The sequence below is a fragment of the Cervus canadensis genome, chromosome 2, assembly GCF_019320065.1.
Source record: "Cervus canadensis isolate Bull #8, Minnesota chromosome 2, ASM1932006v1, whole genome shotgun sequence".
Lineage (NCBI taxonomy): Eukaryota > Metazoa > Chordata > Mammalia > Artiodactyla > Cervidae > Cervus > Cervus canadensis.
In genome coordinates, this window is record NC_057387.1 from 230030 (window position 1) to 302118 (window position 72089).

Genomic DNA, 72089 nt, shown 5'->3' on the forward strand with positions numbered 1-72089 from the left:
GTGGTGCTGAGTTCTCTCAGCTTTTGCTTGTCTGTAAAGCTTTTGAATTCTCCTTCATATCTGAATGAGATCCTTGCTGGGTACAGTAATCTGGATTGTCGGTTTTTCTCTTTCATCACTTTAAGTATGTCCTGCCATTCCCTTCAGGCCTGAAGAGTTTCTATTGAAAGATCAGCTGTTATCCTTATGGGAATCCCCCTGTGTGTTATTTGTTGTTTTTCCCTTGTTGCTTTTAATATTTGTTCTTTGTGTTTGATCTTTGTTAATTTGATTAATATGTGTCTTGGGGTGTTTTGCCTTGGGTTTATCCTGCTTGGGACTGGGTTTCTTGGACTTGGGTGATTATTTCCTTCCCCATTTTAGGGACATTTTCAACTATTATCTCCTCGAGTATTTTCTCATGGCCTTTCATTTTGTGTTCTTCTTCTGGGACTCCTATGATTCGAATGTTGGGGTGTTTCACATTGTCCCAGAGGTCGCCAAGGTTGTCCTCATTTCTTGTAATTCTTTTTTCTTTTTTCCTCTCTGCTTCGTTTATTTCTATCATTCTATCTTCTACCTCACTTATCCTATCTTCTGCCTCCATTATTCTACTGTTGGTTCCCTCCAGAGTATTTTTTAATCTCATTTATTGCATTATTCATTATTAATTGACTCTTTTTTATTTCTTCTATGTCCTTGTTAAACATTTCTTGCATCTTCTCAATCCTTGTCTCCAGGCTATTTATCTGTAACTCCATTTTGTTTTCAAGATTTTGGATCATTTTTATTATCATTATTCTAAATTCTTTTTCAGGTAGATTCCCTATCTCCTCCTCTTTTGTTTGGTTTGGTGGGAATTTATCATGTTCCTTTACCTGCTGAGTATTTCTCTGCCTTTTCATCTTGTTTAGATTGCTGTGTTTGGGCTGGCCTTTCTGTATTCTGGCAGTTTGTGGTTCCTCTTTATTGTGGAGATTCCTCCCTGTGGGCGGGGTTGGACAAGTGGCTTGTCAAGGTTTCCTGGTTAGGGAAGCTTGCATCAGTGTTCTGGTGGGTGGAGCTGGATTTCTTCTCTCTGGAGTGCAACGAAGTGTCTAGTGAGTTTTGAGATGTCTATGGGTTTGGTGTGACTTACGGCAGCCTGTATATTGAAGCTCAGGACTATGTTCCTGTGTTGCTGGAGAATTTGCATGGTATGTCTTGCTCTGGAACTTATTGGCTCTTGGGTGGAGCTTGGTTTCAGTGTAGGTATGGAGGCTTTTGGATGATCTCTTATCAATTAATGTTCTCTGGAGTCAGGAGTTCTCTGGTGTTCTCAGGTTTGGGACTTAAGCCTCCTGCCTCTGGATTTCAGTAGCCTCAAGGGTTCTCCATCCATACAGCACTGACACTAAAACTTCTAGGTTAATGGTGAAAAGATTCTCCACAGTGAGAGACACCCTGAGAGGTTCACAGAGAAGATGTTCTACATGGAGAAGAGAAGAGGTAGGAGGGAGATAGAGGTGACAAGGAGAAGAAGAGGGGGAATCAAAAGGGCAGAGAGCAATCTAGCCAGTAAACAATTCCCTATGTGCTCTCCACAGTCCAGAACCCTCAGAGAGGTTCACAGAGTTACATAGAGAAGAGAAGAGGGATGGGAGATAGAGGTGAGCAGGAGGAGAAAAGGGGGAATCAAAAGGAGAGAGATAGATCTAGGCAGTGCTCTATTTCCTAAGTGTTCTCCTCAGCCCGGAACACCCACAGAGATTCACAGAGTTGGGTTGAGAAGAGAAGGGGGAGGGAGGAGATAGAGGTGACCTCCCGTTAAAGAAAATGGGCTGCTTTTCTGGGTGCGTGATGTCCTCTGCCATCGCTCAGAAGTTGTTTTTTGGAGTTTTCTCACCGTTCAAATGTTCTTTTGATGAATTTGTGGGGGAGAAAGTGGTCTCTCTGTCCTAACCCTCCGCCATCTTCCCTTCCCCCTGAAGTGGGTTTCTTATAGACAGCATATATATGGGTCTTGTTTTTGTATCCATTCAGCCAGTCTGTTGGAGCATTTAATCCATTTACATTTAAAGTAATTGTTGATATAAATGTTTCTATTGCCATTTTCTTAATTGTTTGGGGTTTGTTTCTGTAGGCTTTTTCTCCTCTTGCATTTCCTGACTATATAAGTCCCTTTAACATTTGTTGTAAAGCTGGTTTGGTGGTACTAAATTCTCTTAACTTTTGCTTGTCCATAAAGCTTTTGATTTGATGATTTCTCCATCAATTTTGAATGAGATCTTTTCTGGGTATAGTAATCTTGGTTGTAGATTGTTCTCTTTCAATATTTTAAATATATTCTGTCATTTGCTTCTGGCCTGCAGAGTTTTAGCTGAAAGATCAGCTGTTAAACATATGGGGTTTTCCTTGTATGTTACTTGTTGTTTTTCCCTTCCTGCTTTTCATATTCTTTCTTTGTGTTTAATCTTTGTTAGTTTGATTATCATGTGTCTTGGCATGTTTCTCCTTGGGTTGTTCCTTAATGGGACTCTCGGTGCTTTTAGGGTTGATTGACTACTTCTTTCCCCATGTAGGGAAAATTTTCAACAATAATCTCTTCAAAAAATTTCTCACACCTTTTATTATTTTCTTCTTCTTCTGGGACCCCTATAATTTGGATGTTGTTGTGTTTAATACTGTCCCAGAGGTCCTTGAGACTATCCTGTTCTTTTCATTCTTTTTCTTTTAGTCTGCCCTTCAGAAGTTATTTCCACCATTCTAGCTTCCAGCTCACTTATCCATTCTTCTGCCTCAGATTCTGCCATTGATTCCTTCTAGAGTATTTTTAATTTCAGTAATTGCCTTGTCTCTGTTTGTTTATTCTTTATAGTCTTTTTTAATTGACTCTTGCACTTTCTCCATTCTAGCTTTGAAGTTTTGGATCATCTTTATTATCATTATTCTGAATTCTTTTTCAGGTAGTTTGCCTATGTCATCTTCATTTATTTGGACTTGTCTGTTTCTAGATTGTTCCTCCACTTGTGCAGTATTACCCTGACTTTTCTTTCTTTTTTTTTTTTTTTAACTTTTTGTGTTTGAGGTCTAATATTCCAGGGCTTCCCTAATAGCTCAGTTGGTAAAGAATCCATCTGCAATGTGGGGGACCTGGGTTCAATCCCTGGTCTGGTTGGGGAGATCCCCTGGAGAAGGGAATGGCTACCCACTCCAGTATTCTGGCCTAGAGAATTCCATGGACTGTATAGTCCATTGGGTCGCAAAGAGTTTGACACAACTGAGCAAATTTCACTTCACTTTTCACTGCATTCCAAGGCTTTGAGGTTGAATTATTTCTTCCTTTTGGCTTCTGCCCTCATAAGTTTGGTCCAGTGTATTGTGTAAGCTGTATAGGTGTGACTTATGCTTGAGATCTGATGGGAGGAGGTGAGTTTGGTTTTGGTTTTGGTTTTTTCTTGTTTCCTCTGATGGGCAGGGTTCTCTGAGGTGGGAATCCTGTCTGCTGACGGTTTGTCTGTTTGTTGCTTGGATAAGGCGTCCTGCATGTGGTGCTGCTGGCAGCTGGGTGATGCCAGGTCTTGTGTACAAGTGGTCACCTTTGTGGGAATTCTCACTAATTGATACTCCCTAGGGTTAGGTGTTCTCTGGTAACCTAGGTTCCTGGAGTCAGGGCTCCCACACCAAGGCCTCAAGGATTGCTCTCTGGCCAGGGAATGGAGATTCCACACGTGGTTTTTATGGGATTAAATGGGATTAAAACAAATACACAAATATGAGAAACAAATGATGCACCCCCGACAAATGGCAATTACAGAATCAGGCAAATAATAACTAAAATAATGGACTATACACATATACATATACTCCCATAAACCAAACCAAAACAGACAAAAAAATAATAATAACATACAATAGATTAACCTGGTGAACAAAGGAAACCAAAAGTGATGTCCTCCAGTTAAAAACAAAACTAACTAGAGCACAAATTTGAAAATAAAACTAAAGCAAGATGCAACCTGGGGGATAAAGCAATGAAAACAAAACAAACAAACATTGTAAGGAAAAGAGAAAAAAGAAAGAATAGAAACACAAAGCCAAATAGAGGTATATAAAGGCTTATATATATTAAAGATTAATTACAATGGAAAAAGAACAGTAGGAAAAGCAAACAAAAGAATAAATGTAGAAAAAGTAATAGAATTTTTAAATGCAATAATTAAAATGTTTTTAAAAAAGAAGAAAAGAAAAAAGGAAAACCCCACAGAACTGCAAAAGGCCCAACATAGAGATAGAAGTATATAAAAGAAACAGAAAGTGTGATTGGAAAAAAAAATTCTCAAAAACTTAAATAGATGTAATAGTACTAATAAAATCAACAACTGCAACAACATAGAGGGGAAAGGGGGAGGAGGGAAAGAAAAATTAAAAATCCAGAGGCAACTATAGAACAAGTCAAAATATAAGAATAATAAATGTTTTTCTTCAGTCTCTGCTGTCAGCATCCTTCCCCTCGCTGGGAGTCACAGTCTACCTCACCTCCCTAGGATGCCCTCCAACACTTGGCTGGTCTCTGGACCTGCTGTGGGGGCAGCTCAGACTCTAATCTGGACCTACTCCTGTGTGTTCTTGCCTCCAATGTCCACACTGTCAGAACTAGTGCATTTTCTTTTGTGGGAGCTCTCATTGTCCTTTAATATATTCCATAGATAGAGTCTGCCTAATTGATCAGGTGGATTTAATCTGTAGCTTGTACAGCGGGTTGGGAAGGTTTTGGGTCCTCTTCCTTAAGCACACTGCCCTGGGTTTCAACTGTGGTTTTATCTCCTCCTCTGTGAGTCATCCACAGGGATTTGCTCCTGAGGCTGCCCTGGAGGCCTTGGGTCTGCTCCAGTGAGGGCCAGGTGTGGAGGTGGCACAGCTGCTTGGGTCTCAGGAGCCCTGGCAGCACCAGGTACTCAGGGGAGCTGGTGGCTAGGGCAGCAGGAAATATGGTGCTCTAGAAGGGTACGGCAACCCACTCCACTATTCTTGCCTGGAGAGTCCCATGGACAGAGAAGCCTGGCAGGCCACAGTCCACAGGGTCACAAGGGTCAGAAATGAATGAAGCAATGCCACATGCACAAGTGCAGGATTCTTCCTAGCCTCTGGCAGCTCTCTCCCACCGAGGGTCAAGCATAGCGGTGGCGTGGTTGCTTGGATCACAGACTCTGGCAACACCGGCTACACAGGCATGCTGGTGACTATTGTCACAGGATATATGGTGCTATTAGGGCTTTTTCTAGCCTGTGGCAGCTCTGCCGCAGTGAGGATTAAACATGAAGGTGGTGCAGCTGCTTGGGTCGTGGGGTCCCTGGCAGTGCCAAATGTGCAGGGACACCAACTACCTCAGCTGCAGGAGTTGTAGCCCTAACAGAATCTTTCTAGCCTCTGGCAGCTGGAGATCAGAAGGCCTTTTTGGCTGGTCCTTCTCTGTTGCTCAATACATCAGGTATCTAAAGAGACCCCCTGGCTGGGGTCCTACTCTGTTGCTTGGAGGTCAGGTGCTTAAAGGGCCAGCCTCTCTATTGTTCAGCTGTTGGTGCTGGCGTGTGGGGAGAGAGAGGCTACAGTGATGACTCCATCCCCTACACATGACTCAGCAGTATCGCCTTGCCTCCGTGGCTGCCTGGTTTTCCTCCACAGGCATTGCCCACCACAGTCTCCTCCCTCATAGTCCCTTGGGACGTCTCCTCACAGTCAACAGCAGACCTCATCCTGGGGTTGTTCCACAATCCCTACACTCCAGTTCCCAGCCACTGTGCCTTCTAGGGGACCCATGTCCCTGTCCACGGCATGTCTGGTGGTGGCAAGGATTGTCTGTGTGATTCTCATTCCATTGTTGCAGCTCAGCTGCTTCTCTCTCAGCCTCAAATGTTTCTCTTCTGTCCCAAACAATCGCCCCAGTGTGGGGATCAGACCTCTGCTTCAGATCAGACCTCCAGTCCTACTCTTCTCCCCCCTACTTCCTTCATCCTACCAAGTTTCGTGTGGTTCTATATATTCTTTTCTGGTGGTCAGGTACTCCTGCCTGCTCTCAGCAGATATTCTGCAAACTCTTTTGTTTCTGAATGTGTATTCCTGATTATCCGTGGAGAGAGATGTATTCCATGTCCACCTACACCTCCATCATCTTGTTCTCATCACTAGTTTGTTTTTTATATCTGTGAGTCTGTTTCTATTTTTCTATACATTCATTTCTCTTATTTTTTAGATTCCATATATAAATTATATCCTAGAGTATTTGTCTTTCTCTGATTTATTTCACTAGTATAATATTCTCTGGGCTTCTCTGGTGGCTCAGCAGTAAAGAATCCACCTGCAATGCAATAGACACAGGTTTGATCCCTGAGTCAGGAAAATACACTAGAGAAGGAATGACAACCCACTCCAGTACTCTTGTCTGGGAAATCCCATGGGAAGAGGAGCCAGGCAGGCTAGAGCCCATGGGGTTGCAAAGAGTCAGACACAACTTAGCGACTAAACAATAATAGCAACATAATATTCTCTGGGTCTATCCACCGTACTGCAAATGGCAGGATTTCATTCTTTTTATGGATGAGTAATATTCCATTATGTGTGCATATGTATGTATATATATGTGCATGTGTGTGTGTTAATATCTCTATCCATTCATCTGTTGATGGACAGTTGGTTTGCTTCTATATCTTGGCTATCATAAACAGAGGTACTATGAATATTGAGGTGCATATATCCTTTCAATTTAGTGTTTCCTTTTTTTCTGTATATATAACAAATATGGAATTGCTGGATCATATGGTGATTCAATTTTCAGTTTTTTAGAAACTCTCATACTTTTTTCCATAATGGCTGCACCAGTTTATACTCTCACTAATGGTGTAGAAGTGTTCCCTTTGGTCCACATCCTTATCAACATTTATTTATAGACTTTTTATAACAGACATTCTGACAGGTGTGAGGAGGTATCTTGTTTTGATTTGCTTTTCTCTGATGATTCACAATGTTGATGATCTTTTCATGTGCCTATTGGCCATGTCTTCTTTGGAAAAATGCCTGCTCAGGTCTTCTGCCATTTGGGGGGGGGGGGTAATCTTTTTGATGTGGAGTTATATGAGCTGTTATATGAGCTGTTTATATATTTTGCAAGTATTTTCTCCCATTCTGTAGGTTGTCTTTTTGTTTTGTTGATGGCTTCCTTTGCTGGGCAGAAGCTTTTATGTTTAATTAAGTCACATTTGTTTATTTTCCCTTGAAGACAGTTCCCCAAAAATATTGCTACAATTTATGTTGAAGAGTGTTCTTTGTTCTTTTCTACACTTTTTATGGTTTAAGGTCTTACATTTAGGTCTTTAATCCACTTTGAGTTTATTTTCGCACATTATATAAGGAAATACTGGTCTTCCCTGGTAGCTCAGCTGGTAAAGAATCCACCTGCAAAGCAGGAGACCCCAGTTCGATCCCTGGGTTGGGAAGATCCCCTGGAGGTGGGCATGGCAACCCACTCCAGTACTCTTGCCTGGAGAATCCCCGTGGAGAAAAGAGCCTGGTGGGCTACAGTCCATAGGGTCACAAACAGTCCATGGGGGTCACAGCACATAATATTATAAACTCATTGTTTTAGATGTTGCTCTCTAGTTTTCCACACCACTTACTGAAGAGACTGTCTTTTTTCCATTGTATATTCTTGCTCCCTTTGTCATAGATTAATTGACCATAGGTACATGGGTTTGTTCCTGGGTTCTCTATTCTGTTCCATTGATATATGTGGCTGTTTATGCTCCAGTACCATGGTGTTTTGATTACCATAACTTTGTGGTATAATCTGAAGTCTGAGAGGTTTATACCTCCACCTTTATTCTTTTTTTTCTCAAGATTGCTTGGACAATTTAGAGTTTTTTCAGTTTGGGTTTCCACAGAATTTTAGGATTATTTGTTCTACTTCTATGAAAAATGTCATGGGGTATTTTGATAGGGATTGCATTGTCTGTAGATTGCTTTGGGTAAGTATGGCCATTTTAACAATATTAATTCTTCCAGCCCAAGAGCATGAAGTATTTTTCCATTAATTTGCATCATCTTCAATTTCTTTCATCAATTTTTTATGGTTTTTAGAATACAGGTCTTTTACTTCTTTGGTTAAGTTTGTGCGTTAGTTGCTTAGTTGTGTTTGACTTTTGGTGACCCCATGGACTATAGCCCACCAGGCTCCTCTGTCCTTGGGATTCTCCAGGCAAGAATACTCGAGTGGATTGCCATTTCCTTCTCCAGGGGATCTTCCTGACCCAGGGATCAAACCCAGGTTTCCTGCATTGCAGTCAGATTCTTTACCATCTGAGCTAAGGAAGTCCCTGGTTAAGTTTATTCCTGGGTATTTTAGTCTTTCTGATGTGATTTTAAATGAGATTTAAAAATCTATTCTCTGATGGTTCATTATCAGTGTATAGAAAAGTAGATTTCTGTATATAAATCTAGTATCCTGTAATTTTGCTGAATTAGTTTATTAGTTCTAATAGTTTTGGGGTGTAGATTTTGGGGTTTTCTATATAAAGTATCAAGTCTACTGCAAAAGTAACACTTTTACTTCTTCCTTTTCAATTTGGATGTCTTTTCTTTCTTTTTCCAGTCTTGAGTACTGTAACTAGGACTTCCAATACTATGTTAAATAGAATTGGTGAGAGTAGGCATCCTTGTCTTGTTCCTGAATTTAGAGAAAAGGCTTTCAGCTTTTCACCATTGAACACAATGTTAGCTGTGGGTTTGTCAAAAATGGCCTTTATTATGTTGAGATATGGCAACCCACTCCAATATTTCTGCCTGGACAGAGGAGCCTGGAGGTTTACAGTCCATGGGGATGCAAAAAGTCAGACACAACTCAGTGACTAAACAACAACAACAGTTTTCCTTTTATATTCACTTTCTGGAGAGTTTTTATCATGGATGTTGAATCTTGTCAAATGCTTTCTCTGTGTCTATTGAAATGATCATGTGATTTTTATTATTCCTTTTGTTAATGTGGTACATGGGTGTGTGTGTTAGTAGTTCAGTTGTATTCAACTCCCTGCAGCCGCATGGACTATAGCCCACCAGGCTACTCTGTCCATGAAATTTTCTAGGTGAGAATACTGGAGTGGGTTGCCATTTCCTCCTCTAAGGGATCTTCCCAACCCAGGGTTCAAACCCACATCTCTTGTGTCTCCTGCACTGGCAGGCAGATTCTTTATCACTGAGCCACCTGGGAAGCCCAATGTGGTGCATAACATTGACTGATCTGTGAATGTTGAATCATCCTTGTACCCTGAAATAGATCCAATTTGATCATGGTGTATGAGTCTTTTTATATATTGTTGAATTTGGTTTGCTAATATCCTTTTTGGGGGGGGGGAGGGGGGAGTTGTGCTAGGTCTTCATTGCTTTTGCACAGGCTTACTTCAGTTGTGACTAGCAGGGGTTACTCTTCATTGCGGTACACGGGCTTTTCACTGCAGTGGCTTCTCTTATTCCGGAACACAGGCTTAGTAGTTGTAGCATGGGTGCTTCAGTAGTTGTGGCTTGCAGGCTCTAGAACACGGGCTCAGTAGTTGTGGTATAGGGACTCAGTAACTCCATAGCATGTGGAATCTTCCCGCACCAGGGATCAAACCCATTGTCCCCTTCATTGGCAGCTAGATTCCTACCACTGAGCCACCAGGAAAGTCCCTACTAATATCTTCTTGACGATTTTTACATCTATATTTATCAAAGATATTGACCTATAATTTTTTTGTAAGGTGTTTGCCTGGTTTTTATATTATGATAATAGTGTTCTCATAGAATGAATTTGGGAGTGTTCCCTTCTCTTCAAATTTTTGGAATAGTTTGAGAAGAATAGGTATTAGTTCTTTACATGTTTGGTATTATTCCACAGTGAAACCATCCAGCCCTGGACTTTTGTTTCCTCAGAGTTTTTATTACAAATTCAATTCTACTAACAGTGATCAGTCTGTTCAAATTGTTTCTTCTTGACTCAGTCTTGGCAGATTGTATACTCAAGTAATATCAAGGAGTCAAGCTTATGGAACATTAGACTAGAGAAGAAATGATAAAGGGCTTTGGATGTTAAGTAATTCCCAAAAGGAGACAATTTTAGGTGGCAAATGGACTAACATCGATTATTATATTAGTTACAGCAAAGAACTTTAACTAGCACGTGAAACCCAGGCCATTCCTAGGACAAGTAAAACTAAAAGGGGTGGTGTGGTTTAAATTAAAATAATAATAAAGAAACAGTGAAGGTAAAAGTTGAACATTACAAAGGTGGTAAGAAGATTGAAGATTAGCAAAAGCTGCTATCTGTGACTAGGAGTCACTCTGTAACTTTAAGCAGGTACACAACCTGAGATCGACACTTCAGGAAGAGTGCTTTAGTAGTAATGTGGAAGCTGGACAGGAAAGGGATGGGATTTCAGGCAGGCAGGGAGAATGCTGCAGAAACCTCAAGTGGGGCGGGGAAGGAGAAGAGGGTACGTGCAATGGAGGAGAAGACACAGTAGATGTGATAGCTATTTAGAAGGTAGAAGGCACATATGATACCAAGCATCTGGCTGGATGACTGGGCAGATGACAGGACCATTCTAATACATCAATTACAAGAGGAGAAAAACTGGGAGGAATGGTGTTCCATGTTCACCACCAGCAGGGTGTTAATTTTCAAGAACAGCCAACAGTTCACAGACTGTTTGTGAATACACACTCAGACACCAACTTGAATATTCAAAACTCGGAACTTGGGAAAGCAGATGCCCAGTTCAGTGACTTCCGGCCTTAAATGCTGAGAAAGGAATTAAGAGGGCTAAATGTTCCTCTTCTTCCTGATGACATAATGGAGTTCTATCTCTCAGGCCCAGCAGATGGCTTGCTGGAGGTGAGGGGCTATTAATTAAGGTGCGTAGTCTAACTGACACCCAATAGCACTACTGTGTTCTTTGGCACACAGAGGTTCATGTCTCGGACATAAAGGGCAGAAATTGAATGCCATGCAATCTGAGCGCATGAGCTCCCCGGAACACTGTCCACATCCCTGGGCACAAACCAGGCAGAATCCATGTCTGCACAGTCAGTCCCTGCAGCGTGCAGAAACCTAACACCTTTCCCCACCCACCTCCAGTGCCGCCAGGAAATTAACACTCCCCCAGATATTGGGTCATAATTACACTGAACAAAAAGACAGCTGCTCCTACTTTTCTTTTTTAATCACCAACATGCAGCCCTAGGGATTACTAGCTTTTGGGTGATTTAAGGAAGATTACTCTTTCATTAGTGTCTGGAGTCAGTTCCAAATCAATCATAAGAGCCTTTTAAGATACCTTTCCATAACAACAGCTCATCCTTTTCCATATGTGAAAGGTTAGATTTTATAAAGTCACTGACAATCTATTTGTCAGACCCCTAAATATCTGATTTTTCACTGAAAACTTTTCTCAAAAATTAATTTGGTCCTGAGTTTTTAGGTGTCCATGAGAATGTCATTCTAAATTCTCAATTGAGTTTCTAACAATAATGAGAAGGAACAGCACTGGGATAAGAATATGACTGTTCTCCGTGTGGACAAAGTAAAAAGACCCTTGACTTCCCCCATAGATAGCCACTGTGCATCTGCCATGCCCTCACGCAGCTAAACCAAGGAACATCAACACTCTAACATGAATGAAGGGCAGGCACATCAGAGACTAGGGAAATGGAAATGCACATGTCAATCCAGAGGCATCAAAAGACATTTTAAACATTGTGTGGGAATAAACAAAATATGTCTGTAAGCCAAAGTGACCCACTTGTGACCTTATATGCCTATTTATACTTTCATTCCTTTAGCAAATATTTCTTAAATGTCTATTCTCTGTTAGGTGGTGTGCTAAGTGCTAGAGAAAGGGCAGTTAGCTAAAATAAACGCAGCCCATGCTCTCATGGAACTGTTACGGTCTGCTAAGGACAATGGCACTGAGTTAAGGAGGTCAGGGCAGAGCACCATTGGAAAGCAAAGCCTGCTCTGAAATACAGAAGGTAAGGAAGAAATAACTTGGCTAACAGGAGGAACACAGCATGCGCAAAGACCACATGACAACAGAGAACATGACAAAAAGAGAAACAAATGGAGGCAAAAGGAAGATGAAATGGTAGGTAGAAGCCAGACCATAAAGGACAATATACAGCCTTATAGGTCAAAACATGAAGTATTCAATAATCCTAAAAATAATGGGAAAATGCCCTTTTGAAAGATCATTCTGCACGACGGACACTCTGTATGAAATAGACGACTAATAAGAACACAGGAGACTCTAATGCACCACGGCGACCTGAGTGGGCAGGGAGTCTAAGCCGGAGGGAACACGTGTAGCTGGTTCACTCTGTTTACGGTAGAAACGAACACAACATTGTAAGGCAACTATACCCCAATAAAATTTTTTTTTAAAAGATCGCTCTGGTTACAATAGAGAGACTATTAGAAGAATGCTAGAATAGATTTGAATAGGCAAATTAGTAGACGGCTTCATTAGTAACTGAGGGCTTCCCCCGTAGCTCAGTCGGTAAAGAATCAGCCTGCAAAGCAGGAGACCCGGGTTCAATTCCTGGGTTGGGAAGATCCCCTGGAGGAGGGCATGGTAACCCACTCTCGTATTCTTTTTTTATTTCATTTATTTTTATTAGGTGGAGGCTAATTACTTTACAATATTGTAGTGGGTTTTGCCATACACTGACATGAATCAGCCATGGATTTACATGTGTTCCCCATCCTGATCCCCCCTCCCACCTCCCTCCCCATCCCATCCCTCCGGGTCTTCCCAGTGCACCAGCCCTGAGAACTTGTCTCATGCATCCAACCTGGGCTGGTGATCTGTTTCACCCTTGATAATATACATGTTTCAATGCTATTCTCTCAGATCATCCCACCCTCGCCTTCTCCCACAGAGTCTAAAAGTCTGTTCTGTACATCTGTGTCTCTTTTTCTGTCTTGCGTATAGGGTTATCATTATCATCTTCTTAAATTCCATATACATGCGTTAGTATACTGTATTGGTCTTTATCTTTCTGGCTTACTTCACTCTGTATAATAGGCTCCAGTTTCATCCAACTCATTAGAACTGATTCAAATGTATTCTTTTTAATGGCTGAGTATTATTCCATTGTGTATATGTACCATAGCTTTCTTATCCATTCATCTGCTGATGGGCATCTAGGTTGCTTCCTTGTCCTGGCTATTATAAACAGTGCTGCAATGAACATTGGGGTACACGTGTCTCTTTCAGATCTGGTTTCCTCGGTGTGTATGCCCAGTAGTGGGATTGCTGGGTCATATGGCAGTTCTATTTCCAGTTTTTTAAGGAATCTCCACACTGTTCTCCATAGTGGCTGTACTAGTTTGCATTCCCACCAACAGTGTAAGAGGGTTCCCTTTTCTCTACACCCTCTCCAGCATTTATTGCTTGTAGACTTTTGGATAGCAGCCATTCTGACTGGCGTGTCCACTCAGGTGTTCTCGCCTGGAGAATCCCATGGACAGAGGAGCCTGGCAGGCTACAGTCCATGGGGTCACAAGAGTTGGATACAACTTAGCAACTAAACCACCACTAACTTGGACTATGTGTATTATTTCTCAGAGTCACAAACATCACATTTACTCCCCTGTTTTTTTTGTTCAGTCACAGTCATTTCTGACTCTTTGTGACCCCATGGACTGCAACCCACCAGGCCTCCATGTCTTTCACCATCTCCCAGACTTTGCTCAAACTCATGTCCATTGAGTTGGTGATGCATTCAACCATCTCATTCTCTGTCATCCCCTTCTCCTCCTGCCTTCAAACTTTCCCAGAATCACAGTCTTTTCCAATAAGTCAGCTCTTTGCATCAGGTGGCCAAAGTATTGGAGCTTCAGCTTCAGCATCTGTCTTTCCAGTGAATATTCAGGGTTGATTTCCTTTAGGATTGACTGGTTTTATCTCCTTGTTGTCCAAGGGACTCTGAAGAGTCTTCTCCAGCACTACATTTTAAAGGCATCCATTCTTCAGTGCTCAGCCATTTTTATCATCCAGCTCTCATTCCCCTGCTATATAGTGGTAATTTGAATCTAAAATGGTCTCCTTTTATCTTCAAGGAGTACCTCCAGTTCTGGGGCTCAAGAATTTGTGACAGCAACCTGTGTTTTTTTTTCAATGACTACCATTCTTTCTATAATTATAGAATTTTCATTTATAGCCAGTTAGCTGGCTTCATTTTTCTATCCTAAGGACCTCACATGTTTTTATTCTTACCTTATTCAGAAACCCAGGATTTTGTGAACCATTTCCAGCTGTATCACAGCTTTTGTGAAGTGTGCCGACAGAACTGTATCCAGTGTTTTGGTACAAAAAAACCCATGGGAAGATTTTCTCTGTTTTGTTTATAATACCTTCCCACCAATACCTATAAGGACTCCAAAGTTCCTCTCAAGGTTGCAATAGGCAAGTTGAAGCCCATGACCATAAACACAATTTGGGTGGCTTTACACTATGTGCTTAGTTTTCTACCACTTTTCTGACCATTCTTAAGATCTGGTTGGATTTTCCTGCACTTTTACATCAGCTCAGAATTTTTACTTTTTAGGTGAAATTTACCTCATTTATAAATTTCTCAATTTTATACTATACTATACTCCTGAGGAATATTTAAGAGAATACCAAAATAGAGCAACCTCAACTTTGATCCTCAATGGACCTCATTATTTGACATACTCCCTTATTTCTTACTTTAATTCCCAAAATACAATGATAATTTATAACAGAAGAGTTTTACTTGCTTGTTTGGAAAATAAAACATTTCTATACAGAAACATATCAGTGGTTTTTGGAGGTATCCCCCATCAGTTGGTTAGCTTATCTAGCCCCTAAATCAAGTTCTTTGATGTTCTATCTAGAGGCCAACATTCTCCCCTTTTTCCTAATTTAGGTTTAGGATAAGTATAACTCCAGAAAACAGAAGTATGACTTCCATGAAACAGTTCAGAAGAAAATAAATTAAAAGTAGGTTTTTATTAATTACCCACTTATGTGTGTGTGTGTATATATATATATATATGTCTAATGAGAATTTTAAAACTTTATATATATATATATATATAAAACTAAAAGATGTTTTTAAAATGTACAGCTCAAGTATTTTATCTAAGTTACTAAATATTATGGTACCTTCTAATACTAAATTCCCAAGCAAAAGAATTCTAAGGCCCAACAACTACTCTTTTTATGAGGAAAAATGAAAATAAATTTTACCTTGCATATATAGATATATTCACAACACACAAGTTTTTTTTCTGTTGCATGCAGCTTTGCTATAACTTGAGATATAACTTTGATATAACTTGAGAAAAGAAGCCAAATGAAAAAATAAATGTTGAGGGTAAGCAAAAAATTCAACAACAACAAAAAAACACAAGTAAGGAGGCTAAATAAGGTCATTATTCTTATTAGTCAAAAGCTTAAGCACCATAAAAAGCATGAAAAGGTCATTTGTGACTATGATAGAATCACAAAAGTTGATAGGAAGGCAGTTTTTCTTCCATTCACAGCAAACCAAATAATCTGAACTAGCCTTCATCCTGAGGACAAATAGAAAATCTGAACAAAATGTAATTATCTACTTGAAAGCATTAGAGAACCAACAAAATGATAAGGATTTATAAAGTCAAGATAGGAAAGAAGACAGAGACTGGAAAAGTGATTTGACTTTTTTGGAGTGCTTTTTCTGGGAAGGTTTTGCTAATTCCAAAAGGGTCTAGCAAACACTTCTGAAAGCTTCCTGAATCTAGGTCAGGGCAGGGAGACTAGGACACAGGGAGAACAAATAATGGATCCTCCTTTTCTTGGGTTTGGCCTTGAAGATCTGTGCACTGGGAAACAGAGTAAACCAGGAGTAACTTATCTATCAATCACCTTGAAATTACCCTGAGTGCTAGTATTCCCAGCCACTTGACAGAAGCTAATATAAATTATCTCTGGAAGATACAGGCTTCAAATTATTTCCACAGAGCTTTCTGTAAAGCTCTTCCTAGCATGCAATAGTCAGGCAAATAAGGGAAACGCAATGACATGAACAAAACCCATAAAACCCAAGACACTAGAAAGGGAACTATCGGGGCCTTCAGATAATAGATGCATGGATTCAACAGATACATACTGACCATTCTCAGGGAGATAAAAGATAGTGTGGGGATTTTTCAGCAGAAAACTGGAAACTATTTAAGTTCTAAATAGAAATTTTTAAACTAAAAATACAACTGAAATTAAGAATTCAATGTGGATAAGTTCAACATAGACGAGAGAGCTAAATAGCAAATGAACTGGAAGAAGTCATAAGCTCATATCTAGAATTAAATATGAAGAAACAAAAGAACTAAAAGCACACAGAAAACAGGGTAAGAGACATAAAGTGAAACTATCACATTAATTACAGTCCAAGAAGGAAAGGAGAAAAATAATGGAAGAGATAAAAGCTAATATTTTTCCAAAACTAATGAAAGACATTGAGCTAACAGTTCATGAAGCCCTAAAAATTCTAAAAACATAAAAAGAAATGGACATCTAAGAATGTCATAGTAAAATACTGAGTACAGAGAGCAGGTGGAAAAAATAGATTGCCTTCAAAGATGTACCGATTATCATAAAACTGACTTCTTAATGGACACAACGCAAGTAACAGACAATGAAAATTCTGAGAAAGTGGGCAGAGTAGAAAGTGCCAGGAATCTGCCTCCCCACCTAGACAACTACACTGGCAGAATGTGTCTGATATAACTATTTTGGAATTCTGGGGTCTGTTGAAGGCTTGCAACTTTGAGGAGAAGACTTGGACAATAAATGGTGGTTAATAATTGTGGTCAATTTCAGCTCTAAGCACAGTAGAACCTACCCATCACCCATCCCCAGCCAACTGGAAGGCAGCCATGCAGGGTTCCTGAAACAGTTTGCACACAGCTTATGGGAGCTAGGGTAGTGAAAAGGACTTAAATATGGATTTGAGCAGGCAGAAGAATCAGTGAATTGAATGTAGGACAATGGGAATTATCAAGTCTGGGAAACAGGAAGAAAATAGATTGAAGAAAAGTGACCAGAGTCTAAGGAACATTTAGGATGCCAGCAAGTGGGCCAACATATGCATTGTAGGTTTCTCAGAAGGAAAGAAGACAGAGAAAGGGAAAGAGAAAATATTTGAAAAAATAATGACTGAAAACTTTCCAAATTTCATGAAATACATGAAACATCCAAGCCCCAAAACTCCAAGTAAAGTGCGTTCACATAAAGAAACCCACACCAAGACACACGATAATCAAACTTTCAAAAGCCAAAACAAAGAGCAAATATTGAAAGCAGCAAGAGAGAAGCTAATCATCATAAGGGATTCTCAATAAGATCCTCAATGAGATTTCTCATCTGAAACTTGGAAGGCCCGAAGACAGTAGGCCAAGATAGTTAAAGTACTAAAAGAAAAAACTGCCATCTAAGAATCTTGTTCAGCAAAATCATCCTTCAAAAGTGAGGAAGAAATCAAAACATCCACAGATAAATAAAGCCCAAGAGACATAACTATTAGACCTGCCTACAAAATGTGCTCAAGGGAGTCCTGCAAGGAGACCTGAAAAGATACTTGACAACACCTCAAACCCATATGGAAAAATAAAGATCTCAATAAAAGTAAATACCTAGGCAATTATAAAAGGTAGTTTTATTGTAACAACAGTTTGTAATTGTACTTATTTTCTACATGACTTTAGAGACTAATTCATTTAAAGAAAAAAAGCAATAATCAACAAAGTATAAAAGACTGTATTATTATGACTTTGGTTTGTAACTCCAAAAATTTTGTTTTCTACAAAATTTAGGAGAGTAATACATTTCAAAAAATTATTAATTTATGTTTTCAGGCACACAATAATAAAGGTGTAATTTTATGACACTGACAACCAAAAGAAGTGTGGATAAGAACTATAAAGAAATACAGTTTTTATTTGTTATTGAAGGTAAGCTGCCACACACTCAAATTAGAATATATTCAAATTTATACCTTTAGGATGTTAAACATAATGTCCATGGTAACCACAAATAAAACTGCCCAGAATAAGCACCAAAGGAAATCAAGAAGATATTTAAATATTTTACTCCAAAAAATATCAATTAAACACAAAAGAAGATGAACATACAGAAAATGAGGGACAATAAAGCTATAGAGCATATAGAAAAGAAATAGCACAATGACAGATGTAAGTCCTCCCTGATAAACAATTATTAATACTTTAAATGTAAATCCACTAAACTTTCCAATCAAAAGACAAAATTTGGTAGAACGGATTAAAAAAAAAAAAAAAGCATGATTCAACTACATGCTATCTACAAGAGACTCAGCTGAAAGCCAAAGTCACAAACAAATCAAAAGTAAAAAGATGAAAAACGATATTTCATGCAAATGGTAATAAGAAAGCAGGAATGGCTATTCATAGCAGACAAAACAGACTTTAAAGCAAAAAGACAAAGAAGTACATTATATATTAATGAAAGATTTAACACAGCAAGAGATATAACAACCACAAACATTTATGCACATAATGACAAAATGAGTATCTATGAAGCAAAAACTGACAGAATTGAAAAAAAAAGGAATAAACAGTTCTACTATAATCGTTGGAGATTTTAATATCTCGCTCAGTAATGAACAGAACAACCAGCCAGAAGATAAGGAAATAGCGGACTTAACACAATAAACTAAAGAGATCTAACAGACATATACAGAACACCAACCAACAACATAAACATTCTTCTCAAATGCACAAGACATTTTCCAAGATAGTCCATATATTAGGCCATGAATTAAGTCTTAATAGATTTTAAAAGACAGATATCATACAGAAGATCTTCTCTGACAAGAACAGGATTAAGTTAGAAATCAATAGCATAAATTAAACTGGAAAATTCAGATTATGGAAATTAAACCAAAAAAATCACTAGGAAATATAAAGAAGAGGCTTGTGGACGCAGTGGAAGGAGAGGGTGAGATGAATTGAGAGAGTAGCACTGAAACAAATACATACATTATTATATGTAAAATAGTCAGTGGGAATTTGCTGTATGATGCAGGGAGCTCAAATCTGGTGGTCTGCGACAACCTAAAGGGGTGGGGTGGGAAGGGAGGTAGGAGGAAGGTTCAAGAGGGAGGGGACATATGTATACCTCTGGCCGACTCATGTTGCTATATGGCAGAAACCAACACAGTATTGTAAAGCAATTATCCTCTAATTAAAAACAAATTTTAAAAAAGAAAGAAAATATTTGAAGATGAACAAAAATAAAAACACAACATGCCAAAACTTATGGGATGCATCAAAGGCAATCCTGGAGGAAATGTACAGCTATATAAAGGCTTACATTAAAAAATGAAAAAGATCTAAAACCAACAGCCTAACTTTACAACTTAAGGAACTAGAAAAAAAGAACTAAACTCAAAGCTAGCTAGTAGTAAAGTAATAAAGTAAACTTAAAATAATAAAGATTAGAGCAGAGATAAATAGAGAATAGAAAAACACTGGAAAAAATCAATCAAACAAAAACAACAGGTCAATATATCTACAAAAGACTGACAAAAAGATCAACAACAAATAAAGATCCATAAGATCAACAAATCTTTAGTTAGATGAACTATGAAAAATAGAGACAACTCAAAATATTAAATATGAAAGTAGGAGCATTACTACCAATTCTACAGAAATAAAAAGGATTAAGAGAGTACCAAGAACAAATATTGGATAACCTAGTTTAAATGAACAAATCTCTAGAAACACAACACTTGGTATTCCTCTACCAAGACTAAGTCACAAACCAATATAAAATCTGAATAGACCTATAACTAGTAAGGATGTTGAATCAGTAATCAAAAATATTCCCACAAAGAAAAGGCCTGGACATGGGATTCACTATAATTCTACCAAACATTTAAAGAAAAACTAATTCTTCACAGACTTTTCCCAAAACTTGAAGAGGAAGGAAGACTTTCTAAATCATTCTATGATGCCAAACATACTATTTAAAAAACTAGAGACCAATATTCCTTATGAACATTGATGCAGAAGTCCTCAAAACAAGCAAACAAACAAACAAAAAACCCCAGGAAACCAAATTCAGCATCATATTGAAACAGAAACACAGGAATACTATGCAGCCATAAAAAGGAAATCCTGCCATTTATGACAGCTTGAGTGGATAAGTGAAGTCAGACAGAAAAAGACAAATACCATATGATCTCACTTATATGTGGAATCTTAAAAATAAAACTCACAGAAAAAGATTCAGATTTATAGTTACTATTAATAGATTTATAGACAGGGATTGGGAGATGGGAAAACTGGATGAGGTGGGAAAAAGTTATAAACTTCCAATTAGAAGATAAATAAGTATTGGGGATATAATGTACAACATGATAACTATAGTTAAAACTCTGTATATCTGAAAATTAAGAAGTAAATCCTAAAACTCCTCATCACAAAGGAAAATAAGAGTTTTCTTTTTCTTTTTTATCTATATGAGTTGATAGATGTTAACTTATTGTGGCAATCAATTCAAAATGTATATAAGTCATTATGCTATATGCCTTAAATTTATACAGTGCTGTTATGTCAATTCAGTTCAGTTCAGTCACTCAATTGTGTCGAATTCTTTGTGACCCCATGAATCGCAGCACGCCAGGCCTCCCTGTCCGTCACCAACTCCCGGAGTCTACCAAAATCCATGTCCCTGGAGTCGGTGATGCCATCCAGCCATTTCATCCTCTGTCGTCCCCTTCTCCTCCTGCCCCCAATCCTTCCCAGCATTAGGGTCTTTTCAAATGAGTCAACTCCGCATCAGGTGGCAAAAGTATTGGAGTTTCAGCTTCAACATCAGTCCTTCACATGAACACCTTGGACTGATCTCCTTTAGGGTGGACTGGTTGGATCTCCTTGCAGTCCAAGGGACTCTCAAGAGTCTTCTCCAACACCACAGTTCAAAAGCATCAATTCTTCGGCGCTCAGCTCTCTTCACTGTCCAACTCTCACATCCATACATGACTACTGGAAAAACCATAGCCTTGACTAGATGGACCTTTGTTGGCAAAGGCATGTCTCTGTTTTTAAATATGCTATCCAGGTTGGTCATAACTTTCCTTCCAAGGAGCAAGCATCTTTTAATTTCATGGCTGCAATCACCATCTGCAGTGAATTTGGAGCCCCAAAAAATAAAGTCTGACTGTTTCCACTGTTTCCCCATCTATTTCCCATGAAGTGATGGGACCAGATGCCATGATCTTAGTTTTCTGAATGTTGAGCTTTGAGCCAACTTTTTCACTCTCCTCCTTCACTTTCATCAAGAGGCTTTTTAGTTCCTCTTCACTTTCTGCCATAAGGGTGGTGTTGTCTGCAAATCTGAGGTTATTGATATTTCTCCTGGCAATCTTGATTCCAGTTTGTGCTTCTTCCAGCCCAGCGTTTCTCATGATATATTCTGCATATAAGTTAAATAAGCAGGGTGACAATACACAGCCTTGACGTACTCCTTTTCCTATTTGGAACCAGTCTGTTGTTCCATGTCCAGGTCTAACTGTTGCTTCCTGACCTGCATACAGGTTTCTCAAAAGGCAGGTCAGATGGTCTGGTATTCCCATCTCTTTAAGAACTTTCCACAGTTTATTGTGACCCACAGAGTCAAAGGCTTTGGTATGGTCAATAAAGCAGAAATAGATGTCTTTCTGGAACTCTCTTGCTTTTTCTATGATCCAGCGGATGTTGGCAATTTGATCTCTGGTTCCTCTGTCTTTTCTAAAACCAGCTTGAACATCTGGAAGTTCATGGTTCATGTATTGCTGAAGCCTGGCTTGGAGAATTTTGAACATTACTTCACTAGCGTGTGAGATGGGTGCAATTGTGCAGTAGTTCGAACATTCTTTGGCATTGCCTTTCTTTGGAATTGGAATGAAAACTGACCTTTTCCAGTCCTGTGGCCACTCCTGAGTTTTCCAAATTTGCTGGCATATTGAGTGCAGCACTTTCACAGCATCATCTTTCAGGATTTGAAATAACTCAACTGGAATTCCATCACCTCCACTAGCTTTGTTCATAGTGATGCTTCCTAAGGCCCACTTGACTTCACATTCCTGGATGTCTGGCTCTAGGTGAGTGATCACACCATCGTGATTATCTGGGTCGCAAAGATCTTTTCTGTATAGTTCTTCTGCGTATTCTTGCCACCTCTTCTTAATATTTTCTGCTTCTGTTAGGTCCATGCCATTTCTGTCCTATATTGTGCCCTCCATTGCATGAAATGTTCCCTTGGTATCTCTAATTTTCTTCAAGAGATCTCTAGTCTTTCCCATTCTTTTGTTTTCCTCTATTTCTTTGCACTGATCGCTGAGGAAGGCTTTTTTATCTCTCCTTGCTATTCTTTGGAACTCTGCATTCAAATGGATATATCTTTCCTTTTCTCCTTTGCTTTTCACTTCTCTTCTTTTCACAGCTATTTGTAAGGCCTCCTCAGACAGCCATTTTGCTTTTTTGCATTTCTTTTCCATGGGGATGGTCTTAATCCCTGTCTCCTGTACAATGTCATGAACCTCCGTCCATAGTTCATCAGGCACTCTGTCTATCAGATCTAGTCCCTTAAATCTATTTCTCACTCCCACTGTATAATCATAAGGGATTTGATTTAGGTCATACCTGAATGGTCTAGTGGTTTTCCCTACTTTCTTCAATTTAAGTCTGAATTTGACAATAAGGAGTTCATGATCTGAACCACAGTCAGCTCCCGGTCTTGTTTTTGCTGACTGTATAGAGCTTCTCCATCTTTGGCTGCAAAGAATGTAATCAATCTGATTTTGGTGTTGACCATCTGGTGATGTCCATATGTAGAGTCTTCTTTTGTGTTGTTGGAAGAGGGTGTTTGCTATGACCAGTGCGTTCTCTTGGCAAAACTCAATTAGCCTTTGCCCTGCTTCATTCCATATTCCAAGGCCAAATTTATGTCAATTATATCCCAATAAAATTGAAAGAAAAAACTCTGAAGAAAACCAAGGAAGTGACACTATAAAATCAGAATACTGGTCCCCTTTTTGAAGGAGAGATACAGGAAATAATACTGGAAAGGAATATAAGGGAACTTTGGGGTGATGGCAACATTCTATTTCTTGACCTGGGTGGTGGTTAGACAATCATTCTGTAATAATTCATTGAGCTATACATTTTTGTCTCATATTTTGCTTCTCCATGTGTATTTTATTTTTTTAATGCTTTAAATAAGCTATTTCTAAAAAGCTAATTGAATGGATAATTAAATTCAATTATAATTTACACCATCTCACTCAATAAATTTATAGAAGTAGACAAAATTAGTAAGGTTAGAATTTAAATAATACTATTAACCAATTTGACCTGGTATCTATAGAGTACTCCACACACCCAGTGCTAAATGCAATTCTTTTCAAATATACATGGAACATCCATCAAGACAGACTACATGCTGGGCCATAAACAAGTCCCAGTGTACTTAACCAGGTTAAGGTAACGTAGACCATGTTCTCTGACCACAACAGAATTAAACTATAAATCAACAGCAGACATCCAAGAAATCCCCGAATACTTGAATATTAAACACACTTGTATATAATCAATGGACCAAAGAAAAAAATCAGAGAAAAAAATATATTGGACTGAAAATGAAAACACAATATATCAAACTTTGTGAGATGTAGCTAAAATAATCTTTAAAGGGAAATTTACAGCATTAAATTATATTACAAGAGAAAGATCTAAAGTCAACTATTTAAATGTCTAACTTTTAAAAAGCTAGAAAGTAATATAAACCTAAAGTAAGTATAAGAAAGGAAATAAGAAATGTAAGAAATCAATTAAATAGAAAACAGACAATCAATGAAACTGAAGCTGGTTCTTTTATTATAAAATACAACACATCACAAAAGTGTACATGCAGGGAGTACCTGGTGGTCCAGTGGTTAAGAATCCATCTTCCAATGCAGGGGACACAGGTTCAATCCCTGCCTGGGAAACTAAGATCCCACATGTCATGAAGCCCATGTGCCTCAATTACTAAGCCAGCACAGTGCACCTAGAGAGAAGCCTGTGCACTCCCATGAAAGATCCCACGTGCATGCTGCAATGATATACCTGTGCGCCACAACTAAGATCCAGTGCAGCCAAAAAAATATTCTTTTAAAAGAGCACATACACAAAAAACACAAAGTGCAATGATTTACCAATGAACACCCTGTAAGTACCACTTGATGAAGAAATAGAATACTTCAGCACCCAGGGTCTCCCCACACATTCTGTTTCTCCTCAATCATTAACCTCTCTGTCCTTCTCAAAGTAATCACTACCCAACCTTTTATGCAAATAACTTCCTTGCTTTCATTATAATTTTACCACCTAAGAATACATCTTCAAAATCTAGGATTGAGTTTTACCTGTTTTTATTAACTTCATATAATGATGATATGTTATTATTAGACGTGTTTGCTTGCTTTTCACATATTTTCTTAAGTTAAATGTCTGTTCAAATCTTTTCAACTGAGTTGTCCTTTGAAACAGTCAATACAATTGATAAACCTCAAGCTAGACTGATCAATATAGACACAAATAATCAGTATCAGCAATGAAAGAACTGACATAACTACAAGTGCTACAGACATTAAAAGAATAAGGAAATATTATTATTAAAAACCTTACAGTAATTAATTTGACAACCTGGTTTACACAAAGTAACTAAACCAGCAAGGTATACAGGAGTATTCCAGAATAACCACTTGAAATTTCTTACATTTCAAAACCTTTAAAACTGTCCTTAGATCTGTATTTATCCTAAGTCATTTGAAAAAAGGATAAACATACCAGTTTATCTCAAAACACATCTTTAAGTACCTATGATATGTGCTACCATTAAAGATTCACATTAAAGACATGGTCTTTTCTCATAGTCATGCAATCCTCATTTGGCTTAGTGACTCCTGGAAAAACAAACATGAATAAGAGACAACACAAAATTTATTAAAGATGATAATGCTATCATTTATTAGAGAAAAAGAAGTTTTGTGATATTTGGGGGAAAAATAGCTTGCTTAACAGTAAAATTCTTTCTCTTTGAAAGGGGTTAATAAAAAGAAAACAATATTCATTGTATGAAATAGGATCTCAAGGTAGGAAAAACAGCACGCAATGTATTTTTTGATATAAAAATTTAGGTATGCCATCAGCAGCATTCAAAATTAGCTGAGTATACAGTTATAAAAATTGAATTTTTAACAAAGTGTCTTAAAAGCTTATCATATTAGAACAGGCACAATGTTCTGTAGGCATATAAATTCCCCATGGGCTTTTAAAAATCCATAATCTCAACTGCACAATCAGAATGTACAAAAGCAGCAAAAGATCATAGTTCAGAGGTTTTATTTTTTTTTCCTTGTTCAAAGTGGCTAAGTCAAGCAAATACATTGAAAAAGGCAAAGAAAGCACTTTTCATAGCATTAAGACCACAAGATTGCATGTAAACTATGGTTCTCCTTTAAGACACTAAACAAGTATAAGGTTCATCTGTACTTAAGGTGCTAATGCACCTCTTCTTGCAGTTTGGAAGTTCAACAGGCAGGAAGCAACATTCTGCCCAGGAACAAGTCTCAGTTTGGTCTCAAAGGATGGCTCCCACGCATCCACCATGATATTAAATCTAGGCAGCCATTTATATCAGGGAATTTCTGCCTATGCTATGTCTGTTTTTGGTGCTATTTATTAAACGTAATGACCACTGTAGCAATTATACTCCGATTAAAAAAAATGCAGTGACATTGTTCTGAATATACACACCAGTAGTAGTTGTTTATTACGATGCTGTGGATTGTTTATTACAGTGCTATTGATTGACCTTTCACTTCAAATAGCCATGTTCCTTCTGCCTAGTGAACATACTCTTCCCTGCTTTCAGTTCATTCCATCTATAGAAAATGCTCTGTACATTTTCAAGCTCATCATCAGTTTTTCAGCTCCAGCTAAGAAAGAACACAATTTTATTCAGTCAGTTTACATCAACAAAGGCACTGATGGTCCCTGGGCTCTGCTCACAAAGCTCTGTGCCTTGTGAAGCCAAGGGGCAGAAATCTGAGCCATCAACAGCAAAGCTTAAGTGTACCAGGGCCTTAGGAGTGTTATTAAAGCATTCAGGGTAGAACTAGATAACTGAAAAGTGGGACGAAATGCCCTACCCCAAGTAAACTGGCGGCAACTACACCACATAGCACTCTCCTCTTCACTTGACCAAAAAACCCTCAAGATCTCAGAATTTCATAAAATTATAAATGAGAAGGTACTTTAAAGTCACATGACTTAACTTTCCAACTTTTTAAATAAAAATTGGTAAAAAAAAAAAAAAATGTAGACTTTTAAATGTAAATTATTTTGTTAATCTTTTCAAGAGCTACGCACATATAAATCTGTATTTAACATCAGGTGAGAGTTTATTCACTTTTTTAAAAATGCTAACTGCAAGGAAACTACTGCATATCTAAAAACTTAAGTCTTGGATTTTAAAATCAAAAGAATGATGCCTACTATCTAGCAAAATGACTGTATAAACCTTAAACACTGATTTTGTTGTTTTTATTTGCTTAAAAAATGAAGTTTAAGGATGGGTTGTGAACTCTGAAGTATCTGGAATTCTGCAGCCACTCTAGTCAGAAGTTATCTGAGGAAGGAGATGAGAAGAGAAGCCTTATATAGGCAACCCCATACAAAAAGAATATCGAAGTCACAGGGCTGCAGTTTTATTTTCTAATTCATTCTGCCAAGTTTCATCACGTGTGTTGTAACACATGTCACTCTCATGCAGATATCAAAAGCAGAAGCAGCCAAACCAGTACCCCCAAACCATTTTTTTTAAGGTATGACCCTCTTCTTAATTATCTTTCCTAATGGAAGTATCCATAAGTAATGTTAGATGCATTTCATGATTATATTTCTTGCTTCTGAGCATATACTGATTAGGGTAGCACTCAGGTGGATAATCCACAGTCACCACACAGGAGTGATGCACAGAAGCTCCAAGCACTGATAATGAGGCCAATGAGAATGCTCAGCCAGATAGAGTGTTTTGCTCTTTCCCAGAGACAAGACAGTCTGTGGAAGGGAGAGAGGAAAGCTTAGGCCGGGTCTCAGCAGCCCACAGCCATAGGCACAGCCATGCAGAGAAGTTGGAGAGCCAGAGGCCCCCCTGAGCACATTAAGCAAAAGTGAAGAACTCTGAGACAGGAGGTGGGGTCAATGAGATAGTAAACACACTAGCCCAGCAGACAAGCAGTTTCTAAGGGGCGGGAAAACCTAAGAAGAGTCCAGGCCTCCAGGCCGGGAGAGCAGGGCTGCTCCCAGCACAGGTCACAGGCCAACACAGCCAAGGAAGGGCATTCGGGCCAGCCTCCCACCCCGCTGATGGGAGCACCGCCTTGAACAAACACACTTCTTATCTACAAAAGGGCCACCTCAAAGGTTGCCTTCATTCCAAAATGCAAAGATCTAACCCAGCAATGAACAGGTAAGATGGAAGGCAGAGGAGCAGGGAAACAGACCACAAACAGCCACAGGATCTAAAACCCTAACTCTCCACTCCTTGTCTCATCCATGGGGTCGCTTTTAACCAGCACTGTTGCTTGGTAACAGCTTTCCGTACATTTGAGATGGACACCTACAATCTGGCAGACAAAAACAAGTAGGGAAGTAACCAAAAGGTAAGGCAGCAGAAAGAAAAATGTAGGAGTCTGGGAAGATCCTGGAAGGCAAGACCACCCATGAGCTGTTAAGGTGTTGGAACGGACCTGTATGAGCAACCTGGCCACAGGACTCAAGAGCAGACAAAGTAGGAGCTTTTATCTAAGAACTGGCGTCCTCTGCCGGTGAGATCTGGTACAGACCCTTTACCCTCTCTGAGGCTGTTGCTTGTCTAATAATAGAGACAAGACTGCTGGCCTATGGTAACTCACTCCAGTATCCTTGCCTGGAATATCCTATGGGCAGAGGAGCCTGGTGAGCTACAGTACATAGGGTCGCAAAGAGCCAGACACAACCCAGCGACAGCACGCACTGCTAGTCTAGTGAAGTTATTGTGAATATTCAGTGAGATGTTGCACGGTGACATCTGTAGTGCCAGACACATATTACAAAATAAATTTTTTTAGATAAATTAATGACCAGAGACATTCACCCTCTCACCTTCAATGGTCATCCATTATTGTCAGGCTTAAATAATAATACCCACCTTTTACTGAGATATTTACCTATGCTGGGCCCCCTGCTAAGCACTTGACATATTTCTTACTGACATCCTGCAATGATCCAGCAGCAACTATCCCCATTATTTTTAAACAGATGAGCAACATGAGGACCAGAGGTTAAGGAGCTTGTTCAACCTGACACTAGCATGTGACTGAGACACAGCTCACCCAGACCTGTTTGACTTCATAGCCCACATTAACCACCACAACATCATACAGGCCAGGTGACCTCTTAACCTCATGTCTCACAAAGTCCAAGTCCAGCCTCTGAAAAAGGTACAGAGGGGTCAGCCAGAGATCCTCTGGCTGTTCGTGGCCTTCAGGCTAGTTGAAGCTCACAGTAAGACCAGGTTAGTTTCACATCAGCTTTAAAGAGAAGAAGCAATGAAGACTCCTGACTTCCTTCTGGCCCCATTCAGGACCCTTCTGAGATCTGAGCAGTCTGCTGGAAGCACCGGGCATGTGAAGGTAACCAGATGGTAGTATATACTTTCCAATTCTAGCTGAAGGTATATTAGGGGTCTCAGCAGAAGACAGGATGCCCTCAACAGCCTAGAAAGGGCCCAGTAACATTGGTTCCTCACTCTGGCACCATCAGGCCTGTTCATACCTTCCCCAGATCAGAAGAAGAGCCTTGCCAGTCTGAGGTCTCAGCTACAACAGAAAAAAGAATTCAGCTATTAGCAAGCAAAGAGACAAGAGGTGGAACACTGCCTTTGGTTTGGAGGCTCCCAGAGCAAGAGTCTGAGTGGACAGACCAGACCAGGAAGAAGAGAAAGGCAAACCCAAACAGACTGGCTTTGAAGGAGACTTTGGAGGCCTTGCAATGCCAAGAGCTCTGATGATCAATACAGGACATTCTGATGGTCATGCAGTATAAGGAGGGGCAAACGGGCACAAAAGAACTGATGAAGAGGCCACAGATCCAGGAGGAAGCTTCGCACAGGGAGACTAAGCAGGAGAAGATACAATGATGTAGAGGACTGGGGCCAGAAAACGAACAAGCTTGACTGATGAAAACGGGGAAAATTGTTACAGGAGATATCACCAGAGCCACATCCAGAAATGCGGGTTACGAAGGGGACTGAAGCAGCGGCACCCAGGCTCAGGACTCAGTTCTGCCATCAACTCTGATTTTGGGTAGATCTAGTAACTTTTCTGAGCCTTGATTTTTTTAGACTGCCAAGTGGGTTAACAATCTCTGCTTGATCACAAGGCTCTTACCAGGACTAGACAAGATCAGGGACATGAAAGCAGTCTGTCTGTGATCAGGCATCAGGCTGTGATATGGCCACTCTGCAGTCCCTGGCATCTTCTCCTACTGTTTCCAGCACAGGCTCCAGTGCAAAACGCTGGGACTGTTTAAAGGTCACTGGGTAGGACTGCCTACTTTCTGCTGGCTCCACGGTTGGGCTCTGTCTTCCCACCTACTCTCCCCTGGCCCCATTCCAGGGGAGAATGGAAAATAAAATCGGTTTAAAAGCAAACATATACAAATAATGGTGGTGGGGGCGGAATACAGCAGAGAGCAGCATGGTTTTTCACCTCCTACGGGCTCCTGTCCAAAAGGAAACACTCGTGTTTACTGCTGCAGCTTTGTTCTCTTTCAATCTCGTTCCAGGAGGTCAAGAGTGAAGATACGTTGGGGAGGGAGAAAGAAAGAAATGAAAACCCAAGAAAAAGAGTATGCACTGAGCATTAGAAAATACATTCCCACCCAACCCTGTAAAGCAACTACACTCCAATAAAAAAGAAGGAAAGAAAATACAATCCATAGTCAGGGGTGGAGCCAGAAGAGAGCTGTTCAGGTTTAAAAACAACACACATCATCAGAAAGTGCTTTTCTACCTCATTCCAGCCAGGCTGTCCACAGGCTCGTGTTCAAACGTCAGGATGGCAGCTTGGTCCTGGACACCACAGGAGAAGTACATCCACGTTGTATGGGGCAGGCGTGACACGCTGAGGGACAAATCTACAAAGTCCCATTGACTCCCAAACTCTATCCCTTCCTGTTGCACCTGAGTCTCCAGTGGGGCCATCTGTCACCAACTGGGAATCACTGGCTTCCAAGGCTTATCTGCTGTTGCTAACAAGGTTCTTACTCGTAAGAGCTCAGTGGAACACCATCCAAAGGTACATGAGGAAGATTCCACTCTGTCAGATATAGAACCCATTTCTTGTATCATGTGACAGACATTTGGGTTTGGGAACACACAGTTGCCTCCAGAAGCAATCCTCAAAGGTTCAAAATGCAAGCCGCACGTTGCTTGCAAGATCAAAGGCACATGTCTGTGAGACAGAGGTTTAGAAGATATTTACAACACGGTCCACCCACATCCATCCACGGTGCTTTCCAGAGCTTTGCAAACCTGGCTGTGTGTTACGCAAGACACACAGTAAAACACTTCTTCACAGCGTCCCTGGGAGAAAAAAACACAAAGAAAAACAAGAGATCATCAACCCAAAGCCTCCTGTAAGTGGTAAGGGCCCTCCTTGAGATTTCCTGGGCACCCAGAGTAGCATGCTGCAGGGCAGAAAGCTTCTAGATTATGAGCTCAGATCTACATGGCATCAACTTCAACTTCAACATCTATTAGCAATGTCAAACTGGGCAAGTTACTTGACTTATGTGAATTTCAAATTCCTCATCTATAAAAGGGCACGTTCCCACCTATCCTACTGACCAGTTCGGGGATTAATGCACTGAACAGAGGAGGTATTTAATAAACAACAGCTATCTTGACAATCAGAGGAAAAAATAGGAAGAAAGCAGAAACTTTCTGAAACCAAAAAATTAGTCAGGACTGTGTACTTTAATATCAACCAGAAGCACAGAATGCACTAAAAACATTAAATAAAATAGGCTCTGGGGCCTTTCTTCCTTCTGAGTAGGCAGCAGAAACTTGTTAAGAGGCATCGTGTTGTTCCCTCGCACATGGAGCTCTCTCTGAGGACTGACACTTGTGACCCTGATGTGTGAGCCCTACCTCGGGCACCTACTCCTTGGAATGCAGTGCAGAGCATGCAGGAAAAGAGGGAGGGCTCGGCAAACTCCCATGCTCACCACGCAGGCACATCCAGCCCACCTCCACATCTAAGGCTTCTCACCCAAGCCCTATTCTCTGTGTTCCCAGCTGCACTTGGCTGAGGACGCTAGAGTCACCCGAGGGAGGGAGCATGAGAGAACGCATCCACGTGAACAGACACTGCATTTTACTATCCAGATCATTCTAGGACTGCGTTTCTTAAGATCCGCTCCACACTGAAGTCCCAGCAGATGCACGAGAAAGTGTTTCATGATCAAGGAAGATCCCTCATGGCAGCTCACAATATACATAACATATTAAGGGACCTGGAAAGTCTATTCACACAGCCTTTAACACAATGAGCTAGTTAACTTCCTGTCTAATCAGTCACTCCCCAGCATCTTCTGGTCACTGTCAGACACAGGCTTGGAAGGCGTTGAAACTGAAGCCTGTTCTTCCTCATTCCCAGCTCTCCCACACTTCTCATTTCCTTAACACAGTTAAGGAAAAGCCCCTTTTTAGTTAAGAGGTTATAAAAGAATGGAAATTAAAGAGTGACATGAGAATAGACTCAGAGATAGAGATCACTGAAAGTGCTAATTTAAGGAGGTCTTGAGGTCAGAAGCTCAGAGTGAGAAGGGGCGAAACTATTCTTAGTTATCATGAGTTCTTTCAGGCCAAGGTGGGGTCAAATGAGTTGCCCAAGGTCACACTGCTAATTAGGAAACCACAGTCCTCCAGAGTTCTGGCCCTGCTTACTTCTCTTTGTGAATTCTTTCCTGAAATGTTCCATCAGTGGGATAGGGCAAGAAAACAAGCATGAACCTTCCATCCTTTGCTCAGTGATTATTAAGGTGATAATCACCTTTAAGAAAATATCCACAAAGTTACAGGTTTAAAAAGTGATAAGGAATCTATCTATCTATCACAGCAGAATGTTCCCAGCATCAGGAATTGGCAGACGTGGGTCAATGATCATCACTGGTTGTATTACAGGTGGGGCTGGGGATGAGCCTTAGCTTACAAATGTATAAAATCATAAAATAGGTGTATGTGAAGTGAAGTCGCTCATTCGTGTCTGACTCTTTGCGACCCCATGGACTGTAGCCCCCAGGCTCCTCAGACCATGGGATTTTCCAGGCATGAATACTGGAGTGGGTTGCTAGTTCCTTCTCCAGGGGAATCTTCCTGACCCAGGGATCAAGCCCGGGTCTCCCGCATTATAGGCAGACGCTTTACCATCTGAGCTACCAAGGAAGCCCAAAATAGGTGTATCACATCTGCTCATTTGTCTCAAGGGTTTTTAGTAAATATGTAATAGCATGAGCTCTATAAAACCACCCTCAACTAAAAGGACCTGTGCAAACATATCCTCATCCCCAAATAATTGATGTTACAGTCCTAAGGAGAGTCAGTCTTACCTTGCAAATGGTATGTAGGAAAGACTGTACCTACAATGAAGAACAAACAAAAGATCTAGTCAAATGAAGGGAGTGGACGATCACATGGTGAACTGGGCTTCTGAGCACCTGCAATGTGTGGAGGGTGCATGAACACACACACCCCTATACACACATATACACACACACAAGCATACACACACACAGTGTCACATGTATAACAGGGAAGTGAGGATCATCTGCAATCAAAGCTGGGGGCAAAAGGCCCCTGTGGCGATAACTGTCACCTCAGCCTCATGGGGTTAATCTTTAACCAAATGAGCCAGCAACAGCACCTACAACACACAGATTCCAGATATCCTAGAAGCCCTATTCTTACAGAGCACTAAATAAGATCCAGATCGGTTGTCCCCTAATATTTTACAAACCCCCAGCAGAATGTACCTTCTACCCAACTGGGATGGACTCTCTGCTCTTGCCCATGAATTGGGAAAGGAGCGAGAAGAGCATTGGTAAAGCGTGGGGGAGCACGCTGCCAGCGGCTCTGTGGATGAACGTGTAAGCAAGCTGTGATTCTTCTTTTATAAAATATGATTCTTTAAGAACCCAAGCCCATAGATTTCCTGGTGGTCTCAGTTAACTCAGCCCCTTCCCCAGGAGAGAACCACACAGGGAGGAAGCTGGCCACATCCCAAAAGACCAGGCCTGGGTGTCAGGCAGGCTGGAAGTCAATCAGCCCTAAGAAGGCATATATAGTTGGAACACATCAGCGTTGTAACAGGGCCATTTGCCTGCGCCCATGTGAATGCCGAACCTTTAAAAACTGGCTTCATAATCAGTCTATAAGCAAAGAAAGGCATGTGCATGTGAGGACTGATTTCTGCCTCCAGAAAAAAACCAAAATACAAACATAAGCCATTACACCAGGCCCTTTCAATACATTAACACACTGTATGTGTTATATTAAAATCAGGCCACCCTTCTCTGATTCTGACACTCACCATGTACAGAAGGAGCTCACTTACTTGGAACAGAGTAAATGCCAAAGGGAATTTTGAAAGTACATTTATTCAAAATCCCAAAATTACTAAAAGGAAGAATGGATGTTAAGCATGTAGTCTCAAGATTGAATTCTATCAAATAAGACTACACTTGATCCCTGGAAGTTTTAAAACTTTTAGTCCTCCTTTCTTTGCATTAGAGCCAACATTTTTTCCCCAAAGTAGATCTAGTCACATTTTTATGAAACTGTCCTGGCAGATATCATCCTTTGATAAACTGAGAACATATTACGGAAATGTCTCAGGACATTTGTTTCCATACACGCTTGGACAGGTTTGAAATGGCCATGAACCTACAGCACCACCCATGGTTTTGAGCAATAATGTCCCCAGTGGTCCCTTCTGTCTGCTTGGGCTCTGGGCCACAATTCTCTGGTCGTGCTGCAGCCCACAGCCACACGGTTTTCCATTTCATCAGTCACTGTTCCCGGACAGTGACACTTTTTGTCCTTCTGTTAAATGATTCATCCAACCATAAATATAACACTCATGATATTTTTTTTTTTGCCAGCTTCCCTTTTCTTTAATGTCTATTTGACTCACAAGCCTCTTTTTACCAGCCCCTACAATACTTCATTGTCCTTCCTCTTACTGGACGTGAATGGTTGAATAATGTTAGCAACATCTCAAAATCAACCCTGAGGCCAGCAAAAATGCCGCAGTGGCCAAATGGCCTCCAACGACCACTCAAGACCACTAAGGCCACCTACTGGCAGTGGGCTGAGTTGACAGGTTTTGGCTCTACAGTGTACTTGACTTGCATCATTAAGGATTTTTAAATCGAAAAGCTTTTGTGTTCCTAATCCTCCTGCCCACGTCATGTGGGATTTTATCTCCCTCAGCTGCATTAGTCAGAGACCGATGTGGGAGGGGACAGCTGAAAAGGTTACTTACCACGTCAGGGCCAGAGACTGCAAAATACAGAAGATGAGAGCAAGCCCTTTGTTGTGCCACTGGAATAAAAATGATCTGGTTACAGGAATGTGTATGACAAGAGGCACACACCAAAAAGGTTAAGGAAAATTAAAAAAAACACTTACCCAAAAGGCAGAACACAGGGTAAGTGCAAAACACAGCTAGAGAGAGAATGGAAACATTAATTAATATAGTGACAATGACAACAAGGAGGGGAAAAATTGTAAAGACATTCTTGACAAACTTACAACAGCACATCAAACTGTAGTAATCAGATTCTGTGATTATTACAGCAACCAAACGCAACCATTATTTCAAAGCGTCTAAGCTACCTCAGAACCCATGTTTTGGCAGAAGAGTTCAAATGAAACTGTCAGTAAGGATTCATGTAGATTAAAAAGAGAAGGAGGATCCTCTTCTACTTTCAAATTTTCTCACAATCTCTGCCCAGCAAATACAAGCACATTTCCGGACTACACATCCATCCATCTTTCCATTCAAATGTGCATTCAAATGTGAAGTTTAACACACACTTCTTTATAGTCTCTGGAGTAGAAAGGGCTTGCAAGGACAAAGGTTAACATGAGATGTCACTCTCAGAGCCCATGAGGCAGTTATCTGTTTGTATCTGTTTACAGCTAACACTTTCCCCAAGTCCTTTCTAGTCTTCTTTTTTTCTGGCTGTGCCACACACAGCTTGTGGGATCTTAGCTCCTTGACCAGGGATTGGACTCAAGTCATGAGAGTGAAAGCACAAAATCCTAACTTCTGGACTGCCAGGGAATCCCACGCCTTCCCCTCACCCCTGCATGTTTTCTGAGAAAGTTCTTTCAGAAAGAGATTTCTGCAGCTCATCTACTTCCAGGGCTGGCCAAGAACAATGACTCCAGCTGTCAGTCACGCTTATCCTCTCTATCCTGCTATATCAGTAATTGTTCAATAAATATGATGGAAATAAATTGGTGTCCAGCATTGTACCTCATGCTCTGAAAGAACACAGAATAGTTGCAATGGACTTTTACCTATCTGAGCAAATGAGATGTACACAAATAAAACTAAAAATAGAAGTATATGGATCAAGCTACAATACCTCAATACTGATAATTATAACAGAAGTCCAGACAATATGGTCTGGAATGATGGGATGGTCCAAGGGAATAACGTGGCCCAAGGAAGAGAGAGGCATTCCCCATTAGGGAGAGAAAGACAGGACAAGACTTAAGGCACTGTGGTGACCAGCAGGGAACAGGAGACCAGACCCACCGCAGGAAAATTGATGAAAACAAACAGAATTCCAAAGTCAGATAATGACAAGGAGAAAAAGAGACCATGTTAGACTGGATACCCACTCTAGAGAATGAACCCTGTGTTCCTGAGTAATGCCCTCCAAGCTCTGCTTGTGTGTGGCATCACCTGTTACCAGAAGGATGTCACAGCTCTCTTATTACCACATGACTGCATGCATGCTATGTTGCTTCAGTCACCTCCAACTCTTTGTGACTCTATGGACTGTAGCCTGCCAGGCTCCTCTGTCCATGGGATTCTCCAGGTAAGAGCACTGGAGTGGGTCGCCATGCCCTCCGGGGGATCTTCCCGACTCAGGGATCGAACTGACATCTCATGTCTCCTGCATTGGCAGGCAGGCTCTTTACTCCAAGCGCCACCTGGGAAGCCCATTACCACGTTGAGTTTGACTAAACTGACAAGCAAAACCTTCTGGGAACTTTATAGAACTGGCAATACCTCATACCAACTAAAACACAAGTCAGAGGGAAGAGAAAAATTATTAGATAAAGAACGCTCCTGGGACTTCCCTGGTAGTCCTGTGGTTAAGACTCCTCACCCCCAGTGGAAGGGGCCCAGGTTCGAGCCCTGATGGGGGAACTAGATCCTGCATGCCACAACTAAAACCCAGCACAGCCAAATAAATAAATAAAAATAAATTTTTAAAAAGGGATGTCCCCTTCTGCCACAGTGGGTACAGACATTGGGTTGTAAGTGAAGATGAAAGAGAAAAGGGTAGAAGTCTACAGATTTAAGAGGAAAAAAACTCCAAACAGCAGGAACAAAAACCCCTATTTTAAACAGGTAACTCCTGTTACCTGACTGGCAGACCTTACCAGCACCATGACAGTTGCAATCAAACGCGTAGGCTCAAACATTCGCTTCAGCTGTTTCATTGGTCCCATGAGGAAGGCAGTGCTGAGGAGCAAACACAGACAAGCCATTCAGACCAGAACAAAGCCACACCGGGGACACCGAGGTGCCTCCTCATCGCCTGCTCCAGCTCACCGGCGGCAGTGGGAGCAGTGAGGGTAGCCAGCACTTGAAAGGCTCTGTGCTCAGGGCCTTTGTGCCCTATTCTCATTCAACCCACTGACAATGTATGAAGTGATCACAGGACAGCTACCGTACTTGTTCTGCAGATGAAGAACCTTAAATCCAGAAGTACTTATTACTTACCAAGGCCATCCAACTAGAAAATGGTAGAGGGAGGCTGAAGATGCATGCAGGCCTGACTCCGGAACTACCCCCATAACCACTAGGCTAGAGGACCCCTCTCTTACAGCTGCTACCTTGGCCTGCTTAACAACCCACCCACGGAGACAAAAAGACTCAGGTAACTGAAAAAGGAAAAAAACGTATCTTACAGGCTTAGGGAGTTTATGTTAATAAGCAGAGAATTCCATTTTCTTTCATAATCTCCATAATTCTAATGATGGTAGGAGTAGCATCCATGATGTGTGGACTGTTTGCTAAATGCTAGATATCACATACATGATTCCATTTCATCCTCTCAACTACTCTGGCAGTTAGGTATTATTACACTTATTTCAGAGCTGAGAAAATGAAGTTCAGAAAGGTTAATTTACTTGTGTAACTTTCCAAAATCACACAGCTAGGCACTTAAACAAGCTGGCATTCCAGCCCACATCTATTGGATTACCAAGCTCCAAAGGACAGGCTCAGCATGTCTTCTGCAGGGATGAAATCTGAGAGGCGGCTGATAAGAAAGAGTAAACACAAAGGAAGCAGGCTCGCCTAACACCGCAAGAGCCAGGGCCGGCTATAAGTCATGCTTCCTGACTCCTGACAGAAGCGTCACTCCACGAGTAGCTGGTTATAGTCAGTGTTCAACACAAGCCAACCAGCAGATGACATTGGCTACTAAGTGTTCTATAAAAAATTTTTTTTTAAAAAAGTTAAATAAATCTACCTCTCTTTGAAGTGCCAGTAAGTTTCCACTTGAATTCAAGGCTGCCAGGTCAAGTGTTAGAGCTGAGTGCACTCGTAAGCCTACACTGAACAAGAAGCAAGAGCCAAAGGTGGCCTTCAAAATTAAACGCAGCACGTATACAAAAATATAAAAGATTACAGGTAAAGCCACAAACTCCTAGACACACGCTGAAATAATTCACTCCCTTTGTTATCTCCCCAAGCAATGAAGGGTCAGTTCCATTAGGATTTGTTAAATAGTTCTTTTGGACTAACACACCTATATATTTCTGCTCAATCTAGACTCTACATTATAACCTATGCTGCCTACCCAAAGCAAAACTCCCCAAAAGTTAGTCTTTGAGAGAGCTTTAAAGCAAGATTAGACATCTCAAGGTCCAGCATTATACTATCATAAAGAAAGTGAAAGTGAAGTCACTCAGTCATGTCCGACTCTTTGCAACCCCGTGGACTGTAGCCCACCAGGCTCCTCCATCCATGGGATTCTCCAGGCAAGAAGACTGGAGTGGGTTTCCATTTCCTTCTCCAGGGGATTTTCCCGACCCAGGGATAGAACCCAGGTCTCCCACATCGCAGGCAGATGCTTTAACCTCTGAGCCACCAAGGAAGCCCTATCATAAGATTTAATAAATTAAGCTTCAGGAAGGTGTCCAGTGCATTATACTTAATCATTTGGTTAACATTTCCCGCCAGAAAAAGACCTAGATTTGGGGACATGTAGAGACAAATAAGACAGAAGTGCAGCCCTTGTCAAGTGGTTTACACACCTGCAACAAGTCAGTATAATAAAATGCTATCTGTGTTGTCACATAAATATATATGGGATAGACAGAGCCCATTTTAAAGGAGGAGGTCAGTGATTCTGAAGGGGAAAATGGAATTAAAAGAGGTTTCACAGAAGAGGTGACTTTTGAGTCAGGTATTGACAAATAAGCAAGTACCCATCAAATATGGGGTGCACATGGGCCGGGACCCCAGGCAGAGAAACAGTCCCAGCAAAGAACAAAAACATCTGGGGGAAATACAAGTTGAGCCTGGTTGAGGAGGAGGACTGGAAGGGTCTGTCCCACATGCATGCTGAGGGGTTCGGACTTCACCTGTTGAGAGGGAATGGGGGGCCACTAAGGGGGTAAGTTGGGCTACAAAATGAGTGACTCCACAGTTCTGTGGAAAATGGCCCAGCGAGGGGTCCATAAAAGAGACAGGGAAGCCCAACAGGAAACTCATACAGTCTTCAGAGCAGCAGTGATAGATGCCGGAGCTCTGAGCAGCTCAGACAGCACCTTCTCCACAGAAAGGCCTCTTGGCTCCCCAAGTCGGGTCAGATCAGCTCAGCCCCCCTGCCCCTCTCCCAGGCATCACTCTCTCCACATGCTATATGTCTGTCTGCCTGGCCAACCAGTGAGGAACCAAACGCTGTCTGTCTTTGAATCCTCTGAGCCTAGCACAAGGTAGGAGCACGTAAGCCCATCAGCGAGGAGCAGAACAGTAAGAGGAGAGCAATGGGGAAGGTGGTGGTGGAGACGGTGGAGCTGTAAATGGTGAAGAAGTCATTCAACTGCTCTGCTCCATGTAAAATTACAGTGGTAATTTTTACAAGTGGTTCTTGCCTCCTCCCAGGGGTACTTCAAAGATGAACTAAGATGTAAATACATGCTGAAGTTAAAAATACATACGTATATATAGAAGTGATAGGATATGAAAGTGATGTGTTTTAACCACCTCTTTCCTCTCCAAATCCTTATAATTACTGAAGCATCCTCCTTCACCTCCCGCTAAACACAATCTACATCCATTTCCCCATCTAATAATTGGCTAAGGTTAGATTAAAAAAAAAACAAAACTATTACCTCCCAAGAGATGCGATGTTACCAAAGGTATAAAACACTGCGAAGAGATACAGTCCCTTCCTGGGCACCCAGAGCAAAAGAGTTCCCTGTAAGACAAGGCACAGGGCATTTGCACATGAGGAACCCCTCCTAGCACAGCCACAGAACCAGGAGTTCACAGAGCAATCTGTTCCCTCCCTGCACCCCTTAGCTCCCCCTCCACCTCTGTTACCTCCCCCTCCTCTTGTCCATGCATTTCAGTGAAAAACAAAGGAGAAAAGGAGGTTGATGAAAGTGGAAAGAGGAGAGAAGAAAGGCAGGGGAAAAGATTGGAAGAGGGGAGAGAGGTCTTACCAGAAGTGAGCAGAGAATTCCTGCAGCAAAACAGGCAATGAAGCCTTTTATTCTGGTGCCCGAGCTTAATGAAGTTGCCTCAACAACCTAAAATAGTTAAAAAAAAATAACATAAAAAACTAATTACATACATGTGTGTGCATATTTAATCACCAAAACAAAGGATACACATAATTAAATCTAGAATTTGTACTGAGGAAGGCAGGAACACGGCCTCCTACTTGGTCATGTCTGCAACAGCCCTCATGATTCACTGAATCCAGCTCCTGATCCGTCCCATGAATCTCTTCTCCTGTAGCTAATTAGAGGCTACCAAGCTGCTGGCTGAATATCTCCAGAGGTGAAAACTCTCTGCCTTAAGCACAACGCATGTCATAAACAGAAAGGCAAGACTGCAGAAGATCCTAGAGTAGCCTCACGGCAGCCCAGGCAAGATGAGGAGCACGCCTGGAGCGGCGTGAGCTCTGCCTGTAGAGGCCCAGGAAGAGGGGAAGAGACAGGGGTGGCACTCAGGCAGTTGGGTCCACGCGGCACTATCTCCTAATTCAACCAGCCAAGTTCTGTCACTCACTGCTTTTGCTGGCCCTTCCAGGTCCCCGGAGGAGTCTGACTCTCATCCTAACCAGGATTCTTATCCAAGTCTATGCACTCTTGGTAGAAACTGTTCTTCAAGGTGTTGGCATCAGCCAAGCCACCCTCATGTGAGATGGATCTTAGTTAATTAATGACTGCCCTACTCATCCCCCTCTGCCACCACGATTAATCCTTCCCAAGAGCAAAGTTCAGAAGAGGCCAAGATTGCCAGAAAAACTCTGCTAAAACAAGGGAGCCTATGAGTAGCTCTTGAGGCTTTTTTCCCCACATCAAAGATGACAGTTAGGTGTCTGCACCAGAGACATGAGGCCTATTCACCCTCATGCAGTGGCCACAGCTCTTCCAAGTTTCACAGGCAGCTGCCAGGGAGGCCAAAGGCCTTTTCTCCAGCCCAGCTGAGGCAGGACAGCCAGGCCCCATGCATATTCATTCACCCAGGCCTCACCTCAAGTGGATAGCACAGTCTCCACCAGGCCATGTGGTAAGAGCTTCCAGACTCCACATTCCCACGGCTAATGGAAGAAGGTAGTGTGGTGGAGGCTGCAAAGGTCACTAGACGGGCACCGCCTTGACTGCTCCCAGCTTAGGACTGTTTTCAACCCTGTCTCCAAACTTCCTGTCAAACCAGAAGCCAGAAGAACAGGACCAGAGGCTCCCGCAGGCATGGCAAGCTTTGCTACCGCATGGCTTCCTCTCCACTCACAAGAAAAGTATTTAGAGCAGCTTATCAAAAGGGGTGCTCCTGTCCCATCTATTCACACACATTGAAAGTGGGCTCAGGACACAGCAAACCCCCCACGCGTACACAAGCACACAAGGGCACCTGCGGACACGCGTGGCGACAGAAGGACGAGCGGCGCGGTCAGAGGTGGTGGCAGGGCTCAGGAGCTGACCGCGAGCCGCCCGATGCCACACTCTGCCCCAGAACGAGCCTCTGATGCTCTGCTGCCAGGCTTGACCGGCAGCCCAGGAAAGCCGGGTAGACCCTTTTTCAACCTCCTGCCGAGGACAGAGGAAAAAATCAAAAGCTACCACTCTTGCTAGTCATGCATGCACCAAAGAAGGAGCTTGTCAAGGCGGAGAAAGGAACAGAGCTACATGAGAAAAAAAAAAACTGTGGTAGCAAGATGGGATAGGATTGCTTGGCATCTACAGAGACATTTTAAGAGTCACCTGTTTTTTAAAGAGGATAAGCCACAAAGTATCAATCTGATATGGCCTTGGCACTTAAAGCACAAAATAGCCTCAAAAGGATGATGAGATGCCAGTTCTTGTAAAAATTAAAATCATTTGTTATAGGAAGAAGTTCTGGTTTCTACCTTCAGAAAGGAAAGTAACACGTTGCTTCTACACGTCTCTCAAGCTGACTACCATCCAAATGTCACCCTATTTGTCAAAATGAGGGAGGGGGCCAAAATTTTTCATCAATGTAATTAATGGCAAGTTCTTTCACACCCGTGCTTGGTCGCAGGCCAGAGGAAGCTGTTGCTGTTGCTCCACTTCCAACTGGACCCAGCAAAAACCAAACACGTCTTTTTGTCAGTTTGTGAAGATCAACCGTGTTGATGGAAAATAACTCCCTAAATTCACAGTCTCTAGAAACTGCTAGTGCACTTTTTAGAAGTTAGAGTAGTTGGAATAGCACATGGATAGAAGCTGTAGGCAAACAGCTCCCAGGCTATCTGACTGGTAGTTATGCACAAAGGTCCCTTTGACTCTGGGATGTGGAGAGAAGAGGGGCTCTTGCCAAAATAAGAAAAACTGAGAATGATTCAGGAAAACAGGATTGGTAACCAGAAGAAGGTGAGAAAGGAATACTGCTTCATTCCTGTGCTTTCAAACCAGGTACCATTCAGACCTTCCTCGTCCCTACAATCCTGAAGAGAAAACACAAAGCCTCTATTTTCAGAAAGCTCACAGAAAATAAAGGTTGAAGTTGACTTTATGAAGACCAGGTTATCAATTAGAAAACTCATCAGGAACCCATCTGTGACTAGACATTACCAGGCAAGTTTTATAATTCTGCAGTTTCATAAGTAGGAGAAACAGAACTAATCATACTTCTATTGTTTGCATTAAAAGAATAACATTTTTTAAAAGCCCTCATTTCTGTCATCTGACAACTTTTATAACTGAATGTAAACTCTTGAGAAACCTGTATGCGGGTCAGGAAGCAACAGTTAGAACTGGAAATGGAACAACAGACTGTTTCCAAATAGGAAAAGGAGTACATCAAGGCTGTATATTGTCACCCTGCTTATTTAACTTATATGAAGAGTACATCATGAGAAACGCTGGGCTGGAGGAAGCACAGGCTGGAATCAAGATTGCTGGGAGAAATATCAATAACCTCAGATATGCAGATGACACCACCTTTATAGGCAGAAAGTGAAGAAGAACTAAAGAGCCTTTTGATGAAAGTGAAAGAGGAGAGTGAAATAGCTGGCATAAAGCTCAACATTCAGAAAACTAAGATCATGGCATCTGGTCCCATCACTTCATGGCAAATAGATGGGGAAACAGTGGAAACAGTGGCTGACTTTATTTTTCTGGGCTCCAAAATCTCTGCAGACGGTGACTGCAGCCATGTAAATAAAAGATGCTCGCTCCTTGGAAGGAAAGTTATGACCAACCTAGACAGTATATTGAAAAGCAGAGACGTTACTTTGCCAACAAAGGTCCATCTAGTCAAGGCTATGGTTTTTCCAGTGGTCTTGTATGGATGTGAGAGTTGGACTATAAAGAAAGCTAAGTGCCGAAGAATTGATTCTTTTCAACTGTGGTGTTGGAGAAGACTCTTGAGAGTCCCTGGGACTGCAAGGAGATCCAACCAGTCCATCCTAAAGGAGATCAGTCTTAGGTGTTCATTGGACTGATGCTGAAGCTGAAACTCCAATACTTTGGCCACCTGATGTGAAGAGCTGACTCATTGGAAAAGATCCTGATGCTGGGAAAGATTGAGGGCAGGAGAAGGGGACGATAGAGGATGAGATGGCTGGATGGCATCTCCAACTCAATGGACATGAGTTTGGGTAAACTCCAGGAGTTTGTGATGGACAGGGAGGCCTGGCGTGCTGGGGTCGCAAAGAGTCAGATACGACTGAGCGACTGAACTGAACTGAAAGAGACTTTAAGGTCACCAAGTCTAACTTCACACACACACACACACACACACACACACACACACAAACCACAGAAATTTCACCAGCATCCTCAAGCCTTAAAAGCATAGGAAATGTGAGACAAGTTAAGACCAACATTTTCAAGGTGGCCTGGACCTAATAAGTAAAAACTAAGCCAAAAACAACCCTGAGGGTGATTCAGCTGCATGCAAAGTGCTTCCTGGGAGTTGGGACTCAGGAAGTGCCACACAGTGATGTATGTAATCAGGAATCTCACACTCAAGAGAGAGGAAACTGACAGCAATGTTTTAGAACAAGAGAGAAGCACCTAGTCTTCCTAAAACAGACTTTACATACCTGGGCTTACAACTCTTTAAAGCCCTTCATTGTATCCAACATAGGCATTCACTATTTTAGGTAAAAACAAACTCATCATTTGTATTTTCAATGTGTACTACCATCATTCATTCTTGAGGGTCTACCACTTCATGATGGTTTTCTAAATCAAAATAACTGCATAATTCCCACTGTCCCCCCAAGAATCCCCAGGAAAAGAAAACATCTCCCTTTTGAACCCCAGCTGCTTTAAAAACTTATTGATAGTCTGTGCAGCATAAAACTTAAGATAAGCATGACTGTCAACCACCTAAATTTTCTTAGGCCTAGTCTGAGGCTGCCCTTAAGGGTTCATATTAGAAGCCAGAAATCAAGAACAAGGAACTAATGAAATTACTTCTGAGCCTTGATCAAATTAATAAAGGCAATAGATTTAAAAGAAGCCAGAGGCTGCTTTGAACTGTCCAAAAAAAGTTAAACCCCAATTCCTGTAACACTCAACATCTATAGTGTTACTTCTTCAAGGTGAAGATTCAGACAGCAAGTTTTAGGGTTCTGAGATTTCATGGAGGGGTGGGGGTATCAGGGTCACTCAACATAAAATCAGCAACTGCAAAACCAGGTGAAAACAGCATGCTGAGATAACCAATAAAGACACTGATGAAAATTGGAGGAAAAACTTAGGTACAAAGTTGAAAGAAGCTATATTATCTTGTGCAACGGCTTCTTTTTACAGATGAGAAAACCAAGGCCCATGGAATACAAAAAAAAAAGAATAAAGAGAAATGTTATTTTCTCATCCACAAAGAAAAAAAAAGTTCAAAGCATTAGAAATAGGCAAGAAACACACTGTGTAGCTCTAGAACATAGCGGGTAATATTGCCCACGTTTCAGCTCGACCAAAGCTTTCCAGTAAACTGAACACACAAGCAGGCGGCCTAAGAGGTTTTGGGCGTCTATGAGGTCTAAGACGTCTATGAGCAGGCAGAGAAACAAGATGCGGTCCTAAAGCTCCAGGATTTACGGTTTTCCTGGAGACAATTTACAGCAACAGTGTACACAAACGTTGGGTGGGCATGTCACACTCCACAACTTAAACCGAGCAAGAACGCAGCCGGGAGCACCAGAGTGCGGCGCGCAGTGGGCATCTAGCAGGGACCCTCACCAGGGCCTAGCCCAGGCAATCTATACGAGGACTCCCTCCGTCAGCTTCTCAGAGGCCTCTGCCTAGCTCGGCTCTAAAGCCTTTTCCCTGGCCAGCAGGAACGGGGCCGCCGATGGCCACCCTTCCTTCCGCATTTGTTTCTAGGTTTCGCTCCAGCGTGGCCCTCCCTTTGTGGGGGGCTGGGGCGCGGAAGGTTGAAAGGGTGAAGGACAAAAAAGTAAACAGGTGCCAACCGCCCTAAGCAACCTGGGCCCTGGCACTTGGGGCGGGAAGTGAGGGGAACGCGAAGGTCTGGAGCCTGCAGGGGAGGAGAAAGGGACAGACGCAGAGTTGCTTTCCAAGAAATCCTAGAAGTCCAGCATCCTTTTCTCACCAGCCAGCAACAAGAGCCGGCGGAGCTGGGGGGCGGGCTTGGTGCTCTCCGAGGCCCCGGACGGACGTTCCACCGCGGCTTGGGAGCAGCAGCCGCCGGGCGGAGGAGAGTGCGACCAGCAGGGTGGACCGCCAAGGTGCACTCACCTCGGACAGGCCGCCCCGGTCCTCGGTGTCCTGCCCGCTCAGCACCTTCTTCAGCTTGTCCATGGCGGGACTGGTCCACCCGGCTGCCCCTCCAGCCGCCTGTTGCGCTGGCTAAGTCGCAGATTCTTCCGGGTGCTGCCCCAGCCGCCGCCAACCACAGCGCGCCCCGCCCAGGTACCTGCCCACCTGGCTCCTGCCCACGCAGGCGCCCAGCGAGGCCACCGCCCACAGCCCGCCGACGCCCCGCCCTCTTTCTCCCGGTGATGTTATGCAGGGAAGGAGGGGTGGGCAGGAAGAGCTGGATTTAAGGTCTGCCGAGCTAGGCTAGGTTGCGGTTCTGCGTCCAGCGCTGCATTCCAGGCTCCGAGCGGCAGCCCTCGCTTCCGGGGGCCCTCCATAGGTTCAGTTGACAAACGCGGAGTCCCTAGCACATGAAAGGCACTGCAGAAACGAGACTGACGCCTGGAACCCATCTTCCTGTGCCCCACACTCCCTCTGGTGTGGGTGCAAACTTATAAACAAATGCTGTGAGGAATCTGCATTCTTGTCCTAGTTACAGTGTAAACAGCTGTTTAAAAATCAATTGAGGCCAACTGGAGTAAATTTAATCTAATAAGCTTTATGGAAAAGTTAACAAAAACACTACTGTAATTCCAACTGGAAATGCACCCAGAAGACTGATTTTGGTAGAAAGGAGTAGAACTTGCTTGAGGGAGTGCCATCTATATTAATTAGATTGTTAAGTGTTTTTTGGTGTTGACTAAAAAATTAGTCACAACCTAAAAGTAGAGAGTTATTTTATTTCGTGGGAATGTTAAGGACTCTCTGAGCCTGGAAGACTGAGCCTGGAAAATAGTGTCTCAGTAGCCCTGAGAAAACTGTTTTGAGGAGGCAGGAAAGGGAGTCAGGCTATATACAAGTTTGTAACAAAGGGGGCAGGCAATCTGAACATCAAAGATTATTAAGTAGTAAGGAAAGCCAGATGTCAAGCTAAGGAAGTTAGTGTTCTTCTATGTATGGGAAGATGCAAGCCTCGGTGCTCACTGAATTCATTCCTTTTACATGTACCTCAGCTATCTGGCGAGCTTCCCAGGTGGCGCTAGTGGTAAAGAAATCGCCTACGGGTGCTGGAGACAAGAGATGCGGTTTGATCCCTGGGTTGGGAAGATCCCCTGGAGGAGGGCATGGCAACCCACTCCAGTATTCTTGCCTGGAGAATCCCATGGACAGAAGGGCCTGGCAGGCTACAGTCCATAGGGTCACAAAGTCAGACACAACTGAAGCCACTCAGCCGCAGCTGCCAGCTATATGGGACCAAATCCTGTTTCTAGATTGTTTACCTTCTGAATTCCTTGTTCACCATAAGAGGTGGCAGATGTGGCAGATGGCTTCTTCTTGCATTCCCCCACCCCCAGCTCCTCAGCAATCTGTGTGGGGGATAGGGGGAAGGGTGTGGGGGGTTGGTGGCATCTGCTGGATTGCAGGCATTGTGTTCCATTTTGGGAGACTTCATTCACATTTGGAGGCCTGAAATCACTTGATGGCTGTGACATTTCTTGCTCACCATATGGCAGAAAATATTTCATTTCACCTTGATTTGTTTTACTGAAACCAGACTCCAGTGCTGATGATTCTATGTTGGAGAATCCATGTTACCCTCAGATGGTGCCATAGACAGGACACAGTCTCATGTCTCAAACTGCTTGCTGGTAAATGTCTGGAAAACTAATTTCAAGTTTAAAAAGGCTTAGAAAAAAGAAATCCACAGGGAGAGTACCCACTAGAGCACCCACTAGAGAATCTCCCTATACCCTCTTTCCCCACCATGAACACACACACACAGGAGAACATTCATGAAAGAGCAGTAATGCCGTGTCTGAATGGAGAGAATTTAGGTGTTACCGAGAGCTTGGACCTTTAGAAAGTATTGTAAATCAGCCAAGCAAGGGGATTTTTGCACAGGACCCTATGCAGTCAGTCAAATGCCTGTAGTTATACCTTTATGTGGTTTCCTCTTTATGGTTAGGCTATGCTTTATAATTTTAGTTCACACCTGAGATCTTGAATAACAAATGCTATTGCTCTTGCCTGGATGCTCTTTACCCTCTTGTTTCACTCAAGTAAATTCCTACACGTCTTTCAAGACTCTTCAAATATAAGGACAGAGTGAAAAGTCCATCCATAGTGGAATTAGGAAGATAGGAGTGTTAAACATCTTACCATCACTTACTAGCTGTGTAACATTGAGCAATTTACCTAACCTTTCTGGTCCTCAATTTTCTCATGCATAAAACGGACACAAATGACTACCTCTGCAAATTACTGTGGGCAGTAAGCATGACAGTATGTGCAGAAAGTCTGGAACATGGCAGGCATTCAGTTAACAACTAATGGAAGTTAGTATTACCCTGCCTCATCCTCTGAAGCCTTCTCTAGGCCATACTGACGCAGCAGTTGCTCTTTCCTCTGTGTGTCCGGAGCCCCTTAAGCACACCTATAAATACTTACCTCACAGTATTACCTTTGTTACACGTCTGTCTCCTCTACATTGTGAGACCCTCACATTGTGAGACCTTTCATTTCTTTATTCTCTGAACCCAGAAAACACCCACAGAACAGGTGCTCAGTAAATTCACGTTGAGTGAGTGAACGAATGAGAAACCTTGCCTCTGTCTTTTGCAGTTCAGTGAATTTAGGTTCAGTGAATTTAACAGCCAGATTGGTAGATATGGTGACACTTAAATGGCTATGCTATGTAACTCAGCAGAGAAAGCCTATTTTTGTTAGCAAAGTGAGACCCACTGGTCTGCCTTCCACCTCCACCCCCACTCTGCATTCATCAGAGTCAGTGAGATTTTGATAAGAAAGACCATGCTTGTAATCTCACCTCATGCCTAAGATTAGTATTTCTTTTTCGGCTGAGTAGGGATAGACTCTGCTCTTGACCCAGGCTGGCAAGGGAGCCTGAAAACCACAAACACATGCACACATGCATTAAAGAACACAGGACACTCTGGTTATTTGGGATCTCACATGCAACACTGTGACACCCCGTTCTCGTGGTTAACATTGCTCAGGTCCCAGGGAGCTGTTTATCCATGGCCAGTATCCCTGAAACGAAAGGCAACCACATCTGAATGCTGTGAAACGTCACTACCTGTGCAGACAGAGACTGCTTCACCAGTGAATACAAACAATGGACGAGCTTAGGTAATAGAAGAAAGGTAAGTCCACTTGTCAGATCCCTCCACTAAGATTCCTTGAATGCAATAGATTCTTGTATAAGAACACACCATCTCCCAGCACTACTAAATAACCATTTTCTTGTTTTTCTGCAGGCTCTAATTTAAGATCCCAGAGGTACCCATAAATTAATTCAGTATTTGCAGCACTTCACATGGAAGCTGGCAAGTATTGTGCAAAATTAAACAATTCATATTACTTTTTAATATGAACACGCATAAAGTACATGAAACATGACACTCACTTGATATTGAACACTAGAATCATAACTTTATTTAATAAGATTTCATTACATTTTCAAAATGTCAAGTAAAAAGTTTCAACTTTATTTAAGTACTTGATATTCAATGCTTAAGGTTTATTAAGTATAAATTATATTTCTTCCCTTTAACTTTTGACTTTGAACATTTTAGAAAAATTACTCTTGAAAACATAAAAAAGTGACAATTTTATTTGAAAATTGAATTTATGTTGTTATGATAATATATTCCAATGGCTTTTAAAATAGAATTTAAATATATGGACTTCCATTTGTACAATTTCTCAGGTCCTGAAAATCTTAGAGGAACACTTACTTGCAAGTGGTCCACTCAAAGGACTTTTGACTTGTCTGAGGGGAAATGCTAGATGGATTCAGATATAAAAGTACAAACACTTTCTGTTTTGGTTTTTTTTTTTTTTAGTTTTTTTATTTTATAATTGATCTACAATGTTGTATTACTTTCACATATACAGCAAAGTGGTTCAGTTATATAATATTATTTTTCAAATTATTTTCCTATACAGGTTATGACAGAATATTGAGTAGAGTTCCCTGTGCTGAGAGAGTTAAAGCTTAGGGCCCTTTAAGGAGGAGGTGAACATTCTGGCTCAGGCTTTCCTTAAGACTTGTGCAACAATGTACCCAGTCCGAGAATCGGCCTTTTTTATATCCAGAACTAAGGAACTAATGATCACACGCACAAGGCCTTGCTCATGGAAATGCTTTTCTTAGTTCAGTTCAGTTCAGTGGCTCAGTCGTGTCTGACTCTTTGCGACCCCATGGACTGCAGCACACCAGGCCTCCCTGTCCATCACCAACTCCCAGAGTCCACCCAAACCCACGTCTATCAAGTTGGTGATGCCATCCAACCATCTCATCCTCTGCCGTCCCCTTCTCCTCCTGCCCTCAATCTTTCCCAACATCAGGGTCTTTTCCAATGAGTCAGCTCTTTGCATCAGGTGGCCAAAGTATAGGAGTTTCAGCTTCAGCATCAGTCCATCCAATGAACACCCAGGACTGATCTCCTTTAGGATGGACTGTTGGATCTCCTTGCAGTCCAAGGGACTCTCAAGAGTCTTCTCCAACACCACAGTTCAAAAGCATCAATTTTTTGGTGCTCAGCTTTCTTTATAGTCCAACTCTCACATCCATACATGACCACTGGAAAAACCATAGCCTTGACTAGATGGACCTTTGTTGGCAAAGTAATGTCTCTGCTTTTTAATATGCTATCTAGGTTGGTCATAACTTTCCTTCCAAGGAGTAAGCGTCTTTTTAATTTCATGGCTGCAGTCACCATCTGCAGTGATTTTGGGAGCCCAGAAAAATGTCAGCCACTGTTTCCACTGTTTCCCATCTATTTCCCATGAAGTGATGGGACCAGATGCCATGATCTTAGTTTTCTGAATGTTGAGCTTTAAGCCAACTTTTTCACTCTCCTCTTTCACTTTCATCAGAGGCTCTTTAGTTCTTCTTCACTTTCTGCCATAAGGGTAGTGTCATCTGCATATCTGAGGTTATTGATATTTCTCCCAGCAATCTTGATTCCAGCTTGTGCTTCTTCCAGCCCAGAGTTTCTCATGATGTACTCTGCATATAAGTTAAATAAGCAGGGTGACACTGGGGAGACAGTGGAAACAGTGTCAGACTTCTTCTGGGCTCCAAAATCACTGCAGATGGTGATTGCAGCCATGAAATTAAAAGACGCCTACTCCTTGGAAGGAAAGTTACGACCAACCTAGAGAGCATATTAAAAAGCAGAGACGTTACTTTGCCAACAAAGGTCCATCTAATCAAGGCTATGGTTTTTCCAGTGGTCATGTATGGATGTGAGAGTTGGACTTACTCCTTGGACTGAGCACCAAAAAATTGATGCTTTTGAACTATGGTGTTGAAGAAGACTCTTGTGAGCCCCTTGGACTGCAAGGAGATCCAACCAGTCCACCCTAAGATAGATCAGTCCTGGGTGTTCATTGGAAGGACTGATGCTGAAGCTGAAGCTCCAATACTTTGGCCCCCTCATGTGAAGAGCTGACTCATTGGAAAAGACCCTGATGCTGGGAGGGATTGGGAGCCGGAGGAGAAGGGGACAACAGAGGATGAAACGGCTGGATGGCATCACAGACTCAATGGGCATGAGTTTGAGTGGACTCCAGGAGTTAGCGATGGACAGCGAGGCCTGGCATGCTGCAGTTCATGGGGTCACAAAGAGTTGAACATGACTGAGCGACTAAACTAACTAACTAATATACAGCCTTGACATACTCCTTTTCCTATTTGGAACCAGTCTGTGTTTCCACGTCCAGTTCTAACTGTTGCTTCCTGACCTGCATACAGGTTTCTCAAGAAGCAGGTCAGGTGGTCTGGTATCCCCATCTCCTTCAGAATTTTCCACAGTTTATTGTGATCCACACAGTCAAAGGCTTTGGCATAGTCAATATAGCAGAAATATATGTTTTTCTGAAATTCTCTTGTTTTTTTGATGATCCAGCAGATGTTAGCAATTCAATCTCTGGTTCCTGTGCCTTTCCTAAAACCAGCTTGAACATCTGGAAGTTCATGGTTCACGTATTGCTGAAGCCTGGCTTGGAGAATTTTAAGCATTACTTTTCTTAGACTCTATGTTAATGATTATAACTGTAACAAATCTTGCCTGGGAACCTGTTTCTCAAGACTTGTACCCCTGATTACATAGCAACAGTTTATCTTTCCCAGAACCCTTCCTCCCTGGCTAATCTTGTGCCGAAGTTATCTCAGAATGTATGCTTTGGGTAATGATCTGGTGAAAGTCTTATACCTTGAGGTATTCTTTTTACCTATGCTCAGCAACCAGCTGAGAAGTAAATAAGGCCCCGCTTAAAATAGTGAGGTGGGTTCTCTGCTACCCACTTCTGATTTCTATGTCAGAAGCTTTTTCTGTCACTTTCACTTTAAAGAAAAATCTACACAAAACTCTGAGTGACTGAGACTGTCTTTGGCCCCAGAGTTAAAGCTTCTCCTTTGGAGACCACGAATCTGGTGGCACTGTTCACCATTCACCACTAAGCCATCTTGAGGGCTCATCCAGGATCTTCAAGGCAAGGTAAGAATACTCCGAGCTGGAACTCTTTTGCTCTTTTACTGTAAAGTCTCTACTTTGCTAACTCAAAAGCATATGGACAGAAGTTATTTTGCCCAATCAGCTTTTCCTGGTCTCTCTGACCATTTTGTAACTGTTTGGGGAATTGAAGCTACTAACCTAGTGTGCCAATCACTTCAGTACTCTTGCCTTGAGAACCATATGAGCAGCATGAAAAGGCAAAATGATAGGACCCTGAAAGATTAACTCCCCAGATCAGTAGGTGCCCAATATGCTACTGAAGAAGAGTGGAGAAATAACTCCAGAAACAATGAAGAGACAGAACTAAAGAAAAACAACACCCAACTGGGGATGTGACTGGTGATGGAAGTAAATTCTGATGGTGTAAAGAGCAATATTGCATAGGAACCTGGAGTGTTAGACCCGTGAATCAAGCTAAATCGGAAGTGGTCAAACAAGAGATAGCAAAAGTGAACATCAATATGTTATGAATCAGTGAACTAAAATGAACCAGTATGGACAAATTTAACTCAGATGACTGTTATATCTAAATACTGTGGGGAAGAATCCCTTAGAAGAAATGGATGGCTTAGTAAACCCATCTGAATGCAGAGTTCCAAAGAATAGCAAATAGAGATAAGAAAGCCTTCCTCAAAACCAGATCTGAAAGAGACACATGCACCCCAATGTTCATCGCAGCACTGTTTATAATAGCCAGGACATGGAAGCAACCTAGATGCCCATCAGCAGATGAATGGATAAGGAAGCTGTGGTACATATACACCATGGAATATTACTCAGCCATTAAAAAAGAATTCATTTGAACCAGTCCTAATGAGATGGATGAAACTGGAGCCCATTATACAGAGTGAAGTAAGCCAGAAAGATAAAGAACATTACAGCATACTAACACATATATATGGAATTTAGAAAGATGGTAACGATAACCCTATATGCAAAACGGAAAAAGAGACACAGAAATACAGAACAGACTTTTGAAATCTGTGGGAGAATGTGAGGGTGGGATATTTCAAAAGAACAGCATGTATACTATCTATGGTGAAACAGATCACCAGCCCAGGTGGGATGCATGAGACAAGTGCTCGGGCCTGGTGCACTGGGAAGACCCAGAGGAATCGGGTGGAGAGGGAGGTGGGAGGGGGGATCGGGATGGGGAATAAGTGTAAATCTATGGCTGATTCATATCAATGTATGACAAAACCCACTGAAATGTTGTGAAGTAATTAGCCTCCAACTAATGAAAAAAAAAAAAAAAAGCCTTCCTCAGATCAATGCAAACAAATACAGGAAAACAATAGAATGGGAATGGCTAGAGATCTCTTCAAGAAAATTAGAGATACCAAGGGAACATTTCATGCAAAGATGGGCACAGTAAAGGACAGAAATAGTATGGACCTAACAGAAGCAGAAGATATTAAGAAGAGGTGGCAAGAATACACAGAAGAACTAAACAAAAAATATCTTCATGATGCAGATAACCACAACAGTGTGATCACTCACCGAGAGCCAGACATTCTGGCCTCAGAAACATCATTATGAACAAAGCTAGTGGAGGTGATGGAGTTCCAGCTGAGTTATTTCAAATCCTAAAAGATGGTGCTGTGAAAGTGCTGCACTCAATATGTCAGCAAATTTGGAAAACTCAGCAGTGTCCACAGGACTGGAAAAGGTCAGTTTTCATTCCAATCCCAAAGAAAGGAAATGCCAAAGAATGCTGAAGCTACCTCACAATTGCAGTCATCTCACATGCTAGCAAAGTAATGCTCAATGTTCTCAAAGCAAGGCTTTAATAGCATATGAAGGGCAGAGAAATTACTTTATGAACAAAGGTCCATCTAATCAAGTCTATGGTTTTTCCAGTAGTCATGTATGGATGTGAGAGTTGGACCATAAAGAAAGCTGATGCTTTTGAACCATAGTGTTGGTGAAGGCTCTTGAGAGTCCCTTGGACTGGAGGAGGTTAAACCACTTAGTCCTAAAGGACATCAATCCTGAATGTTCATTGGAATGACTGATGGTGAAGCTGAAGCTCCAATACTATGGCCCCCTGATGCGAAAAACTGACTCATTTGAGAAGACCTTGATGCTGAGAATGATTGAAGGCAGGAGGAGAAGGGGATGACAGAGGATGAGATGGTTGGATGGCAGCACTGACTCGATGGACATGAGTTTGAGCAAGCTCCAGGTGTTGGTGATGGAGGGGGAAGCCTGGCATGCTGCAGTCCATTGGGTGGCAAGGAGTTGGACATGACTGAGCAACTCAGCTGAACTGAACAGACTTTTCCTTGACTCATGGACCTAACATTTCAGGTTTCTGTGCAATATTGTTCTTTACAGCGTCAGATTTTACATTCTCCACCTGAAACATCCACAGCTGGGTTCCATTTCCACCTTGACTCAGCCTCTTCATTCTTTCTGTAGCTATTTCTCCACTTGTGCCCATAGCATATTGGACACCTACCAACCTGGGGTTGCGGGGAGGCGTTCATCTTCCAATTTCATATCATTTTGCCTTTTCAAACTCCTTGTGGGGTTCTCAAGACAAGAATACTGAAGTGGCTTGCCATCCCCTTCTCCTGTGGACCACGTTTTGTCAGAACTCTCCACCATGACCCATCTAACTTCGGTAAACCTGCACAGCCTGGCTCACAGTTTTATTAAGTTTCACAAGGCTGTTACCCATGTGATCATTTAGGTTTGTTGTCTTTTGTTTCATTCTGAAGGCCATGGGATTGTAGTTATTTGATCTTCTGTCTGCTCTCTAATGAATGAGAATAAGAAGTTTGTGCAACTTCCTGATGCGAGGGACTCTCTGTGGGGAAAACTGGGTCTTCCTCTGTTGGGCAGAGCCATCCTCAGTAAATCTTTATACAAATTTTCTGCTCGCAGGTGTGGCTGTGATCCCTCACTGCAGTTTGGCCCAAGGCAACCCAGTCCTGGGATCTGCAGTCGCTATGGTAGAGCCATAGGTTATGGTAAGGCCAATGGCAACCTCTTTGAAGAGGACCTATGCCAACATGCTGGGCCTCCCAGGACTGCTGCTGCCATTGCCCCTGACCCTGTGGCAGGCCCACACCTCTGCAAGGGACTCCCAAACATTCACAGGCAAGTCTGGCTCAGTCTCTTGTGCACTCACTGTTCCTTTCCCCTGGGTTCTGATGTTCACAGGGTTTTGTTTGGGCCGTCCAAGAGTCTCTGTTTCCCTCAGTCTTGTGGAAGTTCCATAATCAACCTCCACTGAGCTTCAAACCTGGGGATTCCCAGTCTCTCGGCTGGATCCCAGGTTGAGAAGTCTGATGTGGGGTCTAGGACCTTCCCAACAGTGTGAGAACTTCTATGGTGTAATTGTTCTCCAGTTTGTGGTTTGCCCACCCGATGGCTCTATGGTAGGGCTAATGGCAAACTCCTCCAAGAGGTCAGTCTCTTCCCTCAAAAATCCTTCTACCCTCTCCAAGGCAGCCTCCCTGTTCCCCATTGATTAACCTCATGGGCTTCAATCCTTTCACATTTATTGAGCACCTATTACATACATAGACAACTTATTAAAAAGCAGAGATATCACTTTGCCAACAAAGGTTCAATAGTCAAAGCTATGGTTTTTCTAGTAGTCATGTACCTATGTGAGAGTTGGACCATAAAGAAGGCTACCGCTGGGAAGAGATGCTTTCACACTGTGGTGCTGGAGAAGACTCTTGTGAGTCCCTTGGACAGCAAGGAGCTCAAACCAGTCAGTCCTAAAGGAAATCAACCCTGAATATTCACTGGAAGGACTGATGCTGAAGCTGGAGCTCCAACACTTTGGCCACCTGATGCAAAGAGCCCACTCACTGGAAGAGATCCTGATGCTGGCAGAAATTAAGGGCAGGAGGAAAAGAGGCCAACAGAGGATGAGATGGTTGGATGGCATCACTGACTCAATGGATATGAGTTTGAGCAAACTCATGGAGATAGTGAAGAACAGGGAAGCCTGGTGTGCTGCAGTCCATGGGATTGCAGAGTTGGACACAACTGAATGAATGAACAACAGGACTATATACCACACACAAAATCAGGTACTTGACATACAAATACAAAATTAAAGAAACATTATCCCTGCATTCAGAGAACTTTAGAGACCAACCTCCTCTCCTGCTGGAAAGAGGAAGGAAGCACTTTGAATTAATTGCAGGACCCATAAGAAAGAGGAGGGAGGTAGAATATTACAATCTGTACAATAGCCCTATATTACTAGCTCTCCCACAATGCAAGCAATAGTCATGTAATGCTTGAGGAATACTGTTTTAAAACACAAGATATCTTAAAATATCTTAAAAGTAACTTCCTCCCCCACCTTGTTTTCATGGTTGCTAACTCATTTTTTAATTCATCTGTTATTCATTTTAAAAACATTTATAGAGTACTATGTGACAATTAAGAAATATACAGTTCCTCATCTCATAGAGGATGAAGTTACACGTGATGAGGTTTTGACCATTTTAACAAGGAAATGAAAAAAGTCTTTAACAACAGACAGTACCCACATGATATATGTATGCACTTACAAGATATTTACTATGCAATATATGACAAAATGTCATGTATATGTGGTGGTATAATATCCATACTTTCTGGGGAGAATTGTTGCTTTCTCTATAATTACTTATAATTTTCTGAAATGACAGTGATAGAAAAGGTAGGTATTTTAAAAATATTCTTAGCAAACATTTGTGGCCATCCACAACTCTACTCATATGCCTTTGACCTGAGTTGTATGTTTGTTGTTCCTTAGTCACTAAGTCATGTCCAATTCTTTTGTGACCCCACAAGGACTGTAACCATCAAGGATACTCTGTTCTTGATTTCCCAGGCAATAATAGTTGAGTGGGTTGCCATTTCCTTTTCTAGGGGATCTTCCTGACCTAGGAATTGAACCTGAGTCTCCTGCATTGCAGGTGGATTCTTTACCACTGAGCCACCTGGGAAGCTTATATGAATTATATACATTATATTATAGTAAAGTGGTCATGTGATTAGCTGTCACACTGTGAAAACCATGAAAACTTATGAAATCTATGAGTCTGAGAACCACTGGTCTCATGAATCACATTTATAACCAGTTCTTCTCTACCTTTATTTACTTTTCTCAACCATAAAATGAATGTTTCAACAGGCTGGGTTTTCTGTTTTCTCTCTTTACACATTCATCTTTGGAAAGTTTATTTCTTTCAGGATTTCAACAACACATTTCTACAGTACTTTACAATTTATAAAGTTCTTTGTGTAAAGTAGTCCTTAGTGTCACAAGGATATGGTTTTAATACTAGATTCCTCCATTTATTAGTTTTGTGATCATGTATTACCAAACTCAGTCTTGACTGTTTGCCACTCAAAAGTCAATATTCAAGAGACAAGTGTTGGTTGGAAAGATTACTTTATTCAGGAGGCTGGCCACCTGGGGAGAAGGTGGACTTGAAAGGGTAACAGGAAGGAAGGCCAGGGGTCTCCAAACAGAGGAAATAAGCTACAAGTGTTAGACATTTTTTTTTAATCTCTCTCTCAAGCAGCAGGAGGAAAAAAAACTACTAGTATTAAATTCTTTCCCATTCTCTATGAAAATTTCAAAAAAGGTTTCTCTTAAAATTCCGTTTGCCACGATGACACCTAGCTCCACTTGAACTTAACTTTTCTCAAACCTTGAGCTAACCAATGTGTTTTTCTTATGGAAATGTTTTTCTTAAGCTATGTTAATGAACCATGTATATACCCTAGACTCTTTCTCCAAGTCGGTTCCACTTAAGACTCAGAACCAATAATTCAGTTCAGTCACTCAGTCGTGTCCGACTCTTTGCGACCCTATGAACTGCAGCACACCAGGCCTCCCTGTCCATCATCAACTCCCTAAGTTTACCCAAACTCAAGTCCATTGAGTTGGTGATGCCATCCAGCCATCTCATCCACTGTCGTCCCCTTCTCCTCCCACCTTCAATCTTTCCCAGCCTCGGGGTCTTTTCAAATGAGTCAGTTCTCTGCATCAGGTGGCCAAAGTATTGGAGTTTCAGCTTCAACATCAGTCCTTCCAATGAATATTCAGGACTGATTTCCTTTAGGATGGACTGGTTGGATCTCCTTGCCACCCAAGGGACTCTCAAGAGTCTTCTCCAACACCACAGTTCAAAAGCATCAATTTTTTGGTGCTCAGCTTTCTTTATAGTCCAGCTCTCATAACCATATACGACTACTGGAAAAACCATAACCTTGAATAGACAGACCTTTGTTGGCAAAGTAATGTGTCTCTGCTTTTTAATATGCTATCTAGGTTGGTCATAACTTTTCTTCCAAGGAGTGTCTTTTATTTCATGGCTGCAGTCACCATCTGCAGTGATTCTGGAGCCCAAGAAAATAAAGCCTGTCACTGCTTCCACTGTTTCCCCATCTATTTGCCATGAAGTGATGGGACCAGATGCCATGATCTTAGTTTTCTGACTGTTGAGATTTAAGCCAATTTTTTCACTCTCCTCCTTCACTTTCATCAAGAGGCTCTTTAGTTCTTCTTCACTTTCTGCCAAAAGGGCGGTGTCATCTGCATTTCTGAGGTTATTGATATTTCTCCCAGCAATCTTTGATTCCAGCTTGTGCTTTATCCAGCCCAGCATTTCTCATGATGTACTCTGCATATAAGTTAAATAAACAGGGTGACAATATACAGCCTTGACGTACTCCTTTCCTGATTTGGAACCAATCTGTTGTTCCATGTCCAATTCTAACTGTTGCTTCCTGACCCTCATACATGTTTCTCAGAAGGCAGGTGAGGTGGTCTGGTATTCCCATTGCTTTAATAAGTTTCCATAGTTTATGGTGATCCACACAGTCAAAGGCTTTAGCATAGTCAATGAAGCAGAAGTAGATGTTTTTCTGGAATGCTCTTGCTTTTTTGATGATCCAATGGATGTTGGCAATTTGATCTCTGGTCCCCCTGCCTTTTCTAAATCCAGCTTGAACATCTGGAAGTTCACAATTCATGTACTGTTGAAGTCTAGCTTGGAGAATTAGGAGCATTACTCTGCTAGCATGTGAGATGAGTACAATTGTGTGGTAGTTTCAACATTCTTTGGCATTGCCTTTCTTTGGGATTGGAATGAAAACTGACCTTTTCCAGTCCTGTGGCCACTGCTGAGTTTTCCCAATTTGCTGGCATATTGAGTGCAGCACTTTCACAGCATCATCTTTTCAGATTTGAAATAGCTCAACTGGAATTCCATCACCTCCACTAGCTTTGTTTGTAGTGATGCTTCCTAAGGCCCACTTGACTTCACACTCCAGGATGTCTGGCTTTGGGTGAGTGATCACACCATCGTAGTTATCTGGGTCATGAAGATCTTTTTTGTATAGTTCTTCTGTGTATTCTTACCACCTCTTCTTAATATCTTCTACTTCTGTTAGGTCCACACCATTTCTATCCTTTTATGTGCACATTTTTGCATGAAATTTCCATTGGTATCTGTAATTTTCTTGAAAAGATCTCTAGTCTTTCCCAGACTATTGTTTTCCTCTACTTATTTGCATTGATATCTTAGGAAGGCTTTCTTACTCTCCTTGCTGTTTTTTGGAACTCTGCATTCAGATGGATATATCTTTCATTTCCTCCTTTGCCTTTCACTACTTGTCTTCTTTGCTTTGCTATTTTTAAGGCCTCCTCTGACAACCATTTTGCCTTTTTGCATCTCTTCTTCTTGGGGATTGTTTTGATCACTGCCTCCTGTACAGTGTTATGAACCTCTGTCCATAGTTCTTCAGGCACTCTATCTATCATATCTAATCCCTAGATTCTATTTGTTACTTCCACTGTATAATTGTAAGGGATTTGATTTAGGTTGTAACTGAATGGCATGGTGGCTTTCCTTATTTTCTTCAGTTTAAGTCTGAATGTGGCAACAAGGAGTTTATGATCTGAGCCACAGTCAGCTCCAGGTCTTGTTTTTACTGACTGTATAGAGCTTCTCCACCTTTGGCTGCAAAGAATATAATCACTCTGATTTCAGTATTGACCATGTGGTGATGTCCATGTGTAGAGTCATCTCTTGTGTTGTTGAAAGAAGGTGTTTGCTATGACAGGTGCATTCTCTTGGCAAAACTCTGTTAGCCTTTGCCCTGCTTCATTTTCCTCTGAGGCCAAATTTGCCTGTTATTCCAGGTATCTCTTAACTTCCTACTTTTGTAATCCTATCCCCTATGATGAAACGGACATCTTTTTTTGGTGTTAGTTCTAGAAGGTCTTGAAGTTAGTATAGAACTGTTCAACTTCATTCTTTAGCATTAGTGGTGGTGGCATAGACTTGGGTTACTGTGATAGTGAATAGTTTGCCTTGGAAATGAACAGAGATCATTCTGTCATTTTTGAGATTGCACCAAAGTACTGCATTATGGACTCTTTTGTTGACTATGAGGGCTACTCCATTTCTTCTAAGGGATTCTTGCCCACAGCATTTGATGTAATGGTCATCTGAATTAAATTTGCCCATTCCGGTCCATTTTAGCTCACTGATTCCTAAAATGTCGATGTTCACTCTTGCCATCTCCTGTTTGCCCACTTCCAGTTTACCTTGATTCATGGACCTAACATTCCAGGTTCCTATGTAATATTGTTCTTTATAGAATTGAAATTTACTTCCACCACCAGACACATCCAGAACTGGGCATTGTTTTTGCCTTGACTCAGCCTCTTCACTTCTTCTGGAGTTATTTCTCTACTCTTCTCCAGTAGCATATTGGGCACCTACCAACCTGGGGAGTTCATCTTTCAGTGTCATATCTTTTCCCTTTTCATACTGTTCGTGGGGTTCTCAAGGCAAGAATGCTGAAGTGGTTTGCCATTCCTGTCTCCAGTCAACCACTTTTTGTCAGAACTCTCCACCAAGACACTTCCATCTTGGGTGGCCCTACATGGCATGGCGGATAGTTTCATTGAGTTAGACAATGAGTCATGTGATCATTTTGATTAGTTTTCTGTGATTGTGATTTTCATTCTGTCTGCCCTCTGATGGATGAGGATATGAGGCTTGTGGAAGCTTTCTGATGGGAAGGATTGGCTTTGAGGAAAAATGGGTCTTGCTCTGGTGGGGGCGGGGGGTTCAGTTCAGTTCAGTTCAGTCGTGTCCGACTCTTTGCGACCCTATGGACTACATCACACCAGGCCTCCCTGTCCATCATCAACTCCCTGAGTCTACTCAAATCAAGTCCATTGAGTCGGTGATGCCATCCAGCCATCTCATCCTTTGTTGTCTCCTTCTCCTCCCGCCTTCAATCTTTCCCAGCACCAGGGTCTTTGCAAATGAGTCAGTTCTCTGCATCAGGTGGCCGAAGTATTGGAGTTTCAGCTTCAACATCAGTCCTTCCAGTGAACACCCAGGACTGATCTCCTTTAGGATGGACTGGTTGGATTTCCTTGCCACCCAAGGGACTCTCAAGAGTCTTCTCCAACACCACAGTTTAAAAGCATCAATTCTTCAGTGCTCAGCTTTCTTTATAGTCCAGCTCTCACATCCATACATGACTACTGGAAAAACCATAGCCTTGACTAGACGGACATTTGTTGGCAAAGTAATGTGTCTCTGCTTTTTAATATATCTAGGTTGGTCATAACTTTTCTTCCAAAGAGTAAGTGTCTTTTACTTTCATGGCTGCAGTCACCATCTGCAGTGATTCTGGTTCCCAAGAAAATAAAGCCTGTCACTGCTTCCACTGTTTCCCCATCTATTTGCCATGAAGTGATGGTACCAAATGTCATGATCTTAGTTTTCTGAATGTTGAGCTTTAAGCCAACTTTTTCACTCTCCTCTTTCACTTTCATCAAGAGGCTCTTTAGTTCTTCTTTACTTTCTGCCATAAGGATAGTGTCCCAGTGTAAGAACCCCATGAACAGTGTGTAAAGGTGGGAGGGGGGGGCATGCTCAGTAAATCTTTAATCCAATTTTCTACTAATGGGTGGGGCTGTATTCCATCCCTGTACACCATACACTAAAGTAAACTCAAAATGGATTAAAGACCTAAATGTAAGAACAGAGTCTATAAAACTTTTAGAGGAAAATTTATAGAACAGGCTCTGACATAAATCCCAGGAATAACCTTGATGACCCACTTCCTAAAATAATGGGGGGAAAAAACCAAAAATAAACAAATGGGATCTAATTAAACTTAAAAGATTCAGCAAAGAAAACCATAAACAAGATGAAAAGACAACCCTCAAAATAGAAGACAATAATTGCAAATGAAGCAACTGACAAAGGATTAACCTCCAAAATACACAAACAGCTTATATAGCTCAAACAGAAAAACAAACAACCCAATCAAATAATGGGCAAAAGACCTAAACAGACATTTCTCCAAAGAAGACTTACAGATGGCTAATAAACAGATGAAAATATGCTCAACATGGCTCATTCTTAGAGAAATGCAAATCAAAACAACAAAGAGGTTTCACCTCAGACCGGTCAGAATGGTCATCACCGAAAAAAAACGTAGAAACAATAAATACTGGGGAGGATGTGGAAAAAAGAGAAACCTCTTGCACTGTTGGTGGGAATGCAAGTTTGTATAGCCACTGTGGAAAATAGTATGGAGATTTCTTTTTAAACCTAGGAATAAAACTACCATATGATCTAGCAATCCTACTACTGGGCATATACCCGAGAAAACCATAATTGAAAAAGAGACATGTATCTCAATGTTCATTGCAGCACTATTTACAATAACCAGGCCATGAAAACAACCTAGATGTCCATTAACAGATGAATGGATAAAGAAATTGTGATGTGTGTGTGTGTGTGTGTGTGTATGAATATTGAAAGTGAAAGTGAAGTCACTCAGTCATGTCCGACTGTTTGTGACCCCACGGACTGTAGCCTCCTCTGCCCATGGGATTTTCCAGGAGAGAATACTGGAGTGGAATAGTACACATCCATAAAAAAAGAATGCATTTGAATCACTTCTAATGAGATAGATGAATCTAGAGTCTATTATACAGAATGAAGTAAGTCAGAAAGAGGAGAACAAATGTCATATGTTAATGCATTTATATGGAATCTTGAAAGATGGTACTGATGAGCCCACTTGCAGGGCAGCAGTGGAGATGCAAACATAGAGAGCAGACTTGTGGACACAGTGGGGGTAGGAGAGGGTGGGACCAATTGAGAAAGTAGCATCAAAGTGTATACTTTACCACATGTAAAATAGATAGCCAGTGGGAATATCCAGTATGACACAGAACTCAAACCCAATTCTCCATGACAACCTAGAGGAGTGGGATGGGATGGGAGGTGCAAGGGATGCTCAGGAGGAAGGGCACATATGTATACTTAGGGCTGATTATGTTGATGTTTGGTAGAAACCAATAACAATTGTAAAGCAATTATCCTCCAATTAAAAATAAATAAATTTTTAAAAAAATAAACTTAAAAGACTCTCACTACTTGGAAGAAAAGCTATGACCAACCTAGGCAGTGTATTAAAAAGCAGACACATTTCTTTGTCAACAAAGGTCCGTCTAGTTGAGGCTATGGTTTTTCCAGTGGTCAGGTATGGATGTGAGAGCTGGACTATAAAGAAGCTGAGCACCAAAGAATTGATGCTTTTGAACTGTGGTGTTGGAAAAGACTCTTGAGAGTCCCTTGGACAGCAAGGAGATCCAACCAGTCTGTCCTAAAGGAAATCAGTCCTGAAAATTCATTGGAAGGACTGATGCTGAAGCTGAAACTCCCAATACTTTGGCCACCTGATGCAAAGAGCTGACTCATTTGCAAAGACCCTGGTGCTGGGAAAGATGGAAGGTGGGAGGAGAAGGAGATGACAGAGAATGAGATGGCTGGATGGCATCAGTGACTCAATGGACATAAGTTTGCATAAACTCTGGGAGTTGTCATGGGCAGGGAGGCCTGGCATGGGGTTGCAAACAGTTGGACACAACTGACCGGCTGAACTGAACTGAAAAATAGAAAGCATTGTGCAGGAAGCGGTGATAAAATCATCCCCAAGAAGAAGAAATGCAAAAAGGCGAAATGGTTGTCTGAGGAGGCCTTACAGATAGCTGAGAAAAGAAGACAAGTGAAAGACAGAGGAGAAAAGGGTTAGAAAAGGGAGAAAATGATAGATTATTTATCTGAATGAAGAGTTCCAAAGAGTATCAAGGAGAGATCAGGAAGCTTTCCTAAGCTATCAATGCAAAGAAATAGAGGAAAGCAATAGGTTGGGAAAGATTAGAGATCTCTTCAAGAAAATTGGACATATCAAGGGAACATTTCATGCAAAGATGGGCACAATAAAGGACAGAAACAGTATGCTGCTGTTGCTGCTGCTGCTAAGTCACTTCAGTCGTGTCCGATTCTGTGGGACCCCATAGACGGCATCCCACCAGGCTCCCCCATCCCTGGGATTCTCCAGGCAAGAACACTGGAGTGGGTTGCCATTTCCTTCTTCCATGCATGAAAGTGAAAAGTGAAAGTGAAGTCGCTCAGTCGTATCCGACTCTTAGCGACCCCATGGACTGCAGCTTATCAGGCTCCTCCGTCCATGGGATTTACCAGGCAGGAGTACTGGAGTGGGCTGCCATTGCATTCTCCAAGAAACAGTATGGACCTACAGAAATAGAAGATAATAAGAAGAGGTGGCAAGAATACACAGAGGAACTATACAAACAAGGGGGAAAGACTATTAAAAGAAGAATGAGGGCATTCTTAATATTTTGATATGAAACTATTTCCAAGATATACTGTTAGGAGAAAAAAAATCAGGTCCAACAGTGTGTGTGCATACTAAGTCGCTTTAGACTTTCCAACTCTGCGAGACTATGTACTATAATCCTCCAGGTTCCTCTGTTCATGGGATTCTCCAGGCAAGAATACTGGTGTGGTTTGCCATGCCCTCCTCCAGAAGATCTTTCCAACCCAGGATTGAACTTATGGTTCTTACATCTCCTGCACTGGCAGATGGGTTCTTTACTGCTAGCATTACCTGAGAAAGTCATTTGAAGAGTGCTGGAGAAGATGATAAATAGATGATGAATACATAAATAGATATATATGTATATACATGCATGCATGTGTACTAAGTCACTTCAGTCGTGTGTAACTGTTTGTGACCCTATGGACCATAGCACACCAGGCTTCTCTGTCCATGGGGTTCTCCAGGCAAGAATACTGGAGTGGGTTACCATGCCTTCCTCTAGGGAATCTTTACAAACCAGGGATCAAACTCTTGTCTCTTACATCTCCTGCATTGCCAGGCAGGTTCTGTACTACTAGATCCACCTGGGAAACCTATATATATATATATACACACACACACACACACACACACATATATATATGTATTTTTGTTTAGTTGTGTCTGACTGTTTTGCAGCCTCATGGACTGTAGCCTACCTGGTTCCTGGCTGTCCATGGGATTTCCCAGGCAAGAATACTAAGAATACTGGAGTGGGTTGCCATTTCTTTTTCCAAGGGATCTTCCCAACCCAGGAATCAAACCTGAATCTCTTAAGTCTCCTTCATTGACAGGCAGGTTCTTTACCACTGAGCCATAAGGGAAGCCCATATATGTTTATTGGAGAAGGAAATGGCAACCCACTCCAGTATTCTTGCCTGGAGAATCCCATGGACAGAGGAGCCTAGCAGGCTACAGTCTATGGGGTTGTACGAGTCGGACACGACTGAACATCTAAGCACATATGTGTGTATTGATAGATAGATGTAAACATAGATAGACTATGTATATATAGTAATATACTTGCTTTTATGTACACGGAATATCCTGGCAAAGGAGAAAAGGAAAGATATACCCATTTGAATGCAGAATTCCAAAGAATAGCAAGGAGAGATAAGAAAGACTTCCTCAGTGATCAATGCAAATAAATAGAGGAAAACAAGAAAATGGGAAAGACTAATTCTCTCTTCAAGAAAATTAGAGATACCAAGGGAACATTTCATGCAAAGATGGGCACAATAAAGGACAGAAATGGTATGGACCTAACAGAAGCAGAAGATATTAAGAAAAGGTGGCAAGAATACACAGAAGAACTATACAAAAAGGATCTTTATGACCCAGATAATCACGATGGTGTGATCAGTCATGTAGAGCCAGACATCCTAGAATGAGAAGTCAAGTGCACCTTAGGAAGCATCACTACAAACAAAGCTAGTGTAGGTGATGGAATTCCAGTTGAGCTATTTCACATCCTGCCATGGGCAGAGAACATATCTCCATATATCTTTCATTGACTTTTCAACTATGAAATTTTTGAATATGTCTACTATTCAAAAATAACTACAGACAAAAAAGGTCAGATATTATATGATTCCATTTTTAAAAAAGAAAGAATCTTGAGATTATTCTGGTTTATCTCAGTTCAGCTCAGTTCAGTGGCTCAATTGGGTCTGACTCTTAGAAGCCCCATGGACTGCAGCACACCAGGCTTCCTGGTCTATCACCAATTCCTGGATCTTGCTCAAACTCATGTCCATCGAATCAGTGATGCCATCCAGCCATCTCATCCTCTGTCGTCCCCTTCTCCTTCTGCCACAATCTTTCCCAGCATCAGGGTCTTTTTCAATGAGTCAGTTCTTTTCATCAAGTGGCCAAAGTGTTGGAGCTTCAGCTTCTGGTTTATCTATGTGGGTCCTAAGTGCAATCACATCCCCGGAAGAAGGAGGCAGAAGATTTGACAAAGGAAAGAGGAGAAGGCAATGTAACGAGGCACTGGAGGGACATAGCCACAAGCCAAGGAATGCTGGAAGCCACCAGAAGCTATTAGAGGCAAAGAAAAGATTCTTCCCTAGAGCCTCCAGAGGGATCATGGCCCAGCCAACACCTTGATGGGTACATTTCTGGCCTCCAAACATGTGAAAAAATAAATGTCTTTCTTTTTAAAAAACTTTTTATTTTGCATTGGGTATAGCCAGTTAACAATGTTGTGATAGTTTCAGGCAAACAGCAAAGGGACTCAGCCATACATATACATGTGTCCATTCTCCCTGAAACTCCTCTCCCATCCAAACCTGCCAAAACATTGGGCAGAATTTCATGTGCTACACAGTAGGCCCTTGTTGCTTGTCCATTTTTAATACGGTGGGGTGTGCTTTTCCATCCCAAACTCCCTATCCCTTCCCCGCTGGCAACCAGAAATGCATTCAAGTCTGCGAGTCTCTTGCTGTTTTGTAAGTTCATTTGTATCATTCCACATATAAGGGATTTCATACAATATTTCTCCTTCTCTGACTAACTTACTTCACTCAGTATGACAATTTCTAGGTCCATCCATGTTGCTGCATATGGCATCGTTTCATTCTTTTTAATGTCTGAATAATATTCCATTAGGTATATGTACCACATCTTCTTTATCCATTCCTCTGTCAGTGGACATTTAGGTTGTTTTCATGTCTTGGCTATTGTAAACAGTGCCTCAATGAACACTGTGGTGAATGTATCCTTTCAGACTGTGTTTTTCTCCAGAGATACGCCCAGGGGTGGGATTGCAGGGTCATATGGTAGCTCTATTTTTAGTTTTTTAACTGTTCTCCATCGTGGCTCTACCAATTTAAATTCCTACCAATGGTGTAAGAGGGTTCCCCTTCTACGTGTGAGAGAATAATTTTCTACTGTTTTAAGCCATCAAATTTGTAATAATTTGTTATCGGAAACTACTGCATAGGAATACTAATTGCCTAGGAAACTAATGCATGTGGGTCCTCACCACATGAGGTAGATAGACTGTGGCTGACTCAGGAGCACATCCCTTGCTTCATGGTCTCATTTCTTCCCTTTCTCTGACATGCCCAGGCCCCAAGCTTAAGAGACAATAGTTCCTGAACTCATCGCATTTGCCACCTTGTCTTCCTGAAAAAACTCCTGCTCCCTGCCCATCCCTTTCCCCTTCTCTCTCCCAACACACAGTGCTCCCAAGTCACCTGTTTCTTACCCCTATTTTAACATTTGGCATAATATGCTCTAATTTGCTGTCCCTCCCATCTATATAAGAGTCCCTACAGGGCATGGATCCGATCTTATTTGCCTTCATATCTCCAGCACCAAGCACAGTGCCAGGACACAAAGGAAGTGCTAAGTGAATGAATAGATTTAGCATCAAAGCACTACTGCATCATTGTCCATTTGGCTTGCTATGGACGGCCAACTGTCCTGATTCTCCGCTGCACAATGCAGAGGTCACCAGCTCCTCCAGGCTGCATGATGCACTCCTGCACAGCCTCTCTGTACACCTGTCTTGCTTGGGTTGACAAGCAGGTAGCATTTTTTTATTATTACTAATTAGTTAATTTAGGTTGCACTGGCTCTTCTTTGCTGTGCTCAGGCTTTCTCTAGTTGTGGCATGAGAGAGCTGCTCTTAACTGCAGTGTGTGGGCTTCTTTTGTTGCAGAGCACAGGCTTTAGGTACTGTGGGCTCAGTAGTTGTGGCACAGGGGCTTAGGTGCTCTGTGGCATGTGGAATCTTCCCAAACCAGAGATCCAACCTGTGTCTCCTGCAGGTTGATTTGCAGGTAGATTCTTATCCAATATACCATGAGGGTAAACAATAGAATGGGAAAGACTAGAGATCTTTTCAAGAAAATTACAGATACCAAGGGAACATTTCATGAAAAGATGGGCTCAATAAAGGACAGAAATGGTATGGATCTAACAGAAGCAGAAGATGTTAAGAAGAGGTGGCAAGAATACACAGAAGAACTGTACAAAAAAGATCTTTATGACCCAGATAATCACGATGGTGTGATCACTCACGTAGAGCCAGACATCCTGGAACATGAAGTCAAATGGGCCTTAGGAAGCATCACTATGAACAAAGCTAGTGAAGGTGATGGAATTCCAGTTGAGCTATTTCAAATCTGAAAAGATGATGCTGTGAAAGTGCTGCACTCAATATGCCAGCAAATTTGGAACACTCAGCAGTGGCCACAGGACTGGAAAAGGTCAGTTTTCATTCCAACCCGAAAGAAAGGCAATAGCAAAGAATGCTCAAACTACCACACAATTGCACTCATCTCACACGCTAGTGAAGTAATGCTCAAAATTCTGCAAGCCAGGCTTCAGCAGTATGTGAACTGTGAACTTCCAGATGTTCAAGCTGGTTTTAGAAAAGGCAGAGGAACCAGAGATAAAATGGGCAACATCTATCAGATCACCGAAAAAGCAAGAGAGTTCCAGAAAAATATCTATTTCTGTTTTATTGACTATGCCAAAGCCTTTGACTGTGTGGATCACAATAAACTGTGGAAAATTCTTCAAGAGATGGGAATACCAGATCACCTGACCTGCCTCTTAAGAAATGTGTATGCAGGTCAGGAAGCAACAGTTAGAACTGGACATGGAACAATAGACTGGTTCCAAATAGGAAAAGGTGTATGTCAAGGCTGTATATTGTCACCCTGCTTATTTAACTTATATGCAGAGTACATCATGAGAAACTCTGGGCTGGAAGAAGCACAAACTGGAATCAAGACTGCCAGGAGAAATATCAATAACCTCAGATATGCAGATGACACCACCCTTATGGCAGAAAGTGAAGAAGAACTAAAGAGCCTCTTGATGAAAGTGAAAGAGGAGAGTGAAATAGTTGGCATAAAGCTCAACATTCAGAAAACTAAGATCACGGCATCCAGTCCCATCACTTCATGACAAATAGATGGGGAAAACAGGGGAAGCAGTGGCTGACTTTACTTTATTGGGCTCCAAAATCACTGCAGATGGTGATGGCAGCCGTGAAATTAAAAGACACTTATTCCTTGGAAGGGAAGTTATGACCAACCTAGACAGCATATTAAAAAGCAGAGGCATTACTTTGTCAACAAGTGTCCATCTAGTCAGGCTATGGTTTTTCCAGTGGTCATGTATGGATGTGAGAGTTGGACCAAAAAGTTGGACTATAAAGAAAGCTGAGCACCGAAGAATTGATGCTTTTGAACTGTGGTGTTCAACAGTGGTGTTGGAGAAGACTCCTGAGAGTCCCTTGGACTGCAAGGAGATCCAACAGTCCATCCTAAAGGAGATCAGTCCTGGGTGTTGATTGGAAGGACTGATGTTGAAGCTGAAACTCCAATACTTTGGCCACCTGATGCAATGAGCTCACTCATTTGAAAAGACCCTGATGCTGGGAGGGATTGGGGGCAGGAGGAAAAGGGGACAACAGAGGATGAGATGGTTGGATGGCATCAGCGACTCGATGGACATGAGTTTGGGTGGACTCTGGGAGTTGGGGATGGATAGGGAAGCCTGGTGTCCTGCAGTTCATGGGGTCGCAAAGAGACACGACTGAGTGACTGAATTGAACTGATTACCATGAGGGAAGTCCAGCGGGCATCTTTTTTTTTTTGAAACTTCAAACCTGTTTATTAGTTACAGTTAGTCTTATAATGCACTAAAATAATCAAACAATATAGTGATATGAAAGTGTTGCAAATTTTAAGTGTATTATATACTTACATAATATATAGCACTTAAATCATAAAATGTTTAAAAATAAATATCACACATATACATAAAACACAAGATTCAAATATGAGATGGGAGACAGTTCTAAGTGTGCAAACCAGAGCAGCTTTTCAGCTGTTTTTGTGGGGGAAAAAAATCCAATTTATTTTGAAAGAATGTGATGGAAGAGAGTAATGAAAACACTCCAACCCACTACATAAAAACAGAGGACTCTCGCTGGCAATTTTTGACTAAGAAACTAAGTGCTTAACAATTGCACTTATGTATACAGTCTTGTGTAATAAAATAATTGCAAATTAGCTCTTAGCATACCACTTTTCCTATATTAAACTTTTTGCTCTTTTTATCATTTTAAAAAATATATTTACTTTTAATTGAAGGATAATTGCTTTACAGTACTGTATTGGTTTCTACCAAACATCGACATGAATCTGCCATAGGTTTTTACCCATGTCCCCTCCACTTGAACAGCCCTCCCACCTCCCTACCATCCCACCCCTCTAGGTTGTTACAGAGCCCCAGTTTGAGTTCCCTAAGTCATAGAGCAAATTCCCATTGGCTATCTATTTTACATTTGGTGATGTATGTTTCCATGTTACGCTCTTCATGCATCCCACCTTCTTTCCCACCACCCCAGCCGTGTCCATAAGTCTGTTCTCAATGTCCATGTCTCCATTGCTGCTCCAGCAGCCATCTTTTAAATGAAATTTCATGTCTGCCTAGTTGAATTTCATCCTCCCCTGAGCAAGAACTAAAAGAAAAATGGCCTTTAGAGGGTCTCTAAGAAAACTGCATTCAGGGTGCTCTGCAGTGGTAGCCTTGAGGGAATGAAAAACAGTACAGACCTCTGAGTGATAATGCATGGTATTAAGAAGAAACTATCAAACCTGAGATATGCATTCCCGGCAATTTCAAAGAAAAAGACCTAAAAGATGTTAAGATACCGGATTGAATGCTTTAATATATTGGGAAAGGAGAAAGGGGGAGAGGGAAGGAAAGCCAGTTCCTCACACTGATTCATCCTAAAGGCAAAGCCAAAGAAAAAAAGTCTGAGGCAATGTTGGCAAAGCCCATTTAATCATAGAGCAAGTAAGATGTGGTTTTGGTGCATGAATTCTGCCTAAACCAGCTACAT

The 72089-nt window shown here is 41.7% G+C and overlaps 1 protein-coding gene and 1 long non-coding RNA gene across 3 annotated transcripts; one reads left to right on the plus strand and one right to left on the minus strand.

Annotated features, from left to right (window-relative positions):
* Positions 1-25057: 25057 nt before the first annotated feature.
* On the minus strand, positions 25058-46044 carry SFT2D2 (SFT2 domain containing 2). 2 transcript variants are annotated; one of them, XM_043449797.1, is made up of 8 exons: positions 45882-46041; positions 40146-40232; positions 39813-39898; positions 36846-36927; positions 34851-34886; positions 34705-34763; positions 32771-32800; positions 25058-30743 (listed from the first exon to the last, which is right to left on the minus strand). In XM_043449797.1, the coding sequence occupies exons 1-8, from the start codon at positions 45942-45944 to the stop codon at positions 30704-30706; spliced, it is 483 nt and encodes a 160-aa protein (XP_043305732.1). In that variant the 5' UTR covers positions 45945-46041; the 3' UTR covers positions 25058-30703. The 2 variants fall into 2 exon arrangements, with proteins under 2 accessions (XP_043305732.1, XP_043305733.1); XM_043449798.1 differs by having other exon boundaries at positions 30632-30743; positions 36841-36927; positions 45882-46044.
* Positions 46045-51078: 5034 nt separating this feature from the next.
* LOC122429489 lies at positions 51079-54377 on the plus strand. The gene is made up of 2 exons (XR_006266046.1): positions 51079-51169; positions 54316-54377. It is a non-coding gene; the product is annotated as an uncharacterized LOC122429489 (long non-coding RNA).
* Positions 54378-72089: the final 17712 nt, after the last annotated feature.

What these genes read in the sequence shown, in the direction of transcription:
- SFT2D2 (XM_043449797.1), bottom strand. Translation starts at nt 45,944, where the DNA reads ATGGACAAGCTGAAGAAGGTGCTGAGCGGGCAGGACACCGAGGACCGG. An exon ending in TTGCAACTGTCATGGTGCTG is followed by an intron (nt 34,887 to 36,845) that starts GTAAGGTCTGCC and finishes TTCTCTCTCTAG; the next exon opens with CTGTGTTTTGCACTTACCCT. An exon ending in TCCTACATACCATTTGCAAG is followed by an intron (nt 30,744 to 32,770) that starts GTAAGACTGACT and finishes TTTTTCTCCCAG; the next exon opens with GGACGCTGTGAAGAAGTGTT.